Source organism: Candoia aspera, chromosome 6 (genome assembly GCF_035149785.1).
Source record: "Candoia aspera isolate rCanAsp1 chromosome 6, rCanAsp1.hap2, whole genome shotgun sequence".
Classification (NCBI taxonomy): domain Eukaryota; kingdom Metazoa; phylum Chordata; class Lepidosauria; order Squamata; family Boidae; genus Candoia; species Candoia aspera.
The window spans coordinates 27,089,536-27,161,624 of NC_086158.1; positions in this window are offsets into that span (position 1 = coordinate 27,089,536).

Here is a 72,089-nt window from a genome sequence, read left to right on the forward strand (position 1 = left end):
TCATGCAGGCTTCAAAATCAAGCCTTTGTTTTTCTGTTGATGTGAATAGCAGCAAATCATCAACATAAATGCACAGATACATACAGCTTTGTTTGTCTTTTTTGACATATACACATGGATATGCTTTTCCTTTTTCAAAACCAGGAATTCAAAAATTCTGCAGTTTTTCATTTAATTTTTGGTTCCAGGATCTAGCAGCCTGTTTTAACCCATAGATTGACTTCTGCAGTTTACAGACCAGATTCTCCCCTTTTCATAGCCAGGGGGTTGCTGCATGTATAATTTGTGGTCTAAATCACTATAGAGAAAAGCAGTTTGAATGCCATAGGGATGAACTGACATTGTTTTGAGTGCAGCAATTTTTAACAGCAATCTAATTGATTCATCTTTAGTAACTGGTACAAAAGTCTTGTCAAAGTCTAAATCTTTCCTTTGAATGAACCCTTGCTTTATATTTTTGGATTTTGCCATCGGCATCCCTTTTCAGTTTGAAAACCCACCTACAACCTAGACAGCATTCATTGGGAGGTAGATTTACCAGTTTCCATGTTTTATTTTCTTTCAAGGATGCTAATTCTTGTTGCATGGCTGAATACCAATTTTGTGCAATCTCAGATGGTAAAGTATTCACTTGTTCTAAGGACTCAGGTTCTGTGAATATGTGAAAAGCCTTTACTGTTTCAGCCTGAAAATGTGATGGAGGAACACCTTTATTACTCCTCTGAGACCTGCGAGGTAATACAGGGCTTAAATTTTGATTCCTATCACTTTCCTGAGAAGCATCTGTCTGATCAGACAGATCTTCAGTTTGCTTTTCTGGCTTAATGTCCCCACTAGGCAAAAGGTCACTATCAGCAAGTCCTTGCTGTTCTTTTGTAGTTAAATCAACTGGAGAGCTAGAATTTAATCTCGTCCAGTTTTGCTCAGCAAAAGAAGCGCTTTTGCTAATTATTAATTTCTCTCCCACTATGAACCTGTAGCTCCTCTGGCTTTGTTCATAGCCAACAAAGATGGCTTTCTTTGTTGTGGGGCCTCCTTTCCTTCTCTGCTGTTTTGGTATATGAACCCATGCAGTGCTACCAAACACTCTAAGATGGCTTACCTTTGGTTTCACACCATAAAACAAATGGAATGGAGTGTCCTGAATCACAGAGTTATACAGTCTGTTTTGCACATAACAGACAGTGGATATTCCTTCTGCCCAAAATCTGAACAGTAACCTGGAATCTTTAAGCATGCATTCCATTGCATTTTGCAAGGTTCTGCCCTTTCTTTCAGCAACACCATTTTGCTGAGGGGTGTAAGGGTTAGAAAGAATTTGTTCTATCCCCTTTTCCACTAGGAACCTTCTGAATTTGTGAGAAAGGTATTCTCCTCCTCTATCACACTGGAGTGCAGATACAGGCCTAGGGAATTTTCCATTTGCCCATGTCACAAAACCTTTAAATTTCTCAAATGCCTCATTTTTATGTTTTAAGATGTAGATAAATGTGTATCTTGAGAAATCATCAATTATGGTCATTGCATACCTTGCTTGTCCAAGACTTGGAGCAAAAGGACCAATAATGTCAGAGTGTACAATTTCCAAAGGTCTAGTTGTAACTCTGTCACTGTGCTGACTCACAGGAGCTTTTTGTGTTTTGCACTCTTTGCAAACTATACAATCTAAGTATTTGTCACAGGGTTTTATCTTTAGGTCAGCACACAGCTGTGACATTTGTGCTATATACCTGAAATTAGCATGACCAAACCTTCTATGCATCAGGTGTACACATTGGTCATGATATGGAGTGTTGCCAACTGCAGCTTTGCAACTTGGCTTCTTTGCATTTTGCACAATGTATAAGGAGTCTTTTAACATACCAGTAGCACACAATTTCCCTTTTTTACATATCTCACAACCATTTTTCTTAAATGTTATGACATACCCTGTTGCAGCTAATTGTGCTACAGATTGTAAATTCTGCCAGATCTGGTAGGTGGGCAGAAACCACTGGGGAAAGACAGTCACACAAGTAACCTGGTCCTATGCCATGTAGGGTTTAAAGGGGAGAACCAGCACCTTGAATTGCACCCAGAAGCCTACTGGGAGCCAAAACAACTTATATAGCAATGGTATCCTATGAGTGTACTGCCCCAATGCATCTTGTTATTTTAAAATTAGTTATAGTGAATGGAAAGATACCTGTCAAGGGAAGAGAGATCTATTTATTCTTGCCTGTCCTTTCATGGCTGCAGGGGACAAACATGTACTAATACATCTTTTCATAGCAATCTCCACATGAGGAGGGCTATCACCTCTCAGCCTTTAGAATTCTGGTAGCTTTAGTTCTAATACATTCGGAGGGTGCCAGTTCAGGAAAGTTCTTTCTTCAAGGTAATAAATAATATCTGGCATTGAACTTTGGCACATGTGACACCACTGCTGCACGAGCTGCACTGGGTGCCAGTTTGCTTCCAGGTCCAATTCAAGGTGTTGGTTATGACCTTGAAAGCCCTACATGACATGGGGCCAGGCTACCTGAGGGATCATCTCATCCCCATGACATCAACCCATTCCACATGGTCATGCAGAGAGGGCATGCTACGGACCCCATCAGTAAGGGAATTCCACTTGGTGGGGTCCAGGAGGTGGGCCTTCTCTGCAGTGGTACCTGCCCTCTGGAACATTCTGCCCCTGGAGGTGAGGCAGGCCCCTTCGCTCCCAGACTTCCAGAAGAATTTGAAGACCTGGCTCTGCTGCCTCGCCTGGGATGGGAAGGGCAATAGTTCTTCCTGGGGGTGGCTGGCACCATAGAGCCTTCCCCACTGAACCAGATTTCATCGCTACTTGGATTTTATACTTATTTTATTTATATTTATATTTGGCTGTTTGTATTGCATTTTATATGTTTTATGGTTTTAATTGATAATTTTATTGTAAACCACCCAGAGTCCCCCTTTTGGGGGGAGACGGGCAGTGATAAAAATTTGATTGATAAATAAATAAATAAATAAATAAATAAATAAAATCTTTTTAATAAATAAAATCTTTTTTAAAAAAGTAAAAAAAAAAATAAAGCAATATCCCATACATATCTATTGCTGAATCCTATAGTTATCACACCATTTATATAATTTATACAATTTTATCTTTTCTTTTTTTTTCAAAAGCAAGAGACTACAAGGTCTTTGTCTCATTTTAAGGACTCTGTCTATATTCCTATTTTTAATCGTCTGGAGTCTCTTAAGATGAGCTTCTTCTGAAAACTTGCTAGTAATGTTTAAAACCTCAAGGTCAGATCATGCCCACATTGGAGTCAGTGGGAGTTATGCTACTGACAAGAGCAGAAGTGAGACTGAGCTGATGAAATTCAAGAACTGGAGAGGCCTTTCCCCATTCAGCATCTGACACTTCGCTTTTCCACATTCTTTAATGACTTTCACTTTCTTTAATTACTTTTGATCTTTTTCCAGAAAGAAAAGACACTTTCCTCTTCAGATATGTGTGCTTTAAGAGATTAAAAAGAGGCAGAATATGAGCATTGGTATCAAAGACAAGAATCCTGTTTAGATTGTGACTCATTTTCATTTTATATGTAATGCTGGAATATTGAATTGGACATTTAGCGGAATAAAATATGTCAAAGAAACAAAGTAAACTATCCTCATGGGATTGTCTCAGACCATAGTGTCTTAAAAGTCAACTTTTGTTTTAGCTACTAGGCAGAGATGCAAGCATGACACATAAATGTGGCTCACACCCACTAAATCTGTAGATGATTATAAACAGGATATTTAAATACTCTACTCTTCTAGAAAGAAACAGCCTTGTCAGTGTGAATATCCTGCTTGCATCTAAGGGGGGTGGGTGGGTGGGAGAGAGAGAGAGAAACATAAATGTGCATTTAATCATTTGGAGATGCTGTTAAGTATAAGCTTCACACCAAAACATCCAAAGGTATCAGCTAAATTTATCTGAAGCACCAAAGATAAATTTAAAACAAGAACAGAAAGTATGATAAGGCCAACAACCAGGTTCACTGCTTTTTGTTAGCTGACCACACTAGCTTTAGGTCACACAATAGGCCTTTGACCCTATAGTTACAGGCAGTGATTTTCAGAGATGTTCTTTATACTGATAGAACCCAAGCTATAGTAGAAACAGGATACATTTTAGGTTAGGCTGGATAGAGTAGCTGTTTAAGGATCCTAGATCACTGAGCCTGCTTCCTAAAGCAATCATGGAGGACTTGATAATGAAGCCGTGTTTTAGCCTACAGGATTCCACATATGTATGTAAGACAACAAGTTAAACTTTTGAAACCACTGAAATGTGGATTCTGAATTTTGGAATCTTGAAATATCTTTAAAGAAAGCAATCTGTTTTTCAGAAACAAGCTTCGTTCCCCAACATTAATTCAGCTATCCATCTAGTAGAAGTTAAAGTTTCTCACAGTATAAACATCTGACTTTTAAATAAGACTGGACTCTTATCCACTGTGCCAATGGACTTCTACTAACTTGATCAACTTTCTTTTCTTCTCCCATGCTACAATCTGATGCATACCTTAAAAATATGCTTTAAAGTATAGAGAAACACTGTAGACTGACTGAATTTAAAGAATATATTGAAGGACATATGGGTGGGGAAGATGAAATCTGCCCCCCACTTTGAGAGCCAAATCTGGTTTCATTAATGGTGAGATACATATACTGTAGATTTCATCTGGAATATGAAGTTTAAAGATTCCAAATAGTTAGGAGATGCATGAGAATGCAAATTTCTTTTCTTTCTTTCTTTCTTTCTTTCTTTCTTTCTTTCTTTCTTTCTTTCTTTCTTTCGTCTTTCTATCTCAGATTTCATCATGTGTGTCAGTTGATTGCATATACAAGTTCATGGGATGCAGGCAGCAGTATATTGGCTTCCAAGGTAGTCTTTAGGACCTAGCTTGCATAGAATAGTATGAACATGCTTGGAATAAAACTGGGTTGATTGCAGTTCTTGTGTACTGGCCAAAATGTGCCCAAACTGACCAGTACTGTTATTACTGTTAGAACATAATGGCGTATGTGATGTGAGTGCAACTAAAGCTGGAAGTTTTACAATTTCTCTATCTTACTAAAAAGCATTATATGGCCTTGATTGATCAAAGCCATAATGGGTGGCATAAGTGAGTATCTGTGGGCCATTTGGTAATAAACATAGCATATGCAAGATTGTGAATTAAGAGAAAGGAGAAGGATGTAATAAATATGAATGAATGGGTCTGATCCTAGTAAAGGTGATGATATGTACAGTATGTGAAAAGATGTAGACTTACTTAGGAATGAAAGAGTTAATATACATGTCAGAAAGTATGAATTTATGTCATCTGGGTTGTATTGGATGTGTATGAAAGTTGAAGTCCACAGGTTGGTGGTAGCTGCATATAACTCTCTAGTGAATGAGGATAATGGCAGTACCAAGAAAGAATTTGTGGGAAAATTTTACAACATTCTGAATAAAGCAATCCCAAGAGGAAAATGTTGTGTTAAATGACATGAATGGGTGGGTGGAAATGAGATAAGAGAGTAAAGAAAAACTTATGTGGCCATTCAGAATGAAAAAGAATGATGATAATTTCTGTGTTAAAAAAGGTCTTATGGTTTAAATGTAAGTCTATTCATGCATATGCATGGAAAAATAATGAATTGAGAATCATGGTTATTATGATATTATGATGAAAGATTTAGAGAATCAGTGAAGGATCCAAGAGTGATAAGAAGTTTTGAATGTGGAAGAGACCACTGTTGTGTTAGTGTCAAGAAAGGAACTTGAGAAAAAGTGGGCACAGAAGAAAAGGAAGAAAATGAAAGAAACTGGAATGATGGTAGAACAGCTTTAGGAAGAGAGAGTATGAGTTAGAAAAATATTAGATGATAGATTAATCTCCCAATAGAATGAAAGCAAATATGGAAGCTGCTTGGAACAGATTTTTAAAAAATAATTATGGTACGGCACGGCACAGAAGTGGATATTGCTAAGGAAAGGCGTGAAAAATGTGTTATTTGGAATGAAAGTTGTGTATGTCTGTTCAAACAGAAAAGTAAGTTGGATGCTGTAAAAATGGGTACTTCAGAAAAAATAGGGTCAAGAATGAATAGATGTTGAATGACTGTAGGTTGAATACAAAAGTGAGTGAACAGTATGAAAGAGGTTCATTGTCATCATCTAAAAAGAATGAATGAAGACCTCAAAAGAAATACTGCATCTGAAGGAAAAATGAGTGAGGAAGGGAATCATGGTTGAGTGGGATTAATAAAATCCTTAAATAGAGAGAGATGACAAATTAAAAGCCCCAAAGGCAATGTATGTATAGACATGGTGGAAACAAGAATATCGAAAAGTATAGTGAATGATGCTGGTGTAAAGTAGGGTTAACTAGATTTCCTTTTCTCTCTTATCTCATGGATGATGCCTTTAATTTCTTTGGCTTACTATTTTTGATTCCATCTCTGTGCTTTGCATAACTTTGCTAACCTGAAAGGGAATAACGTGATATATATGCATACATGCATGCATGCATATGTCACATTAATTTCAGTTTTACTATGTAGTTTTCAGAAGCCATTGCTATGTAATTACAAACAGAATGATAAAACCTTACTACACATAGTTTTTCACTGTCCAAAGGGCACTATTTTCTTTGCAATGTTTAGAGTGCTTGCGTATCCTCTTCTTCCAAGATTTGTCCTTACAGTAATTTATAATTTTCCTCTTCCACATTAAATTCAGATGTGTAAATATCACATTCAGTAGTTTGAATAATATAAAGCATGTAAAGGATGCTTAGCGGACAAAAGATAATGTTCTTCTTTTCCAAATCTGTGTAGCCCATCATTTCGAGATAGTCACGTTGGGAAAACAGAATTATGTGGCCAAAAGTCTTCTCCACATTGGAGCTAAGTCAATATTTGTATTTAAAAGGAAACAGACCAAGTACTTGGTAAGTTATTCATGTAAATATGCATCCAAAACTATATCATTCACTGGATTAAATACATAGTGTGTTACTTTACTATACAGCCAATAACTATTTTTCAGCCCATGGCAAATCTTTATGAGAAGGCAATAGCTCTTAAAAGCTGATATTATTATAGCCAGGCCTGGACACATCTATACATAATGTTTTGGCACAAAGTGCTTCTATAATAATTAGGCTGTGGTTATCAAGCCATTATTTTTCCATGGGAGATTTGATAAATGATGCCACAGGCAATATGATGTCCATTATGAAATGTATTAACTTTCAATTGCAAATGTGCGCCAAAGGGCAACCAATTGTTGTACTTTATATGCTGTAATACATAAAAACCTGAATTACAAGTTTCAGAAGAACAAATATTTATTAGTATAGTTCTTTATAAAGCACATGATATAGCCAAATTCAAGTCATTATTTAAGCACCAATTATTCCACTGGGAAAGGTTTCAATACTGTACATGGACTTGTCCCTGTAGCCAGCAGGAGTCAAGTTCAATTTGGGGAATATTTTTACAACATAATCTTAGCCATATTTACTCTGAAGTAGTTCTTACTTTTTTTGACTGGGCCATCTCCAGATTGCTGTATATAAGACTGTAGTTTTCACCGTATCTTCTGAATTTTGCCTACAAACTATTGTCCAAAATTGAACTATACTTCTGATAATTCCTGACAACTGGCCATATTGGCTAAGCTAACTAGTGTCATGGTTCAAAATATTTGGAAGTCAACTTAGCTAGCTTATCATTCTCTGAGAATATTTACTTTGATACTACTTTTCTTGTGGGTCTGTAAATGTGTGTTTTAGCTCAGTTGTTTGTTGATTTTTTCTTTTTCGTATTGGGATCCTAGAAGAATAGAGCAATATCTTTGCAAAGAATCATGTGTTAAATACAAGTTTTCATCATTGGAAATGGATAGATTATAGCCCGAAGATCCAAAAGAAGCATAACAAAATCCAGTGTAAAATATCATTAAAATTCATCCCCATTTTTTTTTAACAGCAACAATAATACTCCCATCACAATCCTGTTACACACTTAGAGCTGATGGAATAAAAACACTTTCCCTATAGAATATGGAAAATTCCTATACAAGTAATAATTAAAGCAAGAGGAATGGAATATTAACTACTGGACGTAAATGTACAGTTTCTCTGTGTCTAAAATATCTCAGAGAGTAATTGGAGATTACAGTCCCTCTGAATCCAGTAATATGTTGGTAGTATGGGAAGCAAACAGTTTTCTTGCTTTGCACTTGCACAGAGCCACTCCTATCAGTGTCCTTGCTGGTGATTCCAAGTAAACAGGGCTGGCCTTCATAGAAGAGGAGCCCTGTGACTGACTTTGGACCTTCCTCTGCTACAGAAATAGGGATCTATGACCCCTGCAGCTTATGCTTCTAAAAAGTAAACAGATGGCTATAAAAGTAACCTGAATATTTATTTGCCTTTTGATTATTTGCTTCAGTGGTCCTTGGCAGACTGATATGTTGGCTTCCTGAATGTCAGCTAGTTTATGGAATTAGAATATAAAGAGCAGCACATCCTTCTACTCTTCTTTCCAAAGTTAGATGAATCATTAAAATATGTTTGAATTTCTATTCCTTCTTGCACTTTACACGAACTACTCCATAGGAATTTACAGGTTTCAATGAACTAGGCCCTAAATGTGTAGGCACAGAGGAAGCGGTACAATATACTTCACACCCCTGCATCTTCCCAATGCCAATACACTAAATACAGATGTCAGCACAGTTATTTTGCTCTTATGGAAAGCCCATTAGGGAAATGCTGTGGCTCAGGTGTCCATAAACAGATATATAAGGACATCAGAGGGTACAAGATGGCAAGACACACATTTCAGTGACCTCAGCTACTAAACTCTGACCTTCATCTCCAGGCTAAGATATAGAGCAATCATAAATAGCTCTTATAGGACATTTTAAAAATTAAAATATTTAAAGAATTACCTCACAGTTTAGATTTCTTGTTTCTGCATTAATATGCTGCTAAGATAATTCCATGCAATCAAAAAAAATAATGCTGAGGGTATGAAAATGGTTAAACTGCCTGTCATTCTGGATAATGGCAATGAGAAAAATCTTACAAGGATCCAAACTTTAGTGATTTGTGATGACTTGAAAGCAATACTACTATGGTATCATCTAGAGATAATGTTAACATCTCAGAGAATTCAGAAATAATGATGTCCTTCACTCATTCAGTGATCCATAGATTTTCTTATAAAAGTCATAGGAGATTGGAATGGCGCTTCGCTTACAGAAAGATAAGTCAAACAAACATTGTTAGATAATACCATTAATATTTATAGGCAGAATAGAACATAACAAAGAATTTATTTTTAAAAGTAATTAGACTTTCCCAAATCTACCCTCCTCGCACACATACATACAGACATTCTGTTATTAGTGCTACAGATTGTGTTATAGACTACAATGAAATACTATGCTTTTGTGAGAAATGCAATAATTATAAAAAAAAAGCTGGGATTCTCAGCCAAAGAGAAAAATGCCCTACAAAACTAAAATACCCCTCTCCCTACCTGACCTGGTTAACCATTTCTTTAAGACATTTTGAGGACATGAATGTACTATTATGTCCCCAACCCATCTCAGGCCCATCAAGAAAGCCACCTCCATTCATCTTCCCTTGCTGTGTTTCAGAAATGGTGCTTTTCCACTTCTGCCAGTATAAATCTATAGCAAATCATACAGAAATGAAAGGGTCCTTGGCTCTGATTTTCAGGACCATTTGCTTTGGACATTGGGAGAGTTAGGACTCTCCTCTTGTCCCAAAAGCCACCTCTCCCACTTCTCTTGTTAACCCATGGCTGGCACGAAAAGTGGGGAGGAAAGGAGGGGAGACAGGTCTTTTGGGTACCAGACCCATTTTGCTTCACAGAAGGTAGATAGAGGGGAAGCAGATGTTCTTATTTCAGTTTCCATTCTCCATGGAAGTAAATGAGCTCTTTCTCTGCCCCTTCTTTCCCCCACTCTTCATTCATGAATCTAGAGGGAGGAACATGCCCAGCAGGTTACTGGCAGACACGTGTCAAAAATGTCCCTCTGTATGAGTCTTTGGATGGGCTTTTAAACTGGAAGCAGCAGCTCTGCAGTGCGCATTCCTTCAGGAAAGGGTGAAAAGACCCTCTGCCCTCCTTCTTTCTAATGCTTTGCCAGCTACCATGGCAAAAGAGACATGAGGCTGGGGAAAGAGGAAGAGAAAGGAATTGGGTCTCTTCTGTCCCCCTTGTTCTAGTGCCATGGGTAGCAGGAGAAGCAGGGGAGAGAAGTGGTGAAAAATAGCTTCTTAGGTGCCAATTCTCTGGTCCCAGCCATGGCCCTGAAAAAGGTATTCCTTACCTCACTTTTCCTTCCCCTAGGCTTTCAGTGAGAACAGAACCCCTATTCTTTGTCTCCATTGTGGCCCCAGCTTTCACTTAATGCTGGCTTCTGCACTGGATAATAGATTTTAGTGCTACCATACAAAAGTGCTTTAAGATTGTGTGAGGAATAATCTCTTAGCGGATGGTGAAATAACTGGCAATAAAAGTCAATTAAAAAGATGAGCCTAAGGCTGTGCCACCAATCATTTGAAAGCTACTTTGAAGACACACTGAGTAATAGGGGGACATTCTCAGATTTCAGGTTGGCAACCTTTAGACTGGAAGGATACAGTTGGTCAGGGAGAGTAGTCAGCCTACAGCTTCAAAGGGTATTGACATTTTTGCAATAAATTCTTTCTCTTTTTTATTCACTCTATCAATCCCATTTAGGATACTGCCACATGAGGGATTTGCACAACTTTAGGATTGACTTTGTGTTTCTCTGATCTCACAACCTTGGTAATTTGGAGGAACTGAGTCAATTTATTTTTGACTTAGCTATATTATATTTGAAACTGTTTGAATCTCTGTGGTTCTGTGGAGCTTGAAGGCACTGCATTTTCCCATTGGTGGGAATGCTCGCCTCATTCTGCTTTCTGAGATGGGCTCAAGCCAGCCATTCATCTCTCTCCTCTATCTATTCAGCATATTGGTCTCTCCTCACCTGCAAAACAACCACAGCAACATTATGTAATCTTGATTATGACAATTGATAAAAATGCCTGATTACAAAATTGCCAAAGTCTTTTAAATGAAACAGAGGAATGGTGGCTTTGAAACCTGGAAACAACAACGGTTTAATTTGATTTGCTTTAATAATTTAATCTGATTTGATACTTTACTATGTTTTGCAGATCACTACATAAATGCACTCAAGATATAGTGAAAAACTTGGAGTAGAAGTTTCTAGCAATTTATTTTATTCCCTTTGGTGCAGAGGAAGCTGAGGGGATTTTATTTCTCTGCTACCAGCACTATCCTGTTGGTCAACTGGAAGGAAAAAAGGGTGAACATTGATTAATTCATGGTGTTCTCTACATTTAAAGAACATTTGAAAACCATTTAAAAATTGACAAAAGTGAAGGTGATTTGGGGTGTATTTCAAACTGCTCTATGAGGAATTGTGCAGTGGAAACCCTGCGGTGTAGAAATGCTCTTGGACTATTGTAACAATAATATACTATTTAACTTTTTTTATGATAAAATTTTGAGGGTTTTTTCCCCTCCCTGAACAAAAATATGTAACAGTGAGTACTTGGTTCTATAAAAGAAAAGGGTTTTTTTTTATTCCTGGCAGGTTAAGAATAGGGGTGAGATTCTTTCTCTTCCTACAAAGTGGGGTGGGGAAGGAACTAGAGGGGAGGGATACCCTGCTTTATTCTTTCTTCACCCTTAACACCAGACACAACATCTCATATCTCTCTGCAATCATTCTGTAAAAAAACAGAACATTTATTTTCATAAGGTTGCCCACCTGACATAACAACTCAAAGAAGAATTAAAATGAACAATAAAAATATAAACAACCCCCCCCAAACACATTACTGCAGGGACAGTACATATCACATCCAACCACCCCTTAAAATGGGCTCATTAAACAGCCTGGTCCAATGCACAGGGAAAAAGCCAGGATTTTAATGCATTACAGAAAGCCGCAAAAGTTGGGGCCATCTGAATCTTGGGGCCTATGCTGTTCTTCAGGGTAGGCACAGTGACAGAGAAACATTTCTAGATCCATTAGATGGTATTGTTTAATCAAGAGGACCTGGAGAATGTCTGGCTTGTTGGATCCTGTCAGACAGGCAGAAATAATTGGAGACAGGTGGTCCTACAGCTAACCCAACTCTGTGCCATCAGGGACTTTACTGGTGAAAACAAGCATCTTGAATTTCATCTGGAAATCTACTGGGAGCCAGAGCAGCTCACAAAGTAGTGCTGTTACATGAGCATACGCAGGTATGCCCATAACTACCCATGTTGCCACATTCTGAACCAGCTGCAGTTTGCAAGTGGTAGTCAAAGGCAGCCCTACGTAGAGCACATTGCACTAATCAAATGGTCCAGAAGAACATCGTGTTCAAAAGCCACTGAAAGATCAAGGATGGATCTTTCATCCTTCATCTTCATTCCAGTCCTGCCAGCAGTCATCCACAAGTGTGATCAATGCTGTCTCAGATCTGAAACTCAACTGAAAGGAATCCAGACAATCCACTGACCACCTTCTCAAAAATCTTCCTCAAAAGGGAAGTGTTGGAAGGAGAATGAAAATTGTTAAATTCACCTGGTTTCCTCAATGGCTTCTTGAAGAGGGGTGGATCAACAATTCCTTAAGTGCAGGCAGGATCAACCCCTACAAGGGTGCATTCACCACACCTCAGCCCACCAGACCTCATTGCCTGGGAATCCTTGACCAGCAAGGAGGAACATTGATTTAATACACAGGTGGCTGCACTTCCAACATCCCTATGCATTTCTTCTAGATCAACAGGCTCAAATTCCTTCCAGAAACAAGGCAGACCATGCCTTAATCAAGTCCAATTCAGAGCAAATCAAAGTGTTTTGATCCAACAGATGTCAGAAGTAGTCCTGCTAAAGTTCATCTGGACCCTCCCTAACCAGGAGGGATCAGGTTACCCTAAATAGGGCTGTCAGATGGCAATCTGCGGTTGTGATAACAGTGGAAAAAGAACTATTTTGTCATTCTTATCCCTACAAGGATAATCCTTAAGAAAGGCTGTTATCTTTCAAATTCACTCTTCATCCTTTCATTTTGCTTAGCCTTTACTGACTTTGAAAAAGCCTTTGACTTAAATTATATTCTGTATTTATAGCCCTATAGAGACAAGGTACAGAAGAGCTTACATCAACCTCCTGCAAACAATATACAGAAATACAGCTACTAGTCTCATAAATAAAAAGACTGCCACCATCAATATACAATATACAGCAGCAAGTTACCATGCTCAGAAATGAACTTGAGGAAGACACAAGTCATGTTCAACATATTTTTGCTAATAAAAATTGAAAATCATGGAGAAAGTCAACAGATATACCTACCTCAGTCAAAAGATTACCATTGATGATGATATTGTGAGGATTCAGCCCACTTCTGACTCTGAAAATGAAACTTATCCAGAGTCAGAAGGGGAAAACAAAACTCATCAGGAGAGAGTTGAAGAAGCTGAACCAGGAAGTGACCCAGCAGAGTGGGAGAATTTACAAACATGGATTAGACAAACTCCGGTGGGGGATTTGAACTCTCCAATCAGTGCGCAAGGATCAGAAAGCAGCTCAATTGGCTGCTGGAGAGAAAAGGCGCAGAAAGGATTGGCTTAAAAGGCAGATGCGTGAAGAGCAAGCAGCCGGAGACAACCAATCCTTTGAGCTCACAGCCATTAGGGAAGAGTCCTTACCTGCATCAGAAGCCTTGCCTGTAGCCAGAGTGGAATCAGCACCAGTGTCTTCTACCTTAGTGGATTTGCCTTCTGCACAAGCTGCTCCAGTCAAGCCTCTCCTTGCCGTCCCTGCTGAGCACAGCCTTGTGTCTAGCTCTGGACCTCCTCGCCGCATTTCAAGGAATTCCAGGTGTGCATCCAGCCTTGCCTTTAGCTCTCAGCCTTGCCTAAAATCTCCAGTCCAGTCCAGCCTTGCTTCCAGCTCTCAGCCTTGCCTAGAATGTCCAGTCCAGCCCAGTCTTGTTTCCAGAGATCAGCATTGCCTTGACTCTCCAACCCAGTCCAGCCTAGCTTCCAGAGCCAAGCCTCATCTACAGATTCCATCCCAGTTTTGCTTAGCCTCCACACCCCAGTCTGATCCTTCCTGCATGCCAGTCCACAAAACCTTGCCTTCCGTTTCCTCCTTGCCTCGCACTCTAGGATCACCAAGTCTGACAGCTTCAATCACACAGCTGAATTCTTCCTTGCGGCTTTGCCTCAGTCTGACACCACAGTCCTGCCTGTTCATCCTCCATTGCCTGGGTGGTCTTGATTGAAATTGCTTGCTTTATCACTCACAGACTTTATTGTTGTAAATAGTTGTTTTTAATAAAGAGTTTGATAATACTGCTGTCTGGCCGCCTCATAGTCTGAACAGGACAGATATCAGGGAAGAAATTCTGAACTGGACTATGCTTGGTTAGAGAGCATTTGGGCAATTTTGTGCTATATTCAAAAGCAACATACCAGCCTGCTTAAAGTTGGTAAGAAATTGCTTTATCAGGTTGTATCATCTGTGTTGACATGTGTTTGTAGAATCTGAATGTTAAATACAAAAGCAATACAGGAGTTGAAAGTTATACAAAGAAGCATGTAATGACAAATACTTAGCATAACCCAACACAATTACAACACAAATATATGGCCTGGCCAACAGTGAGGAGTATGTTGCATACTGCCTCACATAAATACCAATAGGCTGACCATATTGCATGACAAACAGATCAGAGCTGAACACCAACAATACTTCATTTGGATACTTGGCCTTGGAAGACCGAGAAAATGCCCAAAGAAATGCTGAGCAGATGATGTTCAAAGGAACAGTTCAAAGGAATTAACTGGAAATAACTTGCAGCATGTCAACATTTTTGGAAGCAGTTAAAGAGGCCTTCATCCTACAGTGAATTGATTTGGAGGAGGAGGAGGAGGAGGATATAGATATAGATGTACTTCCAGGTTAAAAGATTGCCTTACACTTTCCATTGTTGACAGCAAAACTTTAATGAGTCACATGATCATTGATCTTTCATCTTTTAATGACTGAATACAAAAATTGCATTAGATCATGTTCATTAAATCTTTAGTCACAATGGCTAGTTCAATATTTCACTGTGTTATAACCTATGGTCATTAACCACAGTGGCTGTGTTCACACAATACACTGAGCTAAACCCAAACAAACACAATATGTATAAACTCAAGCAAAGAGATTTAAAAACGCATAATGGTAAAACAAGCATAATGGTACCTTTAAAATTCTTTATCTGCTCAGTGAGAAAATAGGTTTCTCTTTCTGTTTCCTTAGATCCCACATTACTGAAATCTACTATAGTTAAACCAATCAGTTATGAGATGAAAGTATACATCCATTTATTATTATTTTTTCTAATTCAAATACTATTTCTTTGAATAAGTTTTTTTTAAGCCATTTTTTGTTCACATAGAAAATAGGCTTTTGGTTATATTGCCTTGATTTAAAATATTCAGCAACATCATCTCTTTCCCCTTCCCCAAACCAATTCAGAACAACAACAACAACAACAACAACAACAACAAAAATACAATGTCTTTAAAAATGTTCCTGGAAGATATTGGATTTTGTCTTCACAAACAACTTTAGCTAACATCAAAGAGTTCAGCTCACAGCATGCAGAGTCTAAATTATATACCTCCTAGGTAAAAGTTAAGTTAGTAAACTATCTCAGGAGCATGGATTTTGAAATTCTTAATGAAATAAAGTCTCAAATGTACTTGCTTATTTTTTTAAAAAAATGTGAATCTAGATTTTTCATATTTTATTTGCTTTCATGTAAAATAGAATAATTAGAAATCTCACTAGAAATGTTTATTGATATAGAAACATATTAATTGATTTTTGTTTATCAATTACCTTCCATGCACACATTGATTTCTTCACCGATCTTGATTGAGGGTTTATCCCTGTTCAAATTCTTAAAGCATCTAAAGCTTATTTCCAAAACCTGTTCTTAAGAAATTCATTGTTAACTCAAAAGTAACATGACTATGCCTAGGTTTTTTTAAGGTACTCAAATCTCTATACTAAGCAAAATGTTATTTAAAAAAAAAAGTACCAGGAGAAGGAAACTGATCTGATGTTCAAATATGAAGTCTGTATAATCATAGTTTAGATGCAGAATGGGAGGAGCCAAATAGAATTTCAAATTAGACTTCACCAGGTCCTATTAAGTTTATATATAGAAGCCCCTAGTGGTTGATAAGATGTCGCAGTATTATTATTATTACTACTACTACTACTACTACTACTACTACTACACCTGTGGAGTTATGCAGATACTTTTGATGGAGAGACAGCATGTACTTCCCCAAAGACATGTACAGAATATTTGAAACCACCATGACTTTAAGAATATTATTTATTTATAATTTTACATAACCTACAGTATATGCCCAGATTAAGAACCTCTGAGCAACTAAATTAAAGTCCTCTGTTACATATTATTGATTGATTAATTGATCGATTAATTAATCACTTCAGTCTAAAATACTCTCAGAGATATGCATATGAGCAAAAGTAATACAGTATCAATGCAATCACAAAAAAATTACCAAATTGCAATATAAGTATTTAACCATTCATCTGATTGTGCCAAAAAAAACATAAATAATCAGTCTCTGACAACCTTCCAAAAAAGCAAAAATTTCATAAATGTTCAGAAGATTGTGAAAGTAGGGGCCACCCTTGCCTGGGGAAGGGTGGAACAAATTGTTCCAAAAGAGGGAAGCCGCCACAGACAATGCCTACTTATGCTCATCGTGTTACCCCTGATGATGTGGGGAGCTTAAGCAGGCATTATTTTTCTGCAAAAACTGTCAAGCAGAATCTATCTAGGAGTGTTGGCTCATTGATTCCCAGGCCCTGAGTCATATGGGGTTTAGTAAGTGATAACCAGCATCTTGAACTCTACTCAGAAACATATTAGTGGCCAATACAGCTCCTGTAGTGGTGGTGTATATAACAATAATGAGACTGTCCCATAAGCAAAGAAGCTGCTGCATTTTGCACCAGATGAGATCTCCACATGGACTTCAAGAGCAGTCCTATAAAGCAAATTACTGTAATCTAAACAAGATACGTCAAGGGCATGAATAACTACTTTCAACACATCCTGTTCTAAGTAAGGCTACCACTGGCACAATGGCAAAATCTGAGCCCTCCTGGCTATGGCCTCCATTTACATTTCCGGCAGGATCTGTGAGTACAAGAGGACCTCAACTTGTGAGCCTGCTCTCCATGTGGGAGCACAACTATTCAAGAGTCAAAGTTGGTATGGCCTGAGAATCAGCAGGCTTATGAATTAATATCTACTCTGTCTTGCTTAGATTGAGTCTGAGCATGTTTCTCTTCATTTGGAGCCTGGCAGCTTCCTGACTCTGGTTAAGAACCTTAACCACATCTGTTGTTCAGTCCATGGTGGATATGTAGAAATGAATACCATCTGCAGATTGATTATGCTGGCCCAACAGATGACTTCTTCCAGTGACTTCATATAGATATTACATATGATAATTGCCGTGTAATCTGAGACCACTAAATGGGATTTCCTGGACAACTGTCCCGAAGCTTCAAATTGGTTCATAATACTGCTACCACATTGGTGTGTGGAGGATAAGAAAATGGATTATATTCTGTTATTTCTATGTCATTGGTATTGGTTTCTAATTTGTTTCTGAATTTAATTCAAAATTTACATTAATAGTTAGCTTCCCACATGATCCTGCTGAAGGACATTATAATATCTCTGAAGGAATGATGGGAGAGGACAGATGTTCTTGTTACTTGCTTGTGGATTTCTGATGAACATTAACTTGGACACTGTAGGCTTTCAATTGGATCCAGCAGAGTTGTTCTTATCTTTTTGTGTTTAACTGTATTTCAGCCACTGAAATTCTCATTGTCCTATGAAATTCGATTGATTGACATCAGTAAAAGGACTTCTCCCAAGTAGTAGATTTCTCTCCCCAGAAAATGTAGGCAGTTCCCCTTCTTGCCTATTTTAAGTAGGTTCATAAAGCTATACTACATGGAAAATTTATTTATCTTTTCTTTGATGGTGGAGATAAGAGGAAGAGTGGTGTTAGTCTATAGACACAGAGATTGGCAACATCTTCCAGATTAATCAAGTTTATTAGGGCACAGGTTTTCATTTCTTAGTCTTGAAAATGCTCCCAGACTCCCAAATTTTCTTTGACAGTTCTTAATATTATTATACTTCTCTCATTTTTATTACTCTTAATTTGTTGACTTATATTTTACCTTCTGTGATATTAGCTTGTATAATGTTATTCTGGTGCCTGGGGGGAAGGGTACTCTTGTTTTTAACCATATTTTTATGGATTGTTGTGAGCTGCCTAGAGTCATTATATGAGATACTGTAGACAACCATATAAGTCCTATATATAGATAGATAGGTAGATAGATCCAGGATATACATGAAAAGATTGGGTCAAGAATCCTCTTAAAAGAGCAGCTTCTTTTTAAAATAATAATTTCACCATTAATAGAATTTGGTCACTCCAGAAAGTTCCCTTCCTGGAAAGTTTGAAAATTGCTTGATCTTCAGCCTCTTGTCTTTAAGTCATTGAGAAGTGTGCTAAATTGCCCAGAAATGAATTGCCTGTCATGTCTTGTTTCTTAATGAAGGGCAAACCTAGATGGGCTATAAAGGATTGGCTTTAAGTCATCACTAATTGATCTTCCCCCATAAGTAAAATGATTGCATTCCTTAACAGCCATGCTGTCACAGGAGATTTACTCACATTTGTATTCCTTCACTAGGTAAGAAAAACACAAGCAAGGACAACTAATGGAACATAGTCATCTCAAAATTCCAGACAGAAATTCCAGACTCTCAGAGCAATGAAGTAGTTGATACTATATTGAGAAAAACCAACAGTGCAAAAAAAGAAAAACAGCTGCTTGATTAGTTACTGGGCTATAACTGATAGATTATGGAATCAAATACAAAGATCCAGTGACATTATACTCTGTTCTTTTTCCTGATACTAGGAGAACTGGATCACATACATAACAGAAGCTGTTTCACTCAATTATCTATAGGATTCTGTCATCCAATTTTCTGAAAGTTGTTGGGGGGGTTTTCCCCCTAATGTAAGAGAGGCTTCTGCTTTTCTATCTTATTCTCAAGGCACTTTAAAATTACTTTGGGAAAATTACTTTTATGATTCCAAGAGAGGAAAATATTGCTAATGTTTTCTATTATACATCTTGCCTTGACTCTGTAGTGGTAGCCATTAACTTGGATTTCTTTGAAAAGGGATTGGATAAGAAATGCAGTTCTATCAAGGGCTCAAATTTACCTTTGAGTTGAGGGCAGCATGTCTCCAAATGCCAGTTGCAGGAGAATGACCACAAGAGAGATGTTTATCTGTGAGCCTCCCCAAAGTTGGCCACTGGGAGTAACAAAATGTTGGACTAAGATGGGCTCTGACTTGATCCAGCAGGGTTACTGTAATACTGTATGGTGATGTTTCAGATTCCAGCATCCAGCATCTGAATTCAGAATGGGAATGTTGTCATCTCATTATGAATAAAGTTTCTACTCCTCCCTATAAGAGTTCTTGTACTTCTTGTGCCAGTACATGTGGAATCCAGTGCATTTGAAGATAAGGTAGCAAAAAGGGACTTTTTGTCATGAGCACTGATGGTGAGCAGGAGGGGACCCCTATCCAGGGGGGAAAACGCATGCGTAGTACTGAGGAGTTAAGCAGCCATTCAAAGAGACACAGAACAGACCTGCCTTGACTTTTGGGATTTATCTGTCTGGGTTTTCCCACGCTTCTTCAGTTTGTTAGGATTTTCTGTCTAATGTAGCAGTAATAAACACTACAGACCTATTCCTCGTCTCAGCGTGGTTCCTGACTGTTAGGGCACTTTTGGATGAAATATCTGGAGTTTGTTCAGATCAGTTAAGGTAGTGGTGGGGAAAGCACAAAAGGATGAAGAAAAAAAAATCCTTAATCTTTGTTTGCCTAGTGATAAAGCAGCAGCACCTGAGTGAAAATTAGCCTGACCTTCACCCAGATGATGGTACTGCTGCTTTCTGTTTTCTTTTCTTTTCTTTTTTTCTTTCACTGATTAAGTGGTGATCTCTTTTTCTGTGAGGAAAAATCAAAGAACAAAAAGGAAGGAGAGAAAAAAAAAACTTTCCTTAACTATAAAAGGCTTATTTAAAAAACAAAAAAATCAGAATTGGGCTGATACATGGCCGTATCTAATCTTTTTTCCCTTAAGTGAAAAAAATGCTTCTTTAGAATTTGTTTGGTTCAGGAGCTTTAACTTTCTGACCCTCAGGATGCAGATCTTGAATCACTTCCCTTTGGATGCTGCTCAGCCTTATGTGTTTGGCTTAAAGGGTTTGTTCTCCAAAGCCCTCCCCCACCCACTTGTGGAATGTTAGAATAGGAGGGAGGGAGAGAGGCAAGTTTCCCTCAGCTGGCTTACGTGACAAGCATAGTATCTCTATTGGCAGGGTATTGACAACCTCTGCAGTACCTTTTACTGCACTTACATATATCAGAGCTTTCCACAGGCTGTCATTCCCCAACTGATACAGAGCATTTAGTATCATGTTATCAGGTTATCCTCGTTTATATTAACAAGGGTATTTTACTGCTCTGCTGCATTTAAATAGCACTCTGTGTGACTAATATTTTTAACAGCATGAGACTTAAAATTTGACAAGGATATAATCATTCATTCTTCAGATATCTCAGCACTACATGCCAACAAATATGATCTTCCAAGCAGGTCTTTGGTATTTTTCAATGTACAGTTTATGTTAATCTATTGTGACAATATGCAACTTTACCCCCCCCAAAAAAAGACAGAAAGTGGATACTATATATGAAGAATGTAACTCTTTGGAAAAATGTTGAATAGAGCCAACCAATCTAGCTGAGATCCCATGTTTGATTGGTTAAGTTCACTGGGTAATTTGAAAGTGTGTATTATGTACATAGGGAAGGTTCCAACCTTGAAATAGTATGCTAAAGGACATTCATTGACAAATAGTTGCTGATTCAAAAAAGGTTGAAGAAAGATGGAAAGAGTATAATGAAATAATGTACAGCAGATATGTCAACATCCAAGACACTGTAGAAAATAGGTGTCTACAGGCTACAGGAACTGGTGAAATACCCACATAAATATGGCAAGCAGCAGAAGAACCACCAGTAATATTTTGAACTATGCTATGCCAGCAAATCTGGAGAACAACACAGAATGTACACTGGATAATTGAGAAAGCCAAAGAATTCCCAAAAGAAGTTAGTATGTGCTTCATTGATCATAAAAAGGCCTTAGATTGTGTCAATTACATCAAGCTATGGAACATGCTCAGAAAAAATGGGAATCCCTGAACATCTCATTGTTCTCATGCAAAACCTATAGACAAGTCAGGGAGCCACAGTACAAACAGAACATGGTGAAACAAACTGACTCCATTCCCCTTATTTATTCAACCTATATGCTGATTATATATATTAAGGGAAGAAGATAAGCATGGTTTTAAAATTCAAGGACGAAATGCAATCTGTGCATTTTGCTATTAAACATAGCAATCTGTGCTATGTTTATGACATTATTCTAATAGCCAAAAATGCAAAGGATCTGCAAGCTCTAGAAATAAAAGTCAAGGAGCACAGTGAAGAAACAGGACTAAAATTAAATATAAAGGAGACCAAGCTAATGACAACATGTACAATAGCTGGCCTTAGAATTGATAATGAAGAAAATTGAAGTGGTAGATGGCTTATACCTTTTAGGATCGACCATCAACAGTAAAGGAACAAGCAGTCAAGAAATACACCACAGACTAGCACTTGGTAGATCAGTTATGAAGGCCTTGGAATAGATATTCTGGTGCCGTGATGTGTCTATACCTACCAAGATCAGAATAGTGCAAACAACTGTGCTCCATGTGACACACTATAGAACTGAAAGTTGTAGTTTGAAGAAACAAGATAGGGAGAGTATTGACACCTTTGAACTTTGGTGTTGGAAAAGACTCCTGACAATACTATGGACAGCCAAAAATACAACTGGATCATTGAACAAATCAAGCCAGAGTTTTCACTCAAGGCACAAATGACCAGGCTCAAATTAGTCTACTTCAGACACATTATGTGAAGATCTACAGTAGCTCCCTGGAAAAAGCTCTAAAGTTGGGAAAGGTAGAAGGAAATAGAAGAAGAGAAAGACCACTAGCAAGGTGGATGGTCTCTGTTACAGTGGCAATAGGTGCACTATTGGAAGACCTGAAGGACCAACTTAGGGAGAGATCATCATGGAGAAAATAGAGAAAATATATCTATGTGGTTGCTAAGAGTGGTCACCAACTTGATGACACATAATAAATCATACTGTACATAAAATATAATGTCATGAAACAATATTAAAGATACATTCAGTGGCTGCCACCTGAAACTCAAGGTGTTGTTCAAAATTAGAGTAAGAAACAATGTCTTCAAGGCTAACCATTACTAGAACCAATGGTCCAATCATGCACAGAAGTTAGGATATTTTATGCAAATTATCAAACAAGTGGATTTCCCCAAAATATATATCTATGTGGTTTTCATTGTATGATAATTGTAAAAGAAATTGTAATGGAAGGAAAATGCAAAAACTAACATCTGAAACACATGCCTGTAAACCCATCTGACACTGGTGGTGGATGAGTGGGTGGGAAATAGTTAAGCATCCTACCAACTGCTTTACATTTGCAAATATTCCACTCAAAAAGAATAAAAAACTATAACTGGTAGGAAAATAGGTAGATGTAACTGTCTGGAATTTATGACATCTCCACATGTAATCTTACATGGTCAGATCTAGGTTTTCTTTAAACCCAGTTTAAAATTAATTTTACACACATTTAAATGGGCATTTAATAATGTACACATCTTAAATGAATTGGAAATGTTGAATGTATTATAGCATTATTTATTTTTCCTCCAAAATATGTGAAACAGTGGCCTCTTTCACATTTATGGGTGTAGTTCATTCAAAAAATACAGTTATCAATTCAGAAACTGATATGTGGAAACATAGTCTGATCATGGTATGAACTATTATTTCTGAGACTGTGTTGGGAGAGATAGGTTCTAAGGGCATTGCCTGCTTTCTTTCTGTTTAGGGAATAGTCTTTCCCTAAAAATGTGTCAATTCTCTGTTAGTTAATTCCTTACCCTCAAATCTCCTTGAGCAATTCCCATCTTCAGGTATGGACAGCTAGCTTCACATCTGCTGGTTGGCACTTGCTTCCATTTCTAATTTGGAATGTTTCTGGCCATTACTGGGTAATATGGGCTGTGTCTTTGTTTATTTAAAGAACATTTGAACCTACTATCACATTATACTGAATATACATTTTTTTCTTTATGCTCAATGTTTCACATGGCTTTTGGGGACATGGCAGCTGCATTAACACTTGCTTGAAAAGTTCCACTATTGTCTGTCAAGGGGAAAAAAAACAGTCCCCATTTTTTTCTCAAGCATCAAAATACATACTTGTTACAGTAAATTGGTAAGACAATATCCATGCTATAATGTGCATTTTTGGTATGACTGAAAATGAATAATTTATAAGCCATGTTTGAAATAGATGCATAAATATCTACTGTATTCAGCAGATCCCTTTTGGTACAACAGTGGTGCAAGCAAAAATGAGATTTTGAGTTCACATGGAAGAGGTGATGGTGTGTATCAATTATATTTTATATTAAAATGTGTATTTAGTAATTACAATAAAGATTACTACTAGCTTGTATAAAAACAGGAGACATCTTGTTTCCCCATCAAATAAATATCTCTATTCATTCTCCAGATATGTTTATAAAACACCAGCAGAAGATATATTCTTTACATGAGAGTCACATATTGTCTTCTTCAGCTACATTAGCTGTCTAATATCTGTTAACTAGGCAATTAGAAGGTAAAGAGTAGGGATTAGAGGGTTAGTATATCTTATTTATTTATTATTCAAATTTAATTACCGCCCATCTCCCCCAAAAGAGGGATTCTGGGTGGTTTACAATAAAATCTGATGCAACCTCAATCATAATCTATTTCATAACTTTCCAATTACTGAAGTATATAAAGATCCTTTTCATTTCTATGAAGACAATTGTGGAACTTCGTGTACACACAGAAATTTATCTTGGTTCATTAGATTTTATATTTGTAAATGAATCAGAATTATTCCCCAAAGAGTATATTCTACACTGGCAGAGAAAAATGACTGACACGAAGTATTAGTTTTTTTGTCATAGTTCTGGCATGTTATTAGATAAAAAAAATTCTCTCCTAATGAGCTATGCCATATTTACCAGATGTGCTACCAAGGGATTGCCGGAAAGATACAAAGCTCAGTTTTATTTCTAGTGCCAATTGTTTTGCTATAGTATACAGGTGAACAGCTTTAAGGTATTGCTTTATTTACTAGTAGCGTGCTTTGAAAGTGCATGCAGTTTGAAGCAAATTTACATTCTTCAAATGTAAATAATAAGCAAATTTAATGTTTATGTTTATTGAAAACATAATTAACTTTGCTCATTCTTATCATTACTTTGCAATAGAATATGGCATCAACAGGGCTTTGCTTGGCTTTCCAAAACATGTCCATATGCATTATCATATCAAAGTATCACAACAAACAAACCCACCAAAGGGTCTAGAATGTGAGTACATTTCATAACTGCCAACCAAAAGACTTAGAAGTCTGAACCAAGATAATGTATACATGTAAAAAAAAAAAAAGAAGTTTAACCACAAGCATGTATACATACCTGTGTGTGTTTGTGTTTGTGGGTATATGTGTGTGCATGTGTGCGCTTGAGTGCATAAGTATTTCAATTGTATCCACCACCTTTTGGATTCCACACCTGCATACCTACTCTATTATAGGAATGCATCAAATATTACTCCTTTTAAATATTTCTCTCAGATAACATCGGCTTCTTTTAAGCTGCTATTTCTTTTATAAATGGTCACTATATTCTACTTTTCTTCTCTAAGATTGCCTATGGATGGATTCTGTTGCCTTCTCCTTTCCATGGAAACCTTCGAGGCCCCTTTAAAATTCTATGCCCAGGACTGGGAACCCTGCTGAAGAAGTTAGGCTAGAAGATAAAAGTAAAGTGATCCTCCCAAACTGGCCAGCTTTATAAAGTCTGCCATCCAGTTTTCCATCTTCTATAGTCAAAACAATTTAAAAGTCTAAAAAGCTACAAGAGTGAGAGTTTAGCAAACATACAGCCACCACAATGACATGTTAAAACAGTGTGGACACACAGAGGCTGCTGTGTGGCTATTTGGAGAAGAAAGAGAAGATAGGCATGTTGTTTTGATATCTTAATAGCTTCATAACTGCACAGTGTTCCTTGTTCTTTCCTTAACTTATCATCTGAATTGAGACTGATGCTTCTGAACAACAGAGCGAAAAAGGTTTGCATTTCTTTACCACTCTGAAAATGGCTTTGTGATTTCATGAATGAGGTCTCTCCCCAGAAGTAATGTTGTCTGCATTGATGTTATTAAACACCAATATTTCATAGTGGCATTAAATTAACCCCCTAAGAGGTTATTAAAATCCATGTCAATATTAATATCAATACAGAGGTTGATGTTTGTGTTGATCATATCTACTTATACATGAACCTCATTTGCATTGTTTTAATTGCATTCTTCAGAAACAAGATTAAATTACTTCAATTTGATATCTGCTGACTTTTTATGTTTGGTTTGCATTAAAATAGACTTTTCTTAATTTGCTTTATCAATAATATGAAAAAATAATGGAGCTCTTATTAAGGTTAAAAGCACCTCAGAGACAACCACATGTATTTGTTGTTATTTTGTTATTATTCTCAAAATAGCTGAGAAACTTGTGGGATTATCATGATCAGAATAATAAAAACTCCATTTTCCTGGCAGGAGGTTACAGGATGCTCATTTTTCCTACTTAGAAGAAAAGGTTTATAATAATTGACTAGTTCCACCTTTATGGTTAAACTGTCAACATGATGTTCTGCACCCAAGGAAAATTAAAGTATTTGGATTTAAGGCTATTTAAGTCCAGATATAACAGAGTTGATATATCAGCTAATGTACTGTCAGTACATATAACAGCATAGTAAGCATACCATTTCTCTGGAATAATGTTGTTGGTTGATAGGGTTTACAAAGACACTGGACATGTTTAAATTAATTGAACAATTAATTAAGTTTTGAACAAAGAAAAAAAAAGAAACCAATGGTCTGAAATTTGATTTGAAAGCTAATCCTTATTATGGCTATTTTCAGCAATAAATGGATTTAACCAGAATATAGAATCCTGAATTTGTCAGTACAGTATACTGCATATAACTTCTAGTTTGTAGGACGAAGCAACAGCTGCATTGAAAGGTAGTCTCTAGATTATAGATTCTAATTTGTGTAGAAAAGCATGAGTAGGCTGGAGGTAATATTAGGCTGTAGTTACACTTGTGGCCTCCTAGCCAACTATAGCAAAATGTGCCAATTAATATTAAGATGGAATGCTGCAGATTATATGGATACAACTATGAATGGTAATCTAATGTACTCTATTTTACAACAAGGCATTACCTGAAAACCTCAACTGACTCAAAATATAAGTAACAGAGGTCAATATCTAGGGGCCCATTGGGTATGGACCATGGTATATGGAAGATTGTGGCTTGGAATATAAGAGGAGTAAATTGTAAAGAATATGAATTAACAAGTGAAATGAAAGAATACACACACACACACACACACACAGACACACACACGGGGAATCTTCCTATAGGAAGAGAACTGTGTTAATTTATGGTAGACTAACACATTTTACTAAAAAGGCATATACTTTTCTGAACTAAAGCTGACTTCATCAAATGCATGGAGTGGCCTGAAAATATACTACCACATTCATAATGTTCTGTATCAGTGACACTAACTGAAAGGGAAAAGATATATCAGAACTGGAGAAGAGTTGCCTGATCTTGTGGAGGTGAGTTGATGGACACTGCAGGAATGTGAAGGTATAGATTTAATTATAAATTAGAATGTATGTCAGAAAGAATAAATTGATGTCATCTAGGTTGTTGTGGGTACATATGGAACTAGGAATTTACAGACTGATCATAGCTGAATGTCATTCCCCAATGAAAAATGATAATGGACAACCACAGCTGAGTTTTCAGAAAAAATGTGCACCATTTTGAATGAATGTGACCTGAAGTGGAAAAAAAAATGTATCCTGTTATATGGGTAGGAATGAGATGAGAGAGCAACTTATATGGCCACCCAACTCATGCACATGTGACTCTGGGTGACATATATTAGTATAAAAGAAAATTTCAAATTACAACAACAATTAATAGACAATCAGGAAGCCTTACTATGCATTATACCTTGTAAGGTGAGATCTCTTATCATCCTGGCCCCAATGCCTGGGAAGAAACAAGTTTTTAGTGATTTGCTAAAAGCCGGGATCAGGGCCAACTGTATGTTGAGGGGAAAGCTTTCCAGAGAACAGGTGCTGCAACTGAAAAGGCATACCTCCTTTTCTAGATCTGACTGGGGGTATACAACTCTTCCTAGAGCCAAAAAAAGGAAATCTCCAATTCCAGACTCAGGAGCCAAAACCTACAACCACTTGGTATTGCTAAGGTTGAGCCAAAGCCTGTTCTTCCCCATCTGGACCCTTGGAGTCTCCAGACACTGAGACAAAATGGGGCTTCCAGCAGGCACTTGAAAGATGCAGTAAAAGTGGAAAAATAAATATGTAATTTTTATTGCCCATAAGGTAGACCTTAAGAAAGGTCTTTACCTGTGCTCAGAGTGGTTTTTTGTCTTCGTCCACTGATGTTTTAGGTACCTCATCTTCTGCTTCATCCTCTGGAGACCCTCTGCATGCAGAGAGAGTTCACGTAGCATCAGCTCTTTGAGATACACTAAATCAGGGAAGAGACTCCACAAGAACTACTGTAATTCTACTTTATTGTTTTAGGGTATAATAACTGAATCTTGAAAGCCTGAAAGAGATTCTCTCTTCCCCCTCTTGTACCAAGAAAAGCACAGCAGGGCAATCTTGAATTTCTTCCTCACTCACTTCTCCCTTTCAGGGCCTAGCTAATGTTTACCTAACAATTGTTGAATATCTTCTTCAAGGCCATATATATACTTCTCTACACCTAGTCATGATCTGGTCCAAGGCCATTATCACCCTCTCATGTCAAGCAGCAACCAAGACATCTGTTGAACCACAGGGACAATTCCAAGTTCCCTCTGAAACCCAATCAGTCCATCAGGCCTTGGGGTGGACTATTTGAATAGGTCCTTTCTTCCTGCAGTGGGGAATAGTCACAATAAATTCCAGGGTGAACAGGGAGTGATCCATTCATAACAAAGGACCGAGGTTAATATACGTTAATTCCAGATTGCATCACTGCTTCCCCAAGACAAAAACTAGGTCTAGCATATGACCCTCACAGTGAGCTGGGCCCTCAATAAATTGGGTCAGTTCCATGGTTCCTCAGATGGCCATGAAGAGTCTGTGCCTAAGGAAGGCAGGTTGAAGTCCTCCAAGACCTGAGGAGCTCCAGCACCAACCCAGGACAGAACTGAATAGGGCAGGCAGGGAAGCAAGTACTGTAACAACAATCCCAACTGATCTCTCACACACAAGATCAGAAGTAGGGTCTCACACTGCTTGCAGAGCAGCATTCCTGACAACCTCCAAAAGTCTCCCAGATAACCACAGACACTCTTCCATCTTATCCTGGAGTTGCAGCTAATATCGTACTCAAAATCTGGATGGGCACCTGGCAAAGAATAAATATATATGTAAAAGCATATATTGAAAAACAGAAAAATATTTTGGAAATGGGTGAAAGGGCTACACAAGATAATTCTACCAGAGCGAGTAGAGTTAAGAATAAAAAGTGATGAAAAGATTTGGGGAAGACAAGAAAGTGAGGAATTGCTGGAAGGAGTATTTTAGAGATTTGCATGGGAATGCTATGTTGTACAGCAGAACTGAACTGAATTATAAATGTTACTAAGGAAAATATATATATATATATATATTGAAAAGGAGATAATAAGTGCTGTGAGAACGTTGAAAGACGGTAAGACTCCAGGTTTAGACAGTACAGCTCAAAAAATGCTAAACCATGGATATAGTTTACTTTTAGATTGCCTGCAAAACTTGTTTAATTTGTGTGTGAAAACAAATTAAATCCCTGTTCCCCTATATCACGGTTTCTCAACCTTGACAACTTTAAGATGTGTAGACTACAACTCCTAGAATCCCTTGCTGGCTGAGGAATTCTGTGAGTTGAAGTCTACACATCTTGAAGTTACCAAGGTTGAGAAACCCTGCCCTATATAAAGGGAAAGGTAGCAAGTGTGAATATATACAGTGAAGGAAGATAGATAGATAGATAGATAGATAGATAGATAGATAGATAGATAGATAGATAGATAGATAGATAGATAGATTGATTTGATTTGATTTGATTTGATTTGATTTGATTTGATTTGATTTGATTTGATTTGATTTGATTTGATTTGATTTGATTTGATTTGATTTGATTTGATTTGATTTGATTTGATTTCTATAGCCACCCATCTCAGCAAGTGATAGGTTTGTCACATGTGCTGGGGGAAGATATTTGTACCCTTTCAAGCTGAATTCTGTTTGAAAAGGTACAAGAGATGAGACTGAACAAAATCTGGGAAATGCACTATAACTGCTTTCCAGGCAGACTAGAATTCTGATCTTTAGAAGTTCATTGAAAAACATGAGAATTTAGAAAGGAATTACATGTTTGCTGGTATTTTTAAAAGCATGATTGGATTGAATTGACTTGAATTGTGGAAAGTTCTGCATAAATATGGAATTGAAAATTGGTTACTGAACATGGTCAAAGTTGTAAATGAAATTAACATGCACAAAAAACTGTTTCGGGAATGGTGCAACAAATTGGAATCGCCTGGAGGTTTCTGTCACTGCCTTGGAGGTTTCTGTCACTGCCAGTGTTACTACTGTTGGGTAAGCAGGGAGCAGGGTTGTGATTTGGCAGTCCTTTTGGACTTAAGGTTCCTGCTGGATCAGCCAGTCAAAGCTGTGGCCAGGGGGCCTATACTATATCCACCTTTGGTTGGTGCACCAGTTGTGGCCTTACGTAGGGCAGGAGGACTTAGGAGTTGTAACTCATGTTCTTCATGTTCTCATGTTCACTAGGCTAAAGTACTGCAATGCCTTCTATTAGGGATTGCCTCTTATGGATTGATACCCGGATACTTGCACAACTGCCTACTCTAGTCAATATTGCTCTAATCAGTTAGATCTACCAGGGAGAAACTGTTACAAATCCCACACTTTAGGGATATTTAAATTTAAGGCTAAAATGGTGGTGGTACTGTTTTCTATGATAGCACTCCTTGGGAAGTTGGGCTAGGCCCCTCTTTGCTGTTTTTTTTCCAGAAACTTTGGTAGCTGGAACTATTTCAGAGAACCTTTCCCTGATTTTATGTCATCATCTTTGTTTCTTTCTTTTGTTTCACTTCTGTGTCTTGTTGACTCATTATATTTTTAACTTTTGTACTGGGTATGTTTTAAATTGCATTATTTTTTCCTGTGTAAACCACTGAGAGACATTTTGATTGTGGCAGCATAGAAATGTGTTTAATAAATAAATAATTAAGAAACACTGAGCGAGGATTAAAACTGGTTTACTTAACAATTATTCTCAGTACCTGTTTAAAAGCCATTGTATTTCAGTTCACATTGGACTTTGTCAGCTGAGAGCTGGAGCTTAACTACTATTTCAGTTCACGTTGGAGCCAGTTGAGAATGGAGCTTAGCTACTATGTCTACTGTGCTGATCAGCTGTACCATGCCTTGCAGTGTGGCACAGCAGCAGTAATGGAGCAGGTAGAGATGGTTCTTAAACATTTATCAGCACACCACTGATTATGTCAATATTTTATCTATTAGTTTTGGACTGACTTTCACTGATGCCATAATCTATAGGTAATATTCATGAGTATTGAACACATGAGTGAACTATGGGAAGGTGCAGCTTGTGGTAGCTATTTATCTCCTCCCATTCATCCATGTGGATCATTGAGGCAACCATACAAGTAAAACATCTTTGCCTATTTGGTTGCATTGATTGGAAGTTCTATATCTGCACTCATGAACATTGACTTTAGGTTCAATTTGATAAGCAACAAGAGGAGATGTCTTGTGAGAAAGAATATATTTGAAAAAAGAATTCTCTAACTATGATCAAGGGTGTGTGCTGTCCCCTTGCTTGTTTAATGTAGTTATGAAAAAAACATATAAGGAATACTTGTAATGTTATTTATATAGCCATCCATCTTGCTGCAGAGACTCTGGATGGCTTCAAAAATGCCAGCCATGTCAGGGCCAACTGGATCTCGGGGACCCCCTTCCTAGGTCCTGTCAGATAACATACCCTAATAGACGGAGCCCAGAGCCTGTGCCTTCTGTTGGGCCTAGTAGTACAGGGAGAACAGCAATACTGCAAATAACCTGGCCCTGTGCCATGAAGGGCTTTATATGTGATAAGCAGCACCTTGAATTGCACCCCGTACAATAAAAGTACACTTTTATTTTTTATTTAATTTAAATTTTATGCAGGGAATGAGTCCTTTCCCCAGTCCCCACTCAAAATTTCCTTTAGAGCAGTTTCCCAAACTGAGGTGTACCTTCCTTGAGGAGGTGCAGACAGAGTCCAGGGGAGGTGTGAAGAACCTTTTGGTTACATTGTTACAATAAATCCCAAAATTTCATTGTATTGTTTTCATTGTTCATTTGTGTTCATTTTAGTGTTTATGGAAGTTGTGTACATTAAGATCTAATGTTCTAAAGGGAGGTTTGATGGACCCCCTGCTTTAGAGGATTAGAACCTCCATAGAGACTCCACCAAGCTGATGTGGGGTTTAGTGGTAGAAGGGCATGAAAAAGTCATGTTACTCTATCTGCACTGTTCTGAAATGTACCTTAAGGTTTTACGCATGTAAAAATAAAGAAAATCTTAAAATTTGGATTACATAATTCAGCTTCTGGGTTACATATAAATCTTTTAAATAAATAAATAAAATATGCACAACTATAATGTTCAGTAACAACACCAAGGAAGGGATTAAAAATATTAAGGTAGAATCAGGATTTGGATGTAAGAAGGACCCTCCACTTGTAAATATACTCCTGAAAAGATTCCTGAATCAGGCCCTTTCATGGTTAAATGACCAGGAAAAAAAGCCAAAGCTATATAACAGAAAATGGGAGAAAATTAACAGCATTGAGAAAACAGCCTTTACCAGTCATAAACTTGAAACATTGGTGTATTTCAGAATGTTTGCTAAGCAATAATTTTATTCAAGTTGTGCAGTTTCTGTATAGTTAAGTATCTGTTTAGAATGGGTAAAAATGGGAAAGTCTGCATCACAGCTGTATCAACAGCATTTTTCTTTTTCTTTTTTTAAGCAGCTGACATGACATGTCAAGCATGACAGAACTGGCCATGAAAGTAAAGTGTAAGCTTCATTGACCAATAACATAGTTTTGAATAAATGCCACTAGAAAGTTCTTCTGTAAACTGCTGCTACCTTATTCCTCAGAATCCAGGGAAATATTTTGAGATTTAAAAGAACATCAGAGCAGCAACTGATTTCTGCCTGATACTTCTCAATATATGAGAATAATACAGTGATGTTTCAACCATTTCAGTGATGTTTCAATAGTAAGGTTAAATGAACATTTGGAATCTGAGTCCCATTGGATTGTTCCACTGATAAGGAATTAAGAAAGGCTAACCTGATTTATGTGCATTTGTAATTGTTTATGAAATATAAAAGGAACATTCAATATCTGTTATAAAGCTTAGGTGGACAGTGCTACTTATTTACCAGTCAGATGCTGTAGCTCACCCACTTCTCACCAATCTACAATACAGTAGAATAAAATAATTTTTTCTCTGAGTTTTATCTTTTGATTGCAACTGTTATTTAATCCTGCCATTTTTTTTAATGTTTTGTGGCATACAGTTTTGCAGCAACTTATAGCACCTGCGGTAAGCAGTAACAATCAGTGTTTAATACTACTGTGCATGTAGTAATTAATCTTTATCTCACAATTAGTAGTATCTGAAAAGTAGAAATCTTTTAACATTCCTTGATATGTATCATGCACTGGATTAACAATTAACAATTTATTTTTTAGATGTATTAGCTTTCTTCATTATGGAATATATGTAAATATATAAAAAAATATCTATTTATCAGTTTTTATTTTGAAACTGAATCTCAAATTCTCAGGTCAAATTTCAAAGGCTCTTGAAAGTTGAGAACTGTAGCAATACTGATCCAGCTCTGCTGTGTAGGGACAAAAACAATATTAGTCCAATATTTTTCTTGTCTGATGCAAGGGACAATTGTTTTATATATAGAAAACAACAACTGACTTGTATCACTTGATTATCAAGGCAACTTATGCGCACATTGTGCTTCTTCATCATCAGTAGAGATGTGTTGCCCCAACATCTGGTTGGGTTCAGATGAGATCCTTTTAATTTTATCAATGAGTTTCTTATTGTCATGTTTCCTTATCTGAGTTTTTGGAATCTTTGGAGTTACCTGTCTAAGACTGAGCAAGGACACCCTCTAAGCCATGCTTCTTTGCACAGAAATTTACTATGTAGCAACCTAAGAAAGGACATTCTCAGTAACCCTGATTGTGGAATTCCCTCCAGTTTACGTATGAGTGTCATCAAGTTATATTAGCTCTCAGCATCAATTGGAGACGATTCATTTAGTTTGGGCTGAATGTATAATTCTGTGCTGTTTAAATGCTTTGTCATTTTTTACTCTGCTATTTTCTGCTTTTCTAATTTTGTGACTTTGTATGGTTTTATTGATCTGTATTATTGTACCCTATTTTAGTATCATTTGAATGTACTGAATCTGATTTTTGGATGTGTTCTAATTTTTAGCTTCTTTTAATTCTGCATTTCTTAACATCCTTACCAACAATACAAATGCTCTTATAGGTAATATTCCTGTGCTACTTTAAACAGTTCTGTTGTGTTGCTGTTTTCATTTAAAAAGCAAAGTAAATAGAGGCACATTGAGCTAGCAAAAAGAGTAAGTTGATATTGCCTTCTGGGAAAATAGAACCAAATTCTAATAACATGAAAAAAGTTTGGTTGAAAATGTCCTAGCATCTCTGTAAAGGTTCTCCTTCATATGTTGCTATTTGTTTAATAGATTAAAATAGTTATTGACCTGCCTTATTATTCATGTTATGTGAAAATAATATTGATTATTTTAAGGCAGCTTTATTTCTGGAGTAGTTACCAGGAATCTGTGGGAAGTGAAGTATCCATAAAGAGATGATTTGACTGATTCAGTTTAAAAGGTGGATTCCAATAGTCTTATTAGGATGAAAATGAGGCTAAGAAACAAGGGAGGGAAATAGTGAATGGAATAGGTAACTAAGGGTTACAAATTAAAGAACTCTAAGAAATGTGTGAAATAACAGTTGTGATGTTGTCGTCTGTTTGAGCAATATACAGAAGTCACAGAAGCCATAGGAAGAACTGCAGGAATCTGTACAAAACAAATAAACAAACAAATAAAAGCAAGCATTTTGCTTAGTCCAAGGATGTATTAGCTTTACAGACAGAAATGTATCTATAGTGCAAGTTTGGGAAACTCAAGTATAATCAATCTAGAGCAGGGTTCCCCAAAGTGGTCAATATCAATCCCCAAGGGTTGATGGGACTATCCAAGGGGTCAGTGTTATTGTTGTTGTTTTTATTATTATTTGTAGTATTATTAGTTAAAGTAGCATTTATTACATTATTTTCATATAATAAATGTTTGGGTGTTGATGAACAATCTGAAACTTCATGAAGGGATCCATGAGCAGAAAAGTTTCAGGACCGCTGATCTAGAGTATGTCCTGTTGTAAAAATATGAATAATTAGCTGATGGAGAAGACAATGATAGAACTAAAACTGTCAAAAATTTCATGGAGGAAATGAAATGGAAGTTAGGAGAATTCTTGCTTAAAGAAAGACAGTATGAGAGAAAAGGTTCCAAGGCAAGATGTACCTAAATATCAGTTGCAGAGGAGTAACAGGTAGAAAGTGGATATGCCTTCATCTGTGGGCTTCTAGATTGAAGGATCTGGAGGGCCACTGTGTAAACAGGATGTTGTACTAGTTAGACCTTCAGCCTGATTCAGCAAGGCTGTTCTTACATTCTTAGACCCCCATATGACCATCACAGGGTAGTCTTGGACCAGCTAACAGCTTGGTCACAGGCATACAGAAGCACATATTTCTGTATCTTTGTTCTTATATGCTTTTTTTTAATCCTTGCTAATAAATAATAATAATAATAATAATAATAATAATAATAATAAGCCACATTACTTTCAGGAACTCTCAGTGGCTTACAAAGTGTTAAAACCGTTTAAAAACAAGGAACAATACAAAAACACAAAAACAGCATAACATAACAAAAAACAAAAATGAAAACAATGGCAGAAAAAACCTGGATGGGGACAAGGAAAAGGAAGAAAGGGGCATTAATCATCCTTGCCAAAGGTCTGGGTGAAGAGCCATGTCTTCAGGGCCCTCTGAAATACCAGTAGGGTGGGAGCCATTTGAATCTCTTTTCATGTGTGCCTTTTTACTGATTTATTTATGAATCCCTTTCTCACACACAAGACTTCCTAAATGCCATCCCAAAGTCTTAAACTAGATTTGATTTCCACATTTATTCTTACTCAAATACATGGAGCTGACACATTCCCAAATATTCCATGGATACAATTATCATATACTTCTTTAATAAATTTCCATCATAGAACCATATACTGGCATAATGCCACCTCTTAAACTTAGATGTCACTTTACTGATTTTCTATTTCTCTCCATACTGTGGTTGAGCATTTTCATTTTCAAGGCTCACTAAAATAATAGAGCTGTCTGCACCTTGTCTCTTGCTTTTTTATTCCACTCTTAAATATTTAATGATGATCCATTTTCTTATGTTTTTAATTTTTATGTTTCTCAATGCTAAACAGAGATATGCAAAGAACCATCACATTTTGTCCTGTAGAAAGTTACCTTACTTGAAAATTGATAAGAAAATTACAACAACAAGAACAATACTAATAATATGATTTTGAAAATGGTAACTATTCATTCACCATCCATTAACACACCAGGTTTATGCAAATTTACAAGAGACAGTCGGCATAGGCTCAAGAGAGATTTGGGGTATTTCTTCCTTAGAATGTCATAATTTTGCTGTCTTTTTTTGTTGCTGAGCAGAACCCTATCTACATTATTTGTTATGATATATCGATACTAATCAAAAGGAAAATATAGTTGAAGAAATGGAAGTAACAGGAACATTGGAGGATGTAATGCTAGAATTCTTGATTTTAAAGGGAACTAAATTTGTAAGCCACCCAGAGAGTGGCTAACCAAAAGAGTCACTTTTATGGTGAGATGGGCAGCATCTACATTAAATAATATTTATTTATTTATTTATTTTATAAATTTATTCACTGCCCATGTCTCCCCTATGACTCTGGGCAGCTTACAATAAAACCATAATAAAATAAATGTAGTCAAATACATCCAAAAATTGCTTTAACTGTAATAAGTGTTTTTTTTAAAAAAACCCACCACCACCACCATGCGCTCTACCATAGTTATGAAAGGCAGGTGGAATGGGCAGGACTGAAGCTTGAGACAAAAAGAAACATGGTCAAGGAATACCTCTTTATTTTAAAGCTCTAGGATGAGACGAATTGCAACCCAGGTAGTGAAGGATGTAGAAGATAACCTGTCTAAACCCTTATGAAAAATCCTGGAGAAGTAGTGAAGTACCATATAATGGGAAGAGAGTAAATGTTGTCCTTAATTTTAAAAAGCGGGAAATGAAGGTCCAGCAAACTACAAATCACTTAGCCTGACATCAGTACTCACAATGATTCTGGAGAGACTGAAGAAACTGAGGGAAAAACAATAGCGCTCTTCAATTATAAGGATATTATATTAAAAGAAGGACAATATTTATTCTTGAATGGTAGAAAAATGTCCTATCAGGAAAAGTAGTTTGACAATGGAACCAGTTATCCAGAGAGTGCGTTGTCTCCCCCTCTTTGGATGTGTTCAAGGAGAAGCTAGATGGTCAGCTGGCTAGGATGCCTTAATTTGGATTCCTGCACTGAACAGGAGGTTGAACTTGGCAGTCTAAGTGGCCCCTTCCAACTTTATGAGTCTGTGATGTCCATCAGACATCAAAAATACATCACACATTCTATATTCATTGTGGCTTCCAGTGGGAATGGCGGACTGAAAGGCTGTGCCTGCAGGTTTAACAGGCAGAGCTGACAACGCGGTAACTTTTTTCGGGCTCAGGTAGGTTTTCCTGAAGCCCAGAAACATTCTCCAGATAAAGGAGAATGCCTGAAATCATCCCATCTGTCCTCTGGATGGTTGCTTGCAGTCAGAAGATCGCAAACAGTGTTTCATGTTCAACTGGTAAGAGCCAGCTGGGAGGCAGGGATTTCATCACTGTCCAAGCCACGCTGTAGCCTTAAAGGGACACCAAGACCAGCCACCCCATTTCTAGGTCACCAATTTGTATTTTTTAAAAAAATATATGTACCCCAAGAGAGCTTTCTACAGCAAGGAGAAGCTGGTTCTCTTGGTGCTTAACGTTATTTTTGGGATTACTTTTTAATTTTTTTTTAAGTTTTGGATTTTGTTTTCCTTCCAAATATAAAGGAGGATTGAGAGTAAACAATTTTCTTCCTGTTATTATTTTTGTATTAAATTTGAAGACATTAGCATTTTCCTACATGTTGAATCAGCTGATTTGAACCTTCAGCTTTCTGTTTTCACTTTCCTTTGAGAACTGTCTGCCTTCTCACTTTCACTTTATATAAACACACTTTGGAATTCTTCCATATATTTGAATTTTGCTGGTTAAGCTCCTAGGGGGCGCCATAATCTACTGCGTGAGACATGGAGGTTTTCAAACAGATTATTTCTGACTTCCACCAAGATTTTAAAGAGATTTCTTCTGACTTCTATCAAGCTTTTATGCAAGATATCCAGGACATTGTGGAAAATATGAGATCTAAAATGTGCCATCAGGTTGGGGATGTGGTGGATGAAACTGAGGAATTTAAGAGCAATAGAAAGGTCTTTTTTAAGAGTGAGATTGGGATTTTTATTGAGATGCTGGATGAAGATTGGATAGTGGAGTTGGAGAAATCTAAGGGAGAGAGTGATCTGCAAGCCATAAGTAAAATTCTTATTGTGGAATGCCATGAAAAGAATGGTGTGTTTCTGCACCTTTTTAGTTTTTTCTTTCTTTCTTAGTAGTTGTTTGTTTTTCTGTAGTTTTTATTCTTCTCTTGAAACGTAATAAAATTTACTATAAATTCTATATTCATTGTAAGCCTTAGTTAAGTTATTAGTGATGACTTGGATTCAAACCCATTCTTGGTAATATTGTTTGCCAAGGGAAATAATTTTTTTTTTGATAATCTTCATTTAAATCTAAGATTAAGTATTATAATATCTAATGAGTTCTTGTAACTCAAAAAAGACTTCGATTTTTGTTCTAACAAATACATTTGATTTTACAGGTATACTACTAAAAAGATAAACTTTATTATGTGTCTATTTATAGAAAAAAATTGAATGAGAATTTGAAGGAATTAACAGATAAAATATATTTGAAATAAAAACAATTCAATGTACAATAAAAAGAAATTAAATGATTTTTTAAAAAAACTATTAAGAGAATAATACTTTTATCAACCATCTGAAGAACACCCAAGAAAGAATAAGTAGCACCTCTGAGAGGAAGTTGCAAAACCCTAATTAGGTCATAAAAAATAGCTCATGTTAAGTATTCACCAGTCTTACCTCTCTGTTTAGGAAAAGATGTAAACTCCTCATATGACAAATGAGGATTATAAGCAAGTTCATACCACAAAAGGTATTCTTACAGCCTAGCTCAAAGCTATTTACAGCTTTTCAAAAACCCCAGAAGTAATTGCTTCTGTGTTAAAAGTGATACTTTATAGTTTTTTAAAAATAGAAATGTGCCACATCTGAATGCTGTATAGGTATTGTTGTATCTAGTGTTAGCTATATTTTTTAAACTATATTCAAGGGTTGCCCACAGAATGCATTACCACAATCTAAATATGAGATTATTAGGATTATGGCCAGATCTGGTTTCTCCAGGAGGGATAGAGAAGATTATCAAGCAGAATTAAGCAGACACTCTTGTGGCTATGTTAGGACAGGGGTGGGCAGCCCATGGCTTACAAGCTACATGCAGGCCCCCCACGTCCAATTTACTCCTTCCAGCAGTTGGTATTTGGCACTAAATTTTGCTGCATGACTTCATATCAGTTGCCTGGTTTAGGAGGCTAAGTGGGTGAGTATTCAAAGACTTCTTCCTACTTCTATTCTCTCTCTTAAAATCCTCTCCAGTGCCAAAACCAGACTAAAAATATTGGCATCATCATCTCCCAAAACATTGCATCTTTTCTCTCAGAATTTCTCCAATTGTCTTTTAGGAACAGTGTTAGATTCAGGAATATCCCTGTGCAGCTGACTTGATTCCTCAGGGGTGCCTACCATTAGACCAGGTTATTTTTCTGCCCCCTGGATTGGTCTATCCATTGAACAACAGGATTTTATCTTGTCTGGATTAGAAATGCATTCATAACAGCAAATTCTGTAAGAAGTATAAATCTACTTGGAGACTATTATACCTGCTCTCTTTCCACTTCAGATATAAAACAGGCTATTAGATTCAATGGACCTGGTTTTATCAATCCTTATGCAACATTTCTTTTATTCATTCCAGACTCCTTCATTATCTTCTGAGCACTGCAGACCAATTTTTTTTTTCATTTTAATGAAACAAAAGCAGACCTTATAATCAGGCCTGTAAAATATGTAATCCACCAAGCTGATAAACACAAAACATCAGGCAAGTATTGTTGCACACCAGGGGTTCAGCAAATTTCCTGTGTTTGCTACCAGTTTTGTAAACCAAAAATTGCTCCTTGTGTCAAACATTTGGTAAGCTCATGGGTTAAGTTACATTCAGTAGATCTAATTATATACAGGACTGCAATGTAAATGTAAAGAGAAAACTAGTGCTTGTATATGTATTTAAACAAGAGAAGAGGTATTAATTTCTATCTTGTCATTGGAAAATTTATAAAGAAGCCTTGATAGGTAACTTACCAGCGGATTGGTCCAGAATATGCAAATGATCTGTTTTCATTTAATTTGTAATGGGGAAAAAAAACCTAAGGGACAATACAAATCATGAGATGCTTAAAATGAGTTGGTTAGCTGGTCGTTACTATTGTTTTGGAACGTTATGCAGAAAAGTTTTACTACTCTTCGGTTTTCCCATTAAAAGGAAAAATTATTCTGCTATATTCTTTTTAATTGACATACATTAGCCCTTCCAAGGTATTTGAAAAGATTCAAAGTGAACATTTAAGTTAGTACATTCCTCAAGTCCTGCTATGCTGCTTCATCATAGCAGGTGAGTGGGTGGGATGAGTTCCTGGAAGGATGAGTGAAAAATGCCAGTAGTGTACATGAAGAGTATATACTCCCAGCCAGATCACCTGAAACATGAAGGTCATCCTAGCTGCCCATATAAAGCAAGCAAGCATTTATATCAGGCAGCAGTAATATAGGAAGATGCTGGAGGTGGATGATTGCTTTCCTGACAATATCAAAGGCGTTATTTCACACTGCATTGGAGAAAAATCATTCTTCTATTTTACCAAGAAAACCATATGGATAGACAAGATAAAGTGATTGTCAACATAGTGCCATATGATGGGCCCCTCTTGTCGGATGGCACACAAAAGGATACTGAGGAAGAGCTGAAGATCTTTTTTTTTTAGAGTACTAATGATACTGTTATGACACTGCTAGATTAAAGTATTTGGGAGATACAGTTGCTGACGTTGCCATACAGGAAAAGAAAATCCGAATCTGTAAAGACAGAGCTAGAGTAGGAATGTGAAGCATAAACATGGGAAAGCTCAACACATTGAAAGGTGGCATTGTAGGCATCAGTGAATTGAAATGGATGGGATTTGGACCATTTCAGTCAGAAAATAATACTGCCGACTACTCAGGACATGAAAAACAAAGAAGGAACAGCACTACTTTCATAAACAGGAAGATATAGCAAGGGCAACATTTAGATACAATCCAGTCAATGACCAAATAATATCTGTTAGACTTTGTGGACAACCCTTTAGTATTATGATTATCCAAATTTATGCTCCAACCACTAACGCAGAAGAAAAGGAGAGTATTATGGTCAAGTCCAATCTGAAATCAACAGAATATGCAAGCAATATGTGCTCCTTGTGGTTGGAGGCTGAAATGCCAAAGTTGGAAATATTAAAGATGAAAATGTAGTTGAACTATATGGCCTAAGAAACCAAACTGAAACAAGATAATGACTTCTCAGTTTCTGCCAATCCAATTATTTCTTCATTTCTAAAACAGTCTTCCAGCAATCATAGTAACACCTACAGTATATACATGGATACTACCAGATGGAGTACACAGAAGTTAAATTGATTATATTATTGGTGTAAGGAAGTGAAAGAGTTCAGTTATAATGGCAAAGACATGGCAGGGTCTGACTGTGGAACAGATCATGAACTGCTTACGTGCAAATACCAAGACAAGCTAAAGTAAAAGAACAAAGCCCACCAGTTCCTACCATATGGTCTTGAGCATATATCCACCATTTTCAAACAGAAAACAGAAATTGCTTCTGAACCTCACTGATGGAGAACCAGAGGAATGAAATCAAAGATGTTGTTTACGAAGAATGTGGAAAGAGGAACAGGAGGCATTATTGCAGATGCATACTGGATAATTAAGCCAAATAATATAAAAAACAAGTCAATATGTGCTTCATTGATGACAGATAGGCGTTTGACTGTGTCAACCATATCAAGCTCTGGAATGTCCTTAGGAAAATGGGAATCCCAGAACATCTGTTTGTCCTCATGCAAAACCTATACACAGAACAGGAAACCACAGTCCAGACAGAACATAGTGTTACAGACTGGTTCCATGTTGGCAAAGTAGGACAAGCTGTATACTCTCTCCTTAGTTATTCAAACTATATGCAGAATATATATTGAGGGAGGCCAGATTGGAGGAGATGAGTGTGGTTTTAAAGTTGGATAAGTCCATAATGCTAAGAAAGGAAGAAGTAAAGAGAAAAGGACACTGAACATCAAGGTGGATAGACTCGATTATGGCAGCAAGGGCTGCACTGTTGGAAGATAGATCATCCTGGACGAGGTCTAGCTGTATAGTTGCTACAGGTTGATCTTGACTTGATAGGACATAATCAATCAAATCAAAGTAACTATAACTGAAAGAAGCATAGCACTCCACACCAGGATTAATTCTATCCCAATTTTAAGGTCAGAAGTGAGATTATACAATTGTATGTGTATAAAAATCACTCTGCGATCTGGAGAGATTTTCTTGTCACCAGAAGGTTTGCACAAATGTACATTTTTGGGTGTGTATATTTTGTGCACTTTGGATATTGAATTAAAAGCATACAACCAAGAGTCTGCTGCTATGATAGGGATTCTTTATAATATTAACTCAGTGTTTCAGAAAAGGACTTCCCTCCCTTCCTCCTTTTTCTTCGCCTTCCCTTCTGGTGTCCTGAATGTTCTGTTCCACAACTGGAGTAGCAAGCTACATTTTAATAATTTCTTCTGGAAATATAGAAGGCCCATTGACTTGTATATCTAACTTCCAAAAGACTGAGATTCTGTACCTAAAGGCAGCATATGGCCATGTACTGTATGTGTGGTTTGGAGGTGATCAGCCTTGTTCTTATTGTTTTATTTTTTCTTTTATTTATCAAATTTGTCACCACCCATCTCCTCTGACTGGAGGGACTGGGCAGTTTACAACACAGAATAAATATACAATAAAAATTCAAATAAATACACGATAAAATTCCAATAAAATCCCATTAAAACCAAAACAATTTCTTAACTACCCCAGCTCATAAAATCCAGATGGCTATGATCTCTTCAACCATCATGTAGGAGGGGCACTTCAAGGCACCAGCCAACCCCAAGTATGTCGATTCTCCTCCCTGCCCCAAGCCCAGTGGCAGAGCCTTCCGGAAGGCTAAAAGCAATGGGACTAATCTTACCTCCGGGGGCAAGATGTTCCAAAGGGCGGGCACTACTGCCAAGAAGGCCCGCCTCCTGGACCCCACCAGATGGAATTCTCTTATTGACGGGGTCCGCAGCATGCCCTCTCTGCATGAGCGGGTGGGACAGGCTGATGATACGGGGAAGAGGCGGTCCCTCAGGTAACCCAGTCCCATGCCATATAGGGCTTTAAAGGTGATAACCAACACCTTGAATTGGACCTGGAAGCAAACTGGTATCCAATGCAGCTCACGTAGCAAAGGTGTTATGTGCACCCTTCTAGGGGCACCAAAAATAGCCCACACGGCCGCATTCTAGACAGCTGAAGCTTCTGGATACTCTTCAAGGGTAGCCCCATGTAGAGCGCATTGCAGTAGTCTATCTGGGAGATAACAAGGACATGAATGAACATCCGAAGGGCTTCCTGATCCAGGAAAGGGTGCAACTGGTGCACAACACGAAGCTGTGCAAAGGCCCTTCTGGCCACGGCTGCTACCTGCTCTTCCAGCAGGAGCCATGAGTCCATGAGGACCCCCAAGTTATGCACCAGGTCAGTCTGGGGCAGTGCAACCCCATCCAGAACTAAAGATGATAAAGTCCCGGATACGGAGGAACCCTCAACCCACAGCCACTCCGTCTTACCAGGGTTCAGCCGAAGCCTGTTGTTCCCCATCCAGACCCCTACAGCCCTCAGGCACCAAGAGACGGCAGTCACAGCATCACTTACCTCACCTGGGATGGAGATATATAATTGAGTATTATCGGCATACTGATGATACCTCATCCCGTGGTTACGGATGATCTCGCCCAGCAGTTTCATGTAGATGTTAAATAGGAGAGGAGAGAGGACTGAGCCCTGAGGCACCCCACAAAGGAGAGGTCAAGGGTCGGATCTCTCCCCCCCTATCACCACCGACTGGGACTGGCCCTGGAGGAAGGAGGTGAACCAGTGCAAAACTATGCCACCCACCCCCAACTCCCTGAGCTGACCCAAAAGGATACCATGGTCAATGGTATCAAAAGCCACTGAGAGGTCAAGAAGAGCGAGGATGGATGCACTACCCCCATTCCGCTCCCGCCAGAGATCTTCCATAAGTGCAACCAATGCTGTTTCTGTCCCATATCCTGGCCTGAAACCTGACTGAAAGGGGTCTAGATAATCCGTTTCCTCCAGAATCATCTGGAGTTGTAACTTTCTCAACCACTTTCCCCAAAAAGGGGAGGTGGGAGACTGGACAAAAATTATCCAATACAGTAGGGTCCAACAATGGTTTCTTGAGGAGGGGTTGTACCAGCACCTCCTTAAAGGCAGCTGGAAACACCCTCTCCCTCAAGGATGTATTAACCATCGCCTGGACCCAACCACATGTCACCTCCTGAGCTGCTTTCACCAGCCAGGAGGGACATGGATCTAATTGGCAAGCGGTGGCATTTACTGTCTGGAGGATCCTGTCCACTTCCTCGGGTCCAACAGGATCAAACTTTCCCAGATAACATGGTAAGTATGATCCCTTGGTATCTCCACAGACCCTGCCTCACGCTTGGAGTCTAGCGTAGAGCGGATCCGAGCAATTTTGTCTTGCAGATGCTCCGAAAACTCCTCTGCATGGCCCTGTAGGTGGGTCACTGCACCCACCTTCCCCAAAAGGGATTGAGTGATTTTAAGTAGGGCCGTTGGGCGGCATTCTGCAGATGCAATAAGAGCGGAGAAGTATTGACGCTTCGCCGCTTTTATCGCCACCAGGTAGGCCTTAATAGCAGCTCTAACCAGTGTTCGGTTGGATTCGGTCTTTGTCTTCCTCCAGTGGTGCTCTAGACATCTCTTAGTCCACTTCAAAACCCTCAGCTCCTCCGTAAACCACTGGGAGCATCGAGTATGATGAGGCAAGAGAGGTCGCACAGGTGCAATCCTGTCCAAGGCCCCAGCTGCCTCCCTATTCCAGGTGGTGGCCAGGGCCTCTGCTGGACTGTGTAGCAGATCCCCGGATATAACCCCCAGCTCCCTCTGAAACCCTACTGGGTCCATCAGTCACCGGGGGCAGACCAATTGAATGGGTCCTGCCTCCCTGTAGAGGGGGGTTGCATAAGAGAATCTCAGGGTCACCAGGGCATGATCTGACCATGACAATGGGGATAGCTGTAATTATCCCCTCAGGTCACATTGCCACTGCTCTGACAAGAAAACTAAATCTGGGGTGAGGCCACTGTCTCAAGTCGGGTCTCGAATAATCTGAGTCAGGCCCATGGCTGCCATGGTAGCCATGAATTCCCGAGCTGCCTCAGAGGCCCACCCCGGGGAAGGCAGGTTGAAGTCCCCCAGAATCATAAGCCTGGAGAACTCCACTGCCAACCCTGAGATGGCCTCCAGCAGCTCAGGCAGGGAGGTTGCCATGCAGCAGGGAGGCTGGTACAGCAGCAACACTCCCAACTGCTCTCCTGCACCCAACTTGAAAAACAGGGTCTCACAATTGGCCACTTGTGGGGCAGGGCCCCTGAAGGCCACCAGAGACTCCCGGATGACAACTGCCACCCCTCCCCCCCTGCCCTGAAATCTCAGCTGGTGCCATACCGTAAACCTTATATTAAAGATTTCTTTTTCTTAGTGCATGAAAAGAGAAAAGGAACAAGTATTCTCTGTTTGAAGAATGAAGTGCCTTAAATGAGCAGACATCAGTTACAGGAGGCTGCTTGCTTCACTTCTTCTTGTAACTGCTCTAGACAAATAAATATTGAGCTGTTGTTTTACCAGACATGCCCTCTCCTTCTATAAAGCCATAGTCAATCTCCACCCTTACCACTTTGAAGATGGATAAAAGTGTTTGAGATAGGTATATTGCTAAATAGACATAATTTTGTTTTCTTCCTAGCATTTTCTCACAGGTGCAGGGTCTGCTTTTTGGATCAGTCGGATGTTGAACTATTGGTTGCGACAGGAATTGACAAACTGGATCATCACCCAAGCCTGACACTGTGGGTTAAGAGAGAATGACTGGCCCATAGTCACCCAGCTGGCTTTCATGCCTAAGGCAGGACTAAGGCAGGACTAGAACTCATAGTCTCCTGGTTTCTAGCCCGGAACCTTAACCACTAGACAAAACTGGCTCTCTGCTAAATAGACCTAAATGCTTTGAGTTAATTTCCAGCTGGATTTTATTCCCATGTTTTCAAAAAAAGAAAGTTAAAGCAAAAGACTTGAAATCATCTTAGCATTTTAATGCATTAATTTGCACAAGAGCTAATAAAACAGCCCAGCAAACTGTTAATATAAATGTATGGCTTTTGCAAATACGGAGATGGCAGTAAAGAAACACTGGGAACTATTCTCGTACATGGGCGAGATCAGTTTCTTTTTCTCAAGAGAAGATCAAAACCATGGTGTATAAAATAAATATTTTTCTCATCAAACCATCCCAACCCCTGCTGAGTATGAACATTTAATCTTGGATATTTTTACAGTTAAAAAGATGAGCTAAAATAGCTAAAGAAAGTTCAGGTACTTATGATTTTTGTTGAGATTGGCAACAGTGAGTCTTCAAATAAGCATTTCCTTACTTCTTTAGCTCTTTTTTTCCATATTCTTTGGAATTTTCTTTCCAGATTCAATTACTATGACCACTTGGACGACTCAACAACTGTAATTCAAATAGTGAAGTCATTTGTAAGATTGAACTCAAGATCCCACCCACCTACTTTGTAAATGACAAAAAAAATCATTACAGTGTAATTTAATGTGCCCTTTCCAGAAGTCTATGTATCATTTATGTATTCGTACAATAGGGACATTTAATTTCAAGAGAAATATATTCTTATTCACTTAACAACAATTCAAACAATACAGCAACTCATCAGTAAAAACAAAACTAAAACAGCAGAAACAAATTAAAACATGATAATTACTTCATGTACATAAGACTTAGATAAGACTACTCATGGTTCTAAAAGTCATTCTGCTATACCTGTCAATGTGGACTATTTTATTCACACAAGCTGGAGATGAAGAAACACTCCCAAAACTGAGAAGAGGTAGACTGTTTCTGGAAATGGCAATCTTGCCTGGAATGCAGTGCCTGGAGCCCCAATTATGATTAAGAATTGCAATCTTAATTCTTTATGGAAGAATAACATTACCTTTTTGGTCCTTTAGCCCGAATTTAGTCTCTCTGGAGCATCAACAGTTTATACTCTAAGTTTAAAACACATACAGGAGGAAGAGGTGGGTAGTGCTGTCTTCAGGTCCAAAGAGGTCTTGGGAAAGTTGCCTTCTTCAGCTGCATCCCTACCAGAGGTTCCTCCTCCATTACTCTGCATTTCTTTATTGATTAACACTGTGAAAAATTTTGCCAGTATCAACTTCTGCCCATGGTAATCACCACCTCAGGAGCAAGGGGACCTAAACTTTATTTAATCCTTTCTGTTCACCAGTCCCTGACCAAAGCCCATAAATAAGACATAAATGTAATATTTCATGACCCCCAGCAATTGGTTTTGAACATCATATTAACTCTGATGCTGGAGGCAGTATAGAACTATTATGATTAGTAACTTATTTTCCATTTTAGGCCACTTTTGTATTTCTTGAAAACCTTTCTTTCAAATCAATCAGGATTAGACCTAGGACTGGAGACTCCAGTTATACGGCAGCATTTAGCTGATTTGACTGATCTCAAAAAGTTAGGAAAGTTCAACATAAGTAGTACTTGAATAGATCACCAAGAGTAAACTGGGAAGTAAAAAAAAATCTCAGAAGAAGATAATGGCAAATCACTTCCACATGTCTGTGGATAGGGAAAGAAAACTGATGGGTATGTCTATGACATCATAGAATTGAGCTCAACTCAAAGAAATGAAATTGTGTTTATAACAATGCCCTGAAAACCTACTCATTTTCCATAGAATTGTCAGAAACAAAAATGACTGCCAATAGGAACTGCTGTGATTGTTTGTATTCTTTCCTTAAGGCTTCCTGAGCATGCTGGCTATTCCATTTTATAGTCAGAAACCTTTTTTCATATGACAGTCCAGGAAGGGCTGTGTGCAACTGAACCTGTATGGAAAATACAGTTTATGCTGAATTTTATATAGTATTGTGCTAAACATTTCTTCTATGTTATTTCTGTCATTCCCATTCCATTTGATATACAAGCAATTACATTTGAAGGTTTTTATTTTCAAGAGAGAGAATGAGAACAACAACAAAAAAAGAGATATTATTGGAGATAAAGCAAAGGCTTTTGCCTCTGCCTCAGTCATAAGGTGATTGAGGGATATACATGTGGAGATGGGGCAAGGGAGACAAATGATGAAACATGTTTTGGGGAATCATGACACAAACTCCCAACTTACACACTTGCCTCATTTTTTAATCACTGCAGTTTCTACCGGATGTCTATGGAGATATGTGTGAGGGTCCTGTCTTTTATCATACAGTCATATCTACAGAAGTCCATTATTGGCTTCCTTAGTCCAATCACATGCCGAGAGAAGACATCATAACTCCATCCAGGTCAGTTACAGATTCAGCAGCTGCACAACTTAAACTTAATATTAACCTTGGCTAGGCTTTTTTTGCTTAGTTTGTTGTGCAAATTCGGTGCATTTAGTTAGGTTTTGATTCAATGTATTGTGTCAATTCAGAAAATGAGTTCAGTAACCAGGTTAAACACGTTGCGTTAACACAGCCATAGGATTAATAGGGCCCATTTAGGTCACTGAGTCCAACTTTCTCAGGAAAGAAGTGAAAATCAAAACTTCCCAACAGATGTCTGTTCCCTTTATAGTTTATCCAAATACTTCTAAACTAGACTGAATTGAAAAGCTACATAGCAATTGGCAGAAAATGTTTTATCACAATGAGAGCAATTATGAAGTGGTCCAGCTTTTGCTCACCCAGTTATAATAACATAATCAAGTGAATCAGCTTACAAAATACAACTAGAAAGGGGAAGATAAAATAATTCTTAATGTCTGTATGAGCTGTTCAGTTGGATGATTTTTTTGCCCTTTTGGAAAGAGAAAGGAGATATTAAGGAGGACAGTATAATTTTTAAAGTGATGTTGCAATAAAGAATAATTTTATTGATTTATTCATTGTTCAAATTTCTATCACCACCCATCTCCTCCAAAAAGGGGGACTCCGTAATCTTGTACAGTAATAAAAAATGCACTATAATATTAAACTATTAAGAACTTCTAGATTTACTGAAATAAAAATTCTCTTTCCCTTTTCTTATGAAGTAATTTTATAGTACATGTTCTTTTTTTTTTTTTTTAAGTACTCTGAAGGTTTTTGATAAGATGGTTTATACAAACATATTTTGGCATATCGATTGCTTGGAAGCTGTTCATAGTGACTGCTACTTTGAGACTAAAGTTCTTCTAATTAGGGGTTCATACTGTGTGATTAGTCACCTAAGTCATATGGCATTTCTTTCTCCTGATGGATAATTTCCAGATACACAAAGGGGTTTCGATTTGACAATAAAATAACATTTCTACTGAGAATGACTATATTTTTTGTTGTTTATTCATTTAGTCACTTCCGACTCTTTGTGACTTCATGGACCAGCCCACGCCAGAGCTTCCTGTCGGTCGTCAACACCCCCAGCTCCCCCAGGGATGAATCCATCACCTCTAGAACATCATCTATCCATCTTGCCCTTGGTCGGCCCCTCTTCCTTTTGCCTTCCACTCTCCCTAGCATCAGCATCTTCTCCAGGCTGTCCTGTCTTCTCATGATGTGGCCAAAGTATTTCAGTTTTGCCTTTAATATCATTCCCTCAAGTGAGCAGTCTGGCTTTATTTCCTGGAGGATGGACTGGTTGGATCTTCTTGCAGTCCAAGGCACTCTCAAATTTTCCTCCAACACCACAGTTCTAAAGCATCTATCTTCCTTCACTCAGCCTTCCTTATGGTCCAGCTCTCGCAGCCATTTGTTATTACAGGGAACACCATTGCTTTAACTATGCGGACCTTTGTTTTCAGTGTGATGTCTCTGCTCTTAACTATTTTATTGAGATTTGTCATTGCTCTTGTCCCAAGGATTAAGCATCTTCTGATTTCCTGACTGCAGTCAGCATCTGCAGTAATCTTCACACCTAGAAATACAAAGTCTTTCACTGCTTCTACATTTTCTCCCTCTATTTGCCAGTTATCAATCAAGCTGGTTGCCATAATCTTGGTTTTTTTGAGGTTTAGCTGCAAGCCAGCTTTTGCACTTTCTTCTTTCACCTTCATCATAAGGCTCCTCAGTTCCTCTTCACTTTCAGCCATCAAAGTGGTATCATCTGCATATCTGAGATTGTTAATGTTTCTTCCAGAGATTTTAACTCCAGCCTTGGATTCCTCAAGCCCAGCATGTCGCATGATGTGTTCTGCATACAAGTTGAATAGGTAGGGTGAGTGTATACAGCCCTGCCATACTCCTTTCCCAATCTTAAACCAGTCCGTTGTTCGTGGTCTGTTCTTACTGTTGCTACTTGGTCATTATACAGATTCTTCAGGAGGCAGCCTTGGTATCCCCATACCATTAAGAACTTGCCACAATTTGTTATGGTCCACGCAGTCAAAGGCTTTAAAATAGTCAATAAAACAGAAATAGATGCTTTTCTGAAACTCCCTGGCTTTCTCCATTATCCAGCAGGTATTGGCAATTTGGTCCCTAGTTCCTCTGCCTTTTGTAAACCCAGCTTGTACATCTGGCAATTCTCGCTCCATGAATTGCTGAAGTCTACCTTGCAGCATCTTGAGCATTACCTTACTGGCATGTGAAATGAGTGCCACTGTTCAATAGTTTGAACATTCTTTAGTGTTTCCTTTTTTTGGTATGGGGATATAAGTTGATTTTTTCCAATCTGATGGCCATTCTTGTGTTTTCCAAATTTGCTGGCATATAGCATGCATTACCTTGCCAGCATCATCTTGCAAGATTTTGAACAGTTCAGCTGGGATGCTGTCATCTCCTGTTGCCTTGTTATTAGCAATGCTTCTTAAGGCCCATTCAACCTCACTCTTCAGGATGTCTGGCTCTAGCTCACTGACCACACCGTCAAAGCTATCCCCGATATTGTTATCCTTCCTATACAGCTCTTCTGTATATTCTTGCCACCTTTTCTTGATCTCTTCTTCTTCTGTTAGGTCCTTGCCATCTTTGTTTTTGATCATACCCATTTTTGCCTGGAATTTACCTCCAATGTGTCTAATTTTCTGGAAGAGGTCTCTTGTCCTTCCTATTCTATTGCCTTTTTCCACTTCCATGCATCGTTTGTTGAAAAATAATTCCTTATCTCTTCTGGCTAACCTCTGGAATTTTGCATTTGATTGGGCATATCTCCCCCTATCGCTGTTGCCTTTTGCTTTCCTTCTTTCTTGGGCTACTTCTAGTGTCTCAGCAGACAGCCATTTTGCCTTCTTGGTTTTCTCTTTCTTTGGGATGTATTTTGTTGCCGCCTCCTGAACAATGTTGTGAACTTCTGTCCATAGTTCTTCCGGAACCCTATCTACTAAGTCCAGTCCCTTAAATCGATTCATCACCTCCACTGCATATTCCTTAGGAATATTAGTGAGCTCATATCTAGCTGATCTGTGGGTCTTCCCTAATCTCTTTAGTCTGATCCTAAATTGTGCACGAAGTTCGTGATCTGAACTACAGTCAGCTCCAGGTCTTGTTTTTACCGACTGTATAAATGTCTGCCACCTTTGGCTGCAAAGGATGTAGTCAATCTGATTTCGGTGTTGTCCATCTGGTGAAGTCCATGTATAAAGCTGTCTCTTAGGTTGTTGGAAGAGAGTGTTTGTTATGCAGAGTGAGTTGTCTTGGCAAAATTCTATCAGCCTATGTCCTGCTTCGTTTTGTTCTCCCAGGCCATGCTTACCTGTAATTCCAGGTGTCATTTGACTGCCCACTTTAGCATTCCAGTCTCCGGTGATGAAAATAACATCTCTTTTATGTGTGTTGTCCAGTAGGTGCTGCAGATCCTCATAGAACTGCTCTACTTCAGCTTCTTCAGCATCTGTGGTTGGTGCATATATCTGGATCACTGTGATGTTAGATGGCTTGCCCTGAATTCGAATTGAGATCATTCTATCATTTTTTGGATTGTATCCAAGCACTGCTTTAGCCACTTGACTATTAATTATGAAGGCTACTCCATTTCTTCTGTGGTCCTCTTGTCCACAGTAGTAGATCTGGTGGTCATTTGATGTGAAGTGGCCCATTCTAGTCCATTTCAGTTCACTGACGCCCAAAATGTCTATCTTTAACCTTGACATCTCACCAATAACCACATCATAGATCTTACATTCCAGGTTCCAACGGTGTGTTGATCCTTAGAACATCGGATTCGCCGTTCACCACCAGCACTGTCGGCCGCTAGCCGTCCTTTCGGCTTTGAGCTAGCTGCGTCATCTCGTCTGGGGCTAGTTGAACTCATCCTCTGTCCTCCCCAGTAGCATTTTGACCATCTTCCAACCTGGGAGTCTCATGTTCCGATGGTATACCGACATATCTCTGGTTGTACTGATCCACTGAGTTTTCACGGCAAGAATACTGGGGTGGGTTGCCATTACCTTCCCCAGGGATCGCATTTAGTCTGACCTCTCTGTCATGACCTTCCTGTCTTGGGTGGCCCTTCACGGTTTAGCTCATGGCATCACTGAGGTGCTCAAGCTCCAGCACCACAACAAGGTAACGATCATTTGCTGAAGATGACTATATTAGCAACATTATTTATGACATTCTATTTCTACTAATGTTTTTGTTGAGGAAGGACCACCCCCTGCAAGAAATGATTAGGTACAATAATCCTACGTCTTTTTACATTCATGCATGTTTGTAAGTCTGCATATCCATGTTGTAAGAGAATTTTTATGCAGCTTTCCTACAAGTTGCTCCAAGTCCAGGAACAGCCAAACTCTGAAACACAGGCTAGCAGGCATTCCATTTACACGGTCACTAGCCTTGTTCAAGTCCAACAAGGCAAAGTCAGTACTGTATTTTAAAAGCTTTCATTTAGACAAATATTTAGTATAACTATATACTCATGTTACTAATTCACAAAACACATAGAATTAGTGTTTAAAAATAAAGCAGCAGATAAATATGCTGCCAAGACTGGTGCATAATTAGAATGGGTCAGGGATACTGAATCCCAGATAATCTAACAGCACTTTCTTCTCCTTCTCCTTCTCCTTCTCCTTCTCCTTCTCCTTCTCCTTCTCCTTCTTCTTGTTGTTGTTTTATCCGAGATAGACCCAGAGAGAGGGGTGACTCAAGGCGGTGAACATACCTAATACTCCTGCCTCCTATTTTCTCCACAGCAACAACCCTGTGCAGTGACAGAGAGTGACTGGCCCAAAGTCACCCAGCTCAGGGAAGCTTAGAACTCACAGTCTCCTGGTTTCTAGGCCAGCACCACAACCACTACACCAAACTGGTTCTCCAAAGCTGTATCTGACTCTAAGTTTTGTTCATTATTTATAACTTGTTTGGGTTCTTAAAGAATAGATATGAAGCATTCTATTATTCTTTTTTTCTCTTATTTTTAAGGAAAAATCATACACTACGATTAGAAAGTTATGGACTAAAAAATGAAGAACTACCATAACATGGGGCAATATATGCTTCATGTGACCTGGTTGTAATGTTATCTAAAAGATAAAAATGCCATCGCTTTCTGAGATTAGAGGACAGGTCAGTTTCTTATTGTCTCGATTTATCTAAATATGTGTACTGCAAAGATATTGATTCAACTGTATTCTCTAACCTTCTTATATTTAATCTATTAAACTTAAGTTCTTTTGTTTGCATTAATGTCAACTAAAGCTTCAAGCTACACTACTAGAACATGAACTATACAATGTAGGCTATATTAGCCTCAAATCTTATGTCTTTTTTTCTCATAAAAGTTCATCACCTGTTCATACAATAAACACATGCAGATTTCAGTGTGTTTTCCATATCTAGAGCAATACTGAAAGAATCTGAGAAAGTAGCCAAAATTTTCCTATTCATTATAACAGTGTTTCTCAATCTGATAAACTTTAAGATAGGTGTACTTCAGCCTCCTAGAAGTCCCCATGCTGGCTGGGGAATTCTGGGAGTTGAAGTCCACCCATCTTAAAGTTGCTGAGATTGAGAAACACTGCATTATAGTAATGTGGTTCACCATATGCAGGGAATACCCTGCCACTGCCGTTTAACATGCACAGAGCCCTGTCACAGACAACAACACAACAGTGATCGATGATAGATTCCTACATGTGCTCCTCTTAGGTTGAGAGCTGTCCTCTCAATACCCTTTGGAAAGAAAAGTGGGTGGGTGGGTAGCGTTCTTTGGGTGGAAAGCATACTCAGACTAGTGCTTCCTACTCTTTGCCCTTTGATTGGGAGGGTTGACTTCTTGCAACTCCACTTGCTTTCAGCCCATGGATTGGAAAATGTAGCAAGTTAGTGGCTCAGCTGAGGACGGTTCTGAACCCTAATGGGATATTGTGTGGCAGGGCTCCTCAATCTACCCTCTTAGTTTTCCCTCCCTTCATCCATGACATTACAAAACAACAACAGATGCACAATCCCATTCCTTTTTGCTGTTTGCAGCACAATCCATGTATATATTTTATACATAAGTTTCTAGAATGTTGGAAATACTAAAGGTATACCTTCTTTCAGGTATTCTTTCAATATTTATTTCTTTCATTGGAAGGATTCAGTGAAAAAAATGGCAACTCACTTGTATACATCTATTGCTATTATTATGTCATCAGGCTTTCACATATGTCCCAAGAGATTTGAACCACTAGGCTTTAAATCAAGTCCCCTAGCAATAAATATTTGGAACTCATATAAAAACTCTTTGAACTCATTGAACTTCCCAGCATCACAGCAGAATAAGATAGTGGGACTTTCTGCATGCTGCATCAAAGCTATCTCAATCACATCTTGTATTTGACTAAATACTCTCTGTAATATAATTACCATGGTTGGTAATTGTTGGTGTGCTCCTGTATGTTAGCCATCTATCTATGCCATATTCTGATACGATACAAAACTTATTATATCTCATTTGCTAACAACCCTTATCATATAGTTGTAAGAGAGATAGTGGTTCTGGCACCAGGCTAGAAACCGGGAGACCATGAGTGCTAGTGCTGCTTTAAGCACAAAGCCAGGTGGGTGACCTTGGGCCAGTCTCTCTCTCACACCCTAGGAAGGAGGCAATGGCAAACCACTTCTGAAATCTTGCCAAGAAAACTGAAGGGACGTGTCCAGGCTATTTCCAGGAGTCAAGACTGACTTGAAGGCACTAAATAAATAGGATTGAAAATGGTTAAACATATCTCATTATGCTCATTTTTTCTGCTGCTAGCAAGGCTAATAAAGCTACCTCTTCAAGTCAGCTAGCTGAATCTTCAGCAGTTTTGACTGTTAGATATGCGTAGGACCCTCTGGAGATATTCTCCTGATAGTCACATCACTTTCATAGATGGTGCAAAAGCAAATGCAAAACTTTTCTTAGAGAGAGATGGGATGTCTGTTGTGGGAGATACTTTTGAAACTAGAGTTTCCAGGACAAAAGTGCTATGTCAACAACCAACTGCCTTCAGCAGAAAGCCTGGGAAATGAAAGGGCAGGAAAAAGGAGTGTCAGAATTAAAACTACAGAATATAAGAGGTACTGTGCCCTTGTGTAGACAGAGGACACTCAGCTGTTTTAAGTAGTTTCATTTCAATACTGTATGAAGTAATGATCTTTATCTAGCCATGCTGTGTTGAATGTTTGGTAGCTTCTGCTGAATTAGAGCTAGAGAGCCTAGCAGCTATAATTCATCCAGGCTCTGCATATGTTAATTGATGAAATGACTTGATTGAGTTTGATCCTGTGTGATAAGAGCTAGACTGTGCATTGACCATGAGATTAATTTCAGTCCCCAGTTCAGAGATAAACCAATTTGACTCAGGGCTGAACCTGAATCTTAGTTCAGAAAACTGAAGAATCAGCTTTCCATGTATTATTATTGTAAATCAGCAATGGCTTTATAACCTATTTGATATTTTACAGAATTGGGTGACATTCACAAGCATAGTAGCCTACTGAGAATATGATGAAACCACATTTCCTGCAGGTGGATTTAGAAGAAAGTTGATAGTAAGCTGTGGGATAGAAAATAGCAGACTGTCATACCCTCTAAAATACCTAGTTTCATAAAGAAGCTATTCACTATTTTCCCTGTATTAGCAGCCAGAAAGGAAGTGTTGGAGAATTCAGACTCAGGTTTAAGGATTTGGTGGGTCACCACATGTGGTTGGGCCATTGGTATCAGACATAGTCACTGATTTGAACTGGCAGCAGGCACAGTCCTCTCCTGTTTCCGATTTTGAAGTAATTCCTGGAAGCAATGCTATCACATGAAGCAGAAAAGAAGTGGAGAAAGAAGAAGGTAAAGTTATTTCCAGATAGGAGACTATTCACATGAGAGAAAAGCATAAAGGAAATAAATCTGTTGCCTTTTTTTTAACTAGAAGCACTAATTGTGTCTTTGTATCTTTGAAAATCTTTAAATTGCTAACAAGACTTTGGGCAGCTGAAAACTGGGAAAATTTAGGCTGCCTATTCAAAACACTTCTGAAAATATATACTCTTCCATTTTAATGAATGGAGATTTCGTTCACACTTCTGGATTGAATATAGATTCATTCCATTGTTTGGCCCAGACATTTCTTATCAGGAACAATTGCAACATGAACTTGTTTGACAATGTCAAGTGTTACAGAAATAACACTTAGCCTAGCATTTTAATATCTTAATTAGAACATGTGAAATTGTACAACATGTTAATTTGTTTTCTACATAAAACAAATGAAGATGTTACATTCATTTTAAAAAAAAAGAACAGAGTTCTTCATTACTGTGAGTTGACGTGTTTGCCACATGAAGCATATCTGCCCTTGGCACAGTCTGTTATGTGGGTGGGAAACATCTATGCAACTGCATCAAGTTGATGCTTTGAATAAGAGAAATCTCTTCCCTTCTGACAACCATCTCTGATGGTAAAATAAACAGATACCTGGAAAAGGTAAGGTAAGAACCTGGCTTTCCAGGTGTATATACATAACAAGAAGACAAATGGCTTATGGGCCTCTGCTTTTCTATTCTTGCTCTCCAGAGAAACAAATCAAAAGATAAAGAGTTATGATCATAAATGAGCCCAGGATATCCCTCCAAAGAGAAGGAAAAGAGAAGATACTTGCCAAACTGAAAGGTTGTTCAGCTGAAAGTACTGAGCCATTTATATGAAGGATTGACTGGAAAATTAAGACTGACACCATGTGAACTCGATAAAGTAGAGTTGTACGAACGTCAACATATATGTGTGTGTGCATTTGTATATATGTGAAACAAAAATAATCGAAGATGCAAAGTGCCTAGTGAAGCCACAATACTTCCATCTCCTTGCAGACACCCATGTTAACTGTTTTCCCGGTTTGTATGACATGAACTAGCTGGATTAAAGACTCCCTTCTGCAGTCTTGGAAGGCAGATTCAAAAAAATCCCAATAGCTGCAAGGTAGTGCCCTTGTAACATTGGAGAGAGAGAAACCACAGACCACATGTTTCTCCATTGTCCTTTTTATAAAGAGCTCAGGAGTAAATTAATATTACCTCTGATCAATAAATATCCTTGGTTGAAAGATATAGATTATATGCAAATGTTACTTATAAACAAATATCCAACTGTCACAGAGCAAGTAGCCAGATTCTGCACAGCTGCTATGAAGATACGTCAGATTATGATTGGAAAAATGTAGTGTACCCCTTGTAATAACTTTAAGTGGTCTATATATCATATTTTATATATGATATTTTATTCGTTTTTTTACTCTTTTTAATATTTCACATATCATATTTTATAGATACTTATATTTGATAGAATATTAGTCATGATAATGTAAATTAATAAGATTGTTTTTAAATTTGATTAAAGGGCTCATTTGCATTGTGATCTAAATGTATTTTAATATTTAATTGGAACTTGTAAATTCAAATTTAAAATTATTTCAAATCAGATGGTTCATATTTTAAGGCTAATGTGTATATCTTTATAGAATTGTAACTTGTACTGGTCAGTGACCATAATAAAATTGAACTGAACTGAAAGTAAGAAACCTAAATTAACTTAGGTTGTTTTGAACTACTTGGGACCGTATTTCTGTGTTCACAAAACCTGCTTGCAAATCCAGCTTACATGGGGGAGGGAGCAGGGGGACTCTTTTAGACTGCAGTGGCTTGGATCTAAATATAAGCATATATAGATCAGTTGAAATTAATACAATTTTTATTGATTGATTGATTGAATAGATTTATATTTCACCTTTACACCAAGAGCTCAAGGATGTAATAATCCCTCTTCAATCTTGTGAGATAGCTGGTCTAAGAATGAGTGACTGGCCCAGACTGGTCTAGTAAGTTTCCATGGATGGAAGTCCACTTAAATTGCTCTACAGCACTACTAAAATTGTCTGGATGTGGGGATTATTTTATCATACAGAAGTATTTTAGAAGTACTATAGTAACCCAAGTTTTTACTCAATAGCTGACTATAAGTATGTATTCAAGAGGAAGCCAATAGATTAATTAGGTTTGTGGACTACTTCAAATATTTAATTTAAAAAATCTTAGGTTCTTTGGCAGGTAAAACAAAGAAAGAGGGCCTGGCTTTGATTTATTATCTTTAGCAGTGAAGATGTAACCACATTTTAAAATAGCAATCTTGGACACTCTCAATATTAGATTTATTTTTTTTAAAATATCTTGACGTGGATTATATTCAACCTGACAAGTCATGTAGCGATTAAAAATTGGAATGCTGCAACAAACAGTTTTAAAATTAGGATCAGTGACTGACTTAACTCTCCCTGACAAGGAGAGCCTGGCAAATGACTTGGTCCCAGTCAGAAGGAAATCTTCAGCATGACTGAATACAACCAATGTTTCCTGACAAGCCCCATCAAGCAAACATGGAGAGACTAAGCAGATGCATTCTGAAAAGTTCCGACTTCTTGCCAATCTCAGTTCAAAACATGTTGTGGTGGTAATGGTGCTATACTGAAAATTGGTTTTAGGATGCTTGGGAAGAAGCTGCAGGGAGCTGGCTGAGAACATGGGTGAGTACTGCAAAGTAGCACCTGTAGCAGACTTTATTGGATGGTAAACTATTAACTGCATTTCTGAAAATCAGAGTTGATTTCCTACAAGAGAACTGAATATTCCAAAAGATATATCAAAATTTTCAGTAATGACAAGACTCCCGATTCTATCATACTCTGTATCCAGCAATTCAAATGGCTCACCACTCCACAGAGAGGATAAACACTTATTTTGCTTGAGGAATTAGTCTCTATCTGATGTGTGGTGCGACATCCTAAGTCTGTCTTTTGGATATGTGTATCACCTGTGGTGGAGAAAATAGATGTAATAAACAAAATGGAGGCTGCACCTCCTTCCTCCCTGTCTTTCAGACATGACCAGGGTCAAACCCAGCTCCTCTCCTCACCTCAACCTATCAGATCCAAACTGACCCTCCCTGCCCCCAGGCAAAGCCCCCTGCAATCCCATCTAAACCAAAGAATAGAAGCTTCACTCATCCAGTCACAGTACAGCCGAAGTATGGTCCTAACAAGGGAAATGCAAAGAGTAACAAGGTGAGAAGCTGCAATGTTCCAGCCTTAGTCAGGGACACGCCAACATTCCATCTCCTTAACAATGGACTAGCCCAGCTCTGCTGCCATTCCTGGAAGGGTAGTTTTGCCTAACAATAGAAATCACTCAGATACATAGAACTGCCTAGCTTCCAAGGCTGCCAACAAATCAGATCCTTAGGATTTCCCTCCTTGTAACCCTCAACCTCTATAAAGATCTTTGCTTTCCCATTGTTTACAAGGGTTCCTCTCCCTTGTAAATGTGAGACCAATGATCATGGAATAACACAATAAGAGTTGTTATCTTATAAATCCCATGATTCCTGCACTTTTTTGGCTGGCGATTATGTGATTTTGAAACCTGATACATTGAGACACCTCCATTTAAATCCAGACTCAGCCACAAGAGCTTAGTTCTATCTTATTCCCATGCTTTCATCATAGGATACTTAGGAGAATAAATATGGAGGGGAAGATTCATACATCGACCTGAACTTGTTGGAGAAAAAGGATCATTAAAAAATGAATATCATGAATAGAAATGATAACTTTTAAGAAAATAGGGAAACATTATTGGTTTTGATCACTACTATAAAGTGGGGAGAAGGAGGAGTCTTGTGATGACCAGTTGAGGTAACGTTAAGCTCCTCTGCACAAGGCATATTAGTCAAAAGAGTAATCTTTTTCATGTATTAATCAGTCAATAGTTCAGGGAAAGAAGGCACTATAACTTTAGGAGACACTAATTAAAAGAATCAATTCTTATCCTACTACATATGTCCAGTCATATTAACACATTTCTAGATTTCTTACTCAGCAGTCTAGTCAAGATTAAAGGATTTGCTAATATGAATGAACTGAGAAATGCTTCCAAACTGACTGAACAGATTTCTGGACAAATTAGTTCATTTAAAATCGACAGTGAAAGATTGATTTTGCACAGAGTGAGTTACCTAAGTTATTCATCATTCCCTCTTCTCCCATGTGTGAGATGGGGATCTGCTTCCTCTTTCTTCCTTCTTCTTATAACAAGGTTGATTCTGAAGCACCTCTATTTTGCAGCCTTGATTGCTGCTTGTCAGTTCTTTTAATTTAGACATATTTTAACCTCTGTAGCAAGACCTCCAGAAATAACTTCCCTAAAAGCTTTCACATAATGACTCATTTCATGAGTTGCTCAATTCAGCCATACTATTTAAAATTATAATGCTGGGTGGGAAATGTCTAATTACACAGAAAAAGGTCCAATTACTGTGGAGACCATTTGATTCATTATTCAGATTGTCAGCAGGGAAAATCTGGATATCTAAACATGGGATTATAGGTACCTCACTACAATGCTAACAATTACAATGTCTGTATTTAATGCCAACTAGCCTTTCATGGTCACGTCTGAAATGTTGCATGATCAGGCCACAAGCCTGATCCTAGGGGTGGATTTAGCAAAGGATCCAGAGATCTCTTAATAATCAGGAACACAGGAAATCCCCACCATTCCCTAACTGTGGTGATCAACATCCTGTACAATGGCATTTAGCAATCCTTTTCCAGCTCCTGCCCTGCCTGATCCTGGCACGATGGGAAAACTGCCATGGTAATACAGCTGTACCTTGAAAAGGCCAAGTGTGACAGCAATACAGTGTCACGGGTTCATGTGCTGTAGCAGCACCAAGTCTTCAACAATATTCCAGGCTTGCCTCAAGCAAGAGGAAGAACAAGACCCTTTATCTAATGTCTGGAGGCCCATCTGTGCAGCTTCAGATTGGGCCATAAAAATAGCTGCCTTCCATGAGAACTGATTTTCTAGACATAGAAACACCAAATGGAGTTGGTTGTTCTGGTTTTCTAAAGTTGCTTCCTATTATTTGTCTGTAATCAAAGCTCTTGATTTTGAAAAATAAATGTTTAAAAAAATGGGAAAGACATTGGTGTACATTGAATGACTAAAAAAAACCCCTGAGACATATTTTGTGCATGATGTGTGTGTGTGTGTGTGCATGTAAGAGAGAGAGCGAGATTGCTGAGATTATTTATATTATAAAATAATGTATTACCCTAGAAAGGACTAAAAAGGTCTAAGCTATGAAGCTGTAAATAACATGTTCTTGACAAATATTTAGTGGGAAAAGTGCATGGAATTCCATGAAAAGGAAATGGTTTTCCACCTGTAAGACATTGGCCATGAAATCTACATGTCAAGGCCATAATCTAGAGCTTTCAGTCCAGAAAAAGCCAGCAAATGTCCACAGAACAGCAGTGGAATGAGAATAACATATCACATTTCTGGCATAAACCTGCATCCATATCTGATGTTGGTTGCTGCAGCATCCTCCCTCCCTCCTTCCCCCCGTTACATATAAATAGAATTTTTTTCCCTTTAAAATATTTTAGTTTTAATTATTTTATTTTAAAAATAAAAGTATTAGATGGACAGAGCGTACATAGCATACATCATACAGAGTGATTCCATATCAAGCTGGAAGGATGTGTTGAGTGATAAACTCCATTCTAGACCTTGTGATATCCCACATATTTATAATGACTTGGATAAAGTGTTAGAAAATATGATTTTCAACTTTGCAAACACAGTGATTGAGGGGGATAGTACAGAGAATTGTACTAATATTCAGGGGGATCTTGACAAGTTGGATCATGAGCACAAACCTGCAAGAGAAATTTCAAAAAGGATGGATGCAGAGTCCTACATGTACTGTATGTAGATTTAAAAGCATGAGCTTAAGATGGCGTGGCCATAGGCTAGCGATATCTGCAAAATGGACTAGAATGTTCATGTGGATCACCAGCTGAAGATGAGCTGGAAAAAACAAAATGAAACAGAACTGAACACAGTCCGTTTCTGATTTACTTAACAAAAACAGAATAGATCCTTTTATGCGTTTGCTGGAAGACAAGCAACTGTAATTAACATGAAGCATATTGTTCTAGGCTATAATACACTGCTTACAATTTAATGTGTATTATCTTATTTCATCTTTCGGATAGGCTGCAACACCGAATTATAAACAATTGTTTGAATCAAATATTGTCTTTCAGTTGATGAAATGGATTCCCCACCCATTCAAAATTTTCCTAAATTCCACTAATGGGAAAATCCTCTTGGGCAAAGGTAAGGATACTGGGGGAGAAGAACACAGGAACATCTCACTGCATAAGATTACTTCTGCTCACATAATTATTACACTGTTTAACTGAAGGGGGTTGTACATTGCAGAGCATAATAATCCGGTTTCCATATTTGAATGGCTTTGCAAAATTGGTCAGTTACCTGACTGGGTAAACTTAATCACAATTTTTTTTAAAAAAATGATATAACAAATCATAATATATAAACTTAAATGGAAATTAATTATGTTTACCAACTACTGGAACCACAACAGTAAGTTTTTCAGTGCATAATTGTGTGTGTGTGTGTGTGTAGACATACCACCTAGAGTTCATGAGGACTGAGGCAGTAGATAAACTGCATAAATTGCATGAATAAACTGTACCATATTAGCATGCATCAAAGTTGTCTAAACCCAAATTTAGAGACAATAAGGTAATTCATGGTAATTTGTACAGTTGGAACCAGCAGAAAAAAGCCAACTAAATTCAGCTTCAGCTTTTATCCTTCACAAAATTTCAATCTCCATCTGGAACTTAAGGACAACACATGAGAAAGGAAGATGAATACTGGAATTCAGTAACTGGCAGATGTCTCTTTAATTCAGAGTTTACTAACAATCAGAAAACAGCCTAATTCCAGCAGGGATGTGATTTCTTTTATTACAGTTTGCTTCATGAGTCTCTGCTCATTCTCAGCAGGTTCTCATAAGTGGTGGTTCTTCTCTAAGGCTGGCTGTTAGCTATTTTAGTTTGCTGTATCCTTCTTCTCCTCCGGGATCTGAAATTATTTATTTATTTATTTATTTATTATATCACTTTTTATCTTCTCTATTTGACATAACAGAACATGTTTGCTCATTGTTAAAGTAAATCATTTGAATATCCTAATTCTTGTAGGCCTATGTTTACATTTAAATTCAACTACTGACAACACCCTCCATTACATTCAGAAAGGGATCCCATTAGTCTTTATGAAAAACCATTCCAGCTGCATAAAAATTCTGCAACCTTTTTGAAATTTTAAATGAATACAGCTCAAAATACAGCTCAAAATACAGGTCTATCAGTGATGATGATAGTAAGGATTGTGAAAAGTATTGATCTAGTCACTAAGGCCTAATTTTTCTGTAAATTCTATCGATTTTTGTTGAAAAAGAGCCATTGATGTTTCCCCATGTTGGATAATAGGGTAGAACCCTATGTTAACAAGACATGCTCAATTTAGGCAGTAGATCAATCAGTGGTTCAGTCCCAAGAAGATTGGTTGAAGTAAATGGCACTTTCAAACTATATGTATACATGTATGTATGTGTGTGTGTGTGTGTGTGTGTATGTATACACACACACACAAATATGCTTGTGTGTATCTCAGCAACAAGTCCCATGGAGTTCAATAGGGTTTACTGTCATTTAAATATACACACATATACATATCTGAGACCATTAAGTTGATAATTATTTTTTTCATGTTATGATAATTTTAGTTACTTTGCCTTCATAACCAAGCATTTTCAATAAATACTAGAATCTAAACTTTAAATATTCACCACCTATTTTTAGCAGCAAAGAGAATCATAAATAAAGAAATAAGTTAAAGCAAATCATCTTAGGACCAAAGCAGATGAGATGGTAGATGACCTGACAGTAGTTTAATTTGGAATGAAAGGAGATCCATGATCAGTTCCATGCTTGATCATGGAACTGTGAATATCTTGAGCTCCTAAAGGAAAGACAATACATAAAGATAACTCTTCAAAAGTAAATAATAATTTTAAAAAGCAGAATTGCAAAGATAATTTGGGCTGGAGCCTTGGCACAGGGGAAGAGAGTTCATCTTTTCCCCCACCAATCTTTCCCATTATCTCCAAAGTTATTATCTGCATTTCAGTAGAAACATTCATATACCACCACTGGTATTAATATTTGCATACTTTCCTCAAGAAGCAAATAACAATTTGGATCTTGGAAGAAAAAAAATCAGATCATGAAAATGGAGAGAAAGTGTTAATTCTCAAGCACTACTGCCCTTATTCAAGTTCTCTGCTCTATTTCTTTCTTTCTTATTTATTTTGAATTTGATAGGTTTTCCTGCTGTCATTTCCAGACCAGGGCTGAGTGGTTTTAGATAAACAGAAGAAAAAAAAAAGATACTTGTTTCTTGGATTTACTCCTGAGTATTCCTTTGACTCCATCCTTTATTTTTTTTTCTCAATTTTCAGTCCCTTCCTCTGTTGCAAGTATGTCTATGCTCCTTTATTGGACCTCTATTGCTTCTTCCTACTTTTCTTCTTCCCACAATATTCCAAAGCACCTGGAAGATGGATTCAGAATGCCACTGTCTCAGCAATGTCTTTCCTAATTATGATCACACCAAAGTTTTTTTTTTGGGGGGGGGGAAATGGGAGGCTCAGAAATGTTGCATCTATTTCCAGTTTTGAAGTCTTTTGACTTGGAGAGAAGTACCAAGTCTCCAAATCCTGCCCCTGACCTCTGTGCTCAATTATACTTGAGTGTCCTAATACAAGGATAAGAAAGAGTTAGAATGCTGAGTACTGCTCTGTTGAGAGTGATTCATGATGGAGAAAACGACTGTATACAGCTCTCCATATCAATCATGTATAACCTCAGATAAAGTTAGAAACTTCTAACAAAACTAGTTTGCTATGAATATTATTAGACACACACACACACACACATACCTATGTTACAGATGTGTTTTAAACCAGTGTAAGATGTTGCAGAGTTTAAAAGCAATTTCAGCAAAATATTGTATGTTTTATTTTGGTTTTAGATTATTTTCATGTTTCATAAGGGTGTAATGAAGGACAAGTTCTGTTCTGATACATAAGAGCATAACAACATTTTCCATGCTTCTGGCTTGCATTAAAGTTCTCATTTAAAAAAAAAAAACTGACATTGTCTTTTATAGAAAAAATACTTGAAAGAAAAAAAAATGCCTATACTCTGAGCACTGAGAAACAGAGGCAAATGGAAAGGTTAGGGAAAACTATTTCATAAAATGACAGAAACCATGTGGGATGAGTTACCAGAAACAAGAAAGGTAATTTATAACATCTGTTTATGAAGCAGAATGTTCAAAAGCAAACTGAATCAGGAGAAGTGAGAATATAGGACTGTAAGGAATGCAGGAAATTAGAGATGGAAAAACAACAGAAAGGTCAGTTTTATGAGGATTAGTTCTTTTTAACAGAGCAGGACTGTGAGCAGGTGGAGTTCCCACTGCCTCTTTCAACACGTGCAGCTTAGGGACCAACGGCCTATTCTGCACCCTTTTTCCTTTATTTGTCTTGTCTTAGTATTTGAATGAACATGTCTTTGGACAGATAAAGTGGAACTTAAAACTTCTTCCAAGGGAGGGAGGGAGGGAGGGAGGGAGGGAGGGAGGGAGACCATCTCCCTTTTCTCCCATCTCTCTTAAAAGCTTAGAGTTCAAAGCCACACTAGCAACTATGATGAAGCAAAATGCATGTAGCCCTGCTGATTCCAAGCTAGATATAGGGTTTGGAAGTAAAAAAAGAGAAAGCTAATCTAGGCTCATATTTATTTTTTCCAGACCTGAGAGATGCAAGCTAAGAAGAAGGCAGCATCAGTTTCATATTAGCAATCAAAGAAGGTATCGCACCTCTTGAATTCTCAGAGTTGACATAAAAGGTTTCTTCTGTGGTGTCCCTTGCACATTATTTTAATGATTTGCTTGTTTGCTTTCCAAAATACTGTATTTTGATGGAGATTGTTAACACATTCTATTTATCAAATTAATAGGAGAAACAGTATGCATAAAACAGTATTAACTATATAATAAAATGTCATTGATAATTATTATAAAAAATAAAGCAAACATTGGTGTTTAGATAGTGATGCAGAAACTTAAGACTATCCCATAAATTTCTATTCCAGAGCAAGAGAACAAATGATTGAGTATAGAGCTAAAAGGTGATACTTTTGCTTCATGCTGTGGCACTATGAACTGATTTTGACAAACATATTAAGAATCAGTGTGCCTGATATACAACATTTTATATTGCTTATCATTGCTAGTCTTTAAAGGATCAGGAGCTGCACAAACAGATAACTGTTGTCCAAAACGTAATCAACTGCATCCTAGTATGAGAACTATAGTTCAATTGTGCAACCTGTGTTTTGCCTGTTGAAAGTACTGGTGTCAATCTATGCTATCCTTGGATAGGCTCAGAAAGACTAAACATCTAAAACCTGAAAAGCCACCATTTGTCACTATAGACCAACCTCCCTCACACTGGAGATCTACCGATCTGATACAACACAACACAACACTATGATGATGGGAGCTGAAGTCTAAAACACTTTAAGACTAGCATAGGCAATATTTGTAAACCAATGACCTTTCTTATTTAAGGTCTTCTTCAATGTTCCAGCTCACTTTTATTTTGCAGATTTCCATCCAAATAGAACTCCCTTGCTGTTCACCATCAGAGTAGGGAGCAACTATTTGGAAGTACCTTTCTAGAGTGGAAAGTGGAAGAGAGCTAGCTTCTTCTCCAAACCTATCTAAAATAATTTAGAGAGTTCAGCAGACTTGCTGGCTGCAGAACCCTCTTTCCTTTGGTTTATATACAGTAATGTTAAATGGTTGGTGCACTGAGTGCCCATTAATTTATTTACTGAGTAAACACTGTATCTATTTAATTATATAGCAAAATTCAGCAATCACCTTATACTTTGGATTTTCTTCAGGATGCAACATACAGTGTGTGTGTGCACAGGAGTGTGTAAAAAATATTCTCATTCAAAGATCATTTCCTGTGCAGAACTGTGGTAGCAGATGTCTCTCTGTACAGAGATGACCACTGACCATGGTCTTACTGGCAAGCTAGCTCTTCTTGGCATGCAAGGTAGTTCTGCTTAAATAGCCTAAGGAAGCTAAGTGGGAACTAAATCCCAGGTCAGAAAAGAAGCCATGTGTCCTTTTCCTAAAAATACTGCTGGCAATTTCTGATTAGGAATAACTAGCTCCTTACTAGAGCTCACAAACACTGAAACACAGATTATGTTATAATGTGCATTTAGGAATATTTTTTCTCCATCTGAAAATTCACAAGGAGGTGAGCCACCTTCTTTGTGCCATATGTTCACTCTTCAATGCTTTTGAAAGAACCAACAAAAAATCTTATCAGAGTGAGAGAAACCAGCAAGTTCTTTTTCAAAAGTCACAGTCTGATTCACTGAGAAGTAGGAGTAGCAAGAACATAAAGAAGCAGCAACAGAAAGAAAGTCCTGATAGCAGATATTTCATTTCTGAAGATGTATCTAGAACCATTTGGTTTAAATAGCAATATCCCTATTGATATATTACTGAAATTATTGTCCTAAAGTTCTTCCCTACTCTATTCAATTGGCACACTCAAAGTTGTACATTTGAACCAATCTTTATTATCAGAATAAAAGATATTATGACATTCAGCTCTTCCTCTAATATGCATCTTTCCCTTGTATTTCCCATAGGTTCTATGTGTATTGTCATCTATTTATGAAGAATTGTGTTAACAATCTATTGTTAATCTATTTGGTTGGAGGACAACAATCTTGTCCTCCAACCAAATTCTTACATGAATTCTCAAACTTTGGGCTGAAAGGCTAATGCTTGAAGGAGCGACTGCTGTCCCAACCCTGTCCTTGAAGACTGCCAAGATCACTCCTTCTTATAAAAGAGACATTTATCACTTCCTCAAACCTGTTTAACAGTCCTGTTCTGCTAGGTATTAGGAAACTTAATTCAGTTAGCTGAATTTCTTTAAAGTCTCACCAGTTCTTTGCTGTTATTTCTTCTACAGTACATTCTTAGAATATTATATTCTGTATCTACTGAGATGTAAGGCTTATAAAATCCAGCAAGACTTTCTGCCCAGTGAACATGGACAGATTTTGCAGCTTTAAAGATCACAATGTTCAGTAAGTTGTCTTAGAAGCATCCTTCTAAGACAACTTACTGAACATTGTGATCTTTAAAGCTGCAAAATCTGTCCATGTTCACTGGGCAGAAAGTCTTGCTGGATTTTATAAGTATTGCAAAATTATCACTCAAGGACACAAAATTATCACTCAAGGACTAGTATTGCAAAATTATCACTCAAGGACACAGAAGTATACAAGATTAACAGTAGTGGGATTTTCATCTCCTCTGCAGAAGAATTCTGTCACCAAGAAATGCACTTCTGAATGCTCAGAATATTACTGAATGAAATATAGAACTAAGATCATGCCATGATTTCACTTTTCTAAAAAAGTGGAAAGATCACAATAATAAAAATGTGATTTAAGTTATTTCATCTATAGAGGGGTATAGTTATTGCAGACTTATAAATAAATTTGATCCATCTAAAAATCCAAATGGCAAACATTGGATAAAGTTAACATCTCCATTCTAAGCAGCTTAACTTGTAATTTCGAATGATTTCAGTATGATTGACTCTGAAGTAAGTGTGTTGAATCTCATTTATTTTAGTTTAGCTTACTCTCAGGTAAGCGTGAATGGTTCTGACCTTAGTCCATAGCCTATTTCAGTTAAAGTTAAACATTCACGTTAGATTGCATAACTCTGTTTAAAAAATGTCATAAAACTATGAAATGTGTATTATTCCATATCTATTAAAAATAAAACAAGCAGGGAGTAAACACCTTCCAAACCTCAAAATAATCTCCAGAGTACAAGTAAATTAATTTCAAAAGCACCCATTGCAGATCAGTATAAAAAAGGACTTTTTATTACTGCACAGCAGTTTGTCTCTGGCATCTGGGCAAGAAAATGTGGTCATTCTCTTCCTAAACAATACCTCTGCATGACATGCTGGGGTGCTGACAGATGGACATTATGTATTTACCAACCCCCTTCCCCCACTTGGTTTCCTGCTATTGGAGATGACATTCTTCAGATGTCTGTTTTATGAACGTTAAAGACCACATGGCTCTTTCACACACACAGCAGCACGGCTAAAACAAAGCTTCGTCTAGTTCTGTGCTTGGCCTTCACTTCTGAGGCTCCAACCTTACACCTACTAGTTTAAGAGCAAACTCCATTGAATTCAATGGAACTTACTTTTGAGAGATTTATAGTTGTTTGGTTGTTTAAGTAGAAGTATATCCAATCTCCTGATTTACTCATGGGACTCCTATCAACTGCCCTCCCCCCCCCTCCCCAATTATTATTCACATAGTAGATTTTTTTACTGTTACCAGCTGATCTTAGTTCCAACATGATTGCTATCCCCCAGTGAAATGCAAGATTTAATTCATCACAGTGATGGTTTTCTTTTACTGAGAGTGATTAAACATATTTTACTTTTTAAAAAACGTAAGAACAGAAAGGCGAGAGGATGAAGAAAACAAACAAACAAACTACAACACTGTTCCAATTTGGAAATAACCAGAGATAGTTCATTAGCTTGCCTACACTTGTGCATCATAAAAACCTTGTTAAAAATGACTCCCTAGCCTGCTGTATTAGCTACTTTATGAGGTAATTTCTCCATACAGTAATAAGATTTTTTCTTGAGTCTCCAGTGCATATTAAACCCACTAATCTTCTTTTATAAACTATACTTTCTGCTACTTCCTCGATTTGCTCACTTTAAAAGATAGTCTCCTATTAATATTAAAGGTGGCAAATGTAGCTATGAACTTGTGGAAACATTTTTTTTCCAATTTATTGCAGTATCTTTAAACAGTGTGCTACACAAACACATACACAGTAAATGTCAGATATATTTTGTGACTAACCAAACAACATTAGTCCCTACAGAATTTATTTTCCCATTCACATTGCTTTGTAAATATATACACATATACATATACATATTCACAAACACACCAGTGAGCGCACAATATTCAGTTGATCAGTTCATGGAACAAGCTCTTCTGGGCAATCAGTACAAGTATTTATGAGTTTAATGTGGTATTTCTGGAAACTTATTGGAATGAGAGTCTTTAGAATTGAAATAGAAAGGACCCCAGCAGTAAAGTCAGATTGTATCTTAATTCCCTTATAATGCCAATTCAAATAGTTGAGTGCCTGGACATTTCATCATCCTCAGGGAATCTGCAGGTGCATATAATTCTGTAAAAAATGTTATTAAAAAAATCTACACATATCCTTAGCAGTTGATCTGATGAGGGCCTGTGAATTCCCAAGAAGTATGAGCTTCCTTATGCTGCTCTATGACCATAATAAAGATTTGATTTGATTTGATTTAAACAGTTTATTAAGTGGATAGAAGGAAACAGAAGTAGATAGTAGCCTGCTCAAGTGCTTAGTAACCTTAGTCTAAAAAGAAAGGATTATGGCTCTGAAGTGTGCGTGGCCATGCCATTTTGCTTTTTTTCACTTTGCAGAGATATTTTCGGATAGGAAGAAAGAACAGAAAAGCATTTTGATAAACAAGTCCTCCCATATCTGGCCATAAATGGTTTTTCAAAAGTCTGCACCAAATCTGCGGGCAGAGAGATGACATGGATGATTTCTTTGAGTTTCTCCAAAGGAAGAAGAAATTATCCAACAGGATAAGCAGAAATCTCCCTTAATTATGTCCATAGCACTAGAGGGGGAAAAAAAAACAGGATAAAATATTTTGTGATTTGGGGGAGAAAGAAAAGTGGGTATGGAATCAGGAAGTGGAGGGAGCCCAACTCTGCTAGATTCAGATTTGTCAATCATTCACTATAAACAATACAGAAAATTAGAGAATTTGAAAAAAAAAAA